This window comes from Podarcis cretensis, assembly GCF_951804945.1.
Source record: "Podarcis cretensis genome assembly, chromosome: 16".
NCBI classification, from domain to species: Eukaryota; Metazoa; Chordata; class Lepidosauria; order Squamata; family Lacertidae; genus Podarcis; species Podarcis cretensis.
Window position 1 is genome coordinate 10057909 of NC_137186.1, and position 53080 is coordinate 10110988.

General features: G+C 49.6%; 3 protein-coding genes across 6 annotated transcripts; all 3 read right to left on the reverse strand.

Annotated features, from left to right (window-relative positions):
- Positions 1 to 2505: 2505 nt before the first annotated feature.
- Positions 2506 to 15687, reverse strand: PMVK (phosphomevalonate kinase). Its single transcript, XM_079958593.1, has 5 exons — positions 15338 to 15687; positions 13136 to 13199; positions 9675 to 9827; positions 9457 to 9586; positions 2506 to 4638 (listed from the first exon to the last, which is right to left on the reverse strand). Exons 1-5 carry the CDS (start codon positions 15421 to 15423, stop codon positions 4502 to 4504), a joined length of 570 nt encoding a protein of 189 aa, XP_079814719.1. The 5' UTR covers positions 15424 to 15687; the 3' UTR covers positions 2506 to 4501.
- A 2775-nt stretch (positions 15688 to 18462) lies between these two features.
- Positions 18463 to 41899, reverse strand: PBXIP1 (PBX homeobox interacting protein 1). 4 transcript variants are annotated; one of them, XM_079958052.1, is made up of 11 exons: positions 41462 to 41599; positions 33670 to 33823; positions 30168 to 30237; positions 29282 to 29370; positions 27917 to 28067; positions 26611 to 26844; positions 25835 to 25858; positions 25250 to 25320; positions 24190 to 24363; positions 20915 to 21957; positions 18463 to 19548 (listed from the first exon to the last, which is right to left on the reverse strand). In XM_079958052.1, exons 2-11 carry the CDS (start codon positions 33730 to 33732, stop codon positions 19443 to 19445), a joined length of 2025 nt encoding a protein of 674 aa, XP_079814178.1. In that variant the 5' UTR covers positions 33733 to 33823; positions 41462 to 41599; the 3' UTR covers positions 18463 to 19442. The 4 variants fall into 4 exon arrangements, with proteins under 4 accessions (XP_079814178.1, XP_079814177.1, XP_079814179.1 ...); XM_079958051.1 differs by having other exon boundaries at positions 24190 to 24366; positions 41462 to 41594; XM_079958053.1 differs by having other exon boundaries at positions 24190 to 24366; positions 29282 to 29343; positions 41462 to 41592.
- Positions 41900 to 45888: 3989 nt separating this feature from the next.
- Positions 45889 to 52868, reverse strand: PYGO2 (pygopus family PHD finger 2). Its single transcript, XM_079958252.1, has 3 exons — positions 52693 to 52868; positions 49412 to 49461; positions 45889 to 47953 (listed from the first exon to the last, which is right to left on the reverse strand). The coding sequence occupies exons 1-3, from the start codon at positions 52814 to 52816 to the stop codon at positions 46865 to 46867; spliced, it is 1263 nt and encodes a 420-aa protein (XP_079814378.1). The 5' UTR covers positions 52817 to 52868; the 3' UTR covers positions 45889 to 46864.
- Between the last annotated feature and the right edge of the window lie 212 nt (positions 52869 to 53080).

Consider the following 53080-nt stretch of genomic DNA (forward strand, 5'->3'; position numbering starts at 1 on the left):
CTTCAGCTGTGGAAGAATCTGTGCCCCGGCCCCCAGGAAAAATCCCAACCCACATTCCTGAGGGATCAAACATCTCTCTTACACTTCTAAAATCCAAACATCAGGTCCCCGGCTGCCGGAGAGGGTATTAAGAATCATATCCTTATACTTAGAAGAGGCGGATAATCTCCCAGGCTGCAGAAAAGCATTAAGCAGAGGGCAGAGAGATTCTTAGCTGGTACAACTCTGAGCCCATGCCTGCCCATGTCAGTGCTTTGAGCATCCCCACAGCAAGGTTTAGGGAACCTCAGGCCCAATTGTGGCCCTCCACTGCTTTTCATTACTATTATTTATTATTATTCTTTTTTGAATTTATATACCACCCTATACCCAGAGGTCTCACGGCGGTTCACAGAAGAGATCAACCTTAAAAACCGCAATATATATAATCAAAATGAAGACATCCCAACATCCCTCTATGGGTACTTTATGAACAAGGAGGGGAGATCCAATCAGAATTCCTTGCATCGCATCTGCACTGGCTCTGCTATTATGAGCTTTTTCTATGGAAGGAATTGTTTGTTTAGATTTACATCCCTGCTTCTCGGGGCAGTTTTAAGACTCTGCTCGAACATACATTGACTCTTATTTTTTTTTAAAAAAAAATGGTAAACGGAATGCAACGTGTTAACGCGTCCTTAACTTGAAGCGCGTATCCGGATAATGAATTTGTACATTTGATGCCCAAACCTCACTTAATACTTCTGCTTCCCTTTGGACCACATCAGCGAGGGTGAGAGGGAGCGGTTCTTGTCATCTGGGCAACCCAGGACCTCCAGACACACTGCCCAGGCTTGCGCCCCGGAGAGGTCACTTGGGTGTTGCTAACACAGCAAAAACACCACAGGAGGCAGCAGGTTACTGGTCTCTGCAGCCACAACAGGCAGTGTAATTCTCCAGAGGTTTGCCTTCACCCCTGGAAGCGTACTCCATTGTTTCTCGAGACATGGATGCCAACAAAAAGTAGGCAATCGACAGCCCTCTGATGGTACAGCATTTGACTGCAGATCATGAGGTCCCCAATTCATGCCCATGTTCCCCCTAGTAGTGGAAATAAATGCAGTGCTGTTTATCTGAAATGGCTAGTTTCCAAAACATGCTGTATTTGATGAGAAGCAGCGGTGGTGCTGTGGTTAGGGGGTTGGACTAGGAACCAGGAGAGACCAGGGTTCAGACCCCTACTTGGCCATTAAGCAAGCAAGGCACTACAGTGGTACCTCGGGTTACATACGCTTCAGGTTACAGACTCCGCTAACCCAGAAATAGTACCTTGGGATAAGAACTTTGCTTCAGGATGAGAACAGAAATCGTGCTCCGGCAGTGCGGCAGCAGCGGGAGGCCCCATTAGCTAAAGTGGTGCTTCAGGTTAAGAACAGTTTCAGGTTAAGAACGGACCTCCGGAACAAAGTAAGTACTTAACCTGAGGTACCACTGTACTTTTCAGTCTAACCTACCTCACAGGGTTGTGGAGGGGGAGAACCATGAGCAACCTGAAGAAAAAATTAGATAGATAGATAGATGGATGATAGATAGATACCTGTAGATAGACAGTCTAAACAGATAGACAGTCTAAAATTCCTGGTAGAGGACAAGGATCTAGAGATCACGCTAGAAAGGTACCCCTGCCCATACGGGCCAGTCTTGACAGACTCTGGGGTTGTGCGCTCATCTCACTCTATAGGCCGGGAGCCAGCGCTGTCCGCAGACACTTCCGGGTCACATGGCCAGCGTGACAAGCTGCATCTGGCGAGCCAGCGCAGCACACGGAACGCCGTTTACCTTCCCGCTATAAAGTGGTCCCTATTTATCTACTTGCACCCGGGGGTGCTTTCGAACTGCTAGCTTGGCAGGCGCTGGGACCGAACAACAGGAGCGCACCCCGCCGCGGGGATTCGAACTGCTGACCATGCGATCGGCAAGTCCTAGGTGCTGAGGTTTTACCCACAGCGCCACCCGCGTCCCTTTAGAGAGCACGCTAAGGATGGCCAAATTCTGTGCGACTGCCATAACACCTAGGGAACAAGCCAAAATGATTAAGGCTTTAAATGACAATTTTAGATTATATTTTAGTGATCAAGATTTAATATATATTTTAAACTGCCTCTATATCTGTATTGTCTCTGTTATACCCAATTGCCATTCAATGTATTCCTGTTGTGTTTTATGATTTTCCTGATATTGTAAGTGAGCCAGAATTGGTCTGTGAACGAAATAATAAAATTCATTCATTCACTTCACAGATAGGGGGAAAACAACAGCCTCAAATCAGCCCCAGCCAGCCAGGCCAGTGGTCAGGGGTGACGGGCAATGAAAAGGCCAGCAACCTCAAATGGAGGAAACTTTGAGTTTGGCTGATCCCTATGCAAGAACTATCCTGACCAACTCCACGTTCTGCACCTGAGCAAACGAGACTCCAGACCCACCCGACGGAAACTGGACTATTCTAGACAGACGAGAGTCGAAAGCTGTAACCAATCCAAAGCTTTATTTTGAGTACAACAATCTTCTTCCTCTCCAGAGGGGAAGAGAGGAGATGGGCATTTGGTTGAGCAGTGAGTGGCATTAGCAAGAGATTATACAGCCGCACATCCAGTTTGCGGTGCGGGGAAGGAAGTCAGGTGTGCTGAAAGGAGCAGAGAGAGGACCGCGTTCCGTGTACCTGGGCTGTGTTTGCACATTACATTCAAACCATGGTTTAGTGCAGCATTATCGAGCCAGACCGCCTCTCCCCCAGACCCTCAGCCTCCTACGCAGCCAGGACAGTGTCAGAAGCTGTTGCAAGCTTGCATCTGAATGAGGCATCACAGCTCGACTATGGTCTGTTTCAAAAGATGCCAAATGCAAACCATGGTTTCATGAAGCTGCCTTGCTGAAATGAGCCCTTGCTATGGTGAAACTGGGATTGGACATGGCAAGTTTAAGGGGAATTGGAATCTTCTGAAATCCTCCTTTTCTGGCAGTGTGAGAGGATAAGGAGAGGGGAAACGCACGACCCCTAGAGGGGACTAGGCTCATTCGCGTGACACTAAACCGTGGTTTGGCATGATGTACAAACATGGCCAGGGAATATGCTAGGTATTCTGTAGCCCGGGGGCAAATCGGGTTGCATCAATAGCAAACCTTCACCCTCTCCCGAATTTTGCTCCCAACACCAGCCCACGTGACTATCTCACCCCAGCCCAAGCACTCAACACTCAATTCCCATACAGTTTGGTTGCCCCCCCCCTCTCCTCTTCAGCAGCAAAAGCCTGTCCTGCAATTTCTCAGCTTAGAACCCATTTTGGTTGCGTTGCCAACTACTTTCCCCATCATGGGTCCTGTGTCCTTCAGTACTTGCCGAACAACGTTCCCATCTGAGTAAAAAAGCCCTGTGTCGTTTATGTTCTGGGGATTAATCCAACAGGCTCAGCTCTCCCACTCCGGTTTGATCCCCACCTGTTGAATTTCTGTCCCCCGCCTCTTTCCCATCACACAGCAAGGAAAAGGCACAGGAGCCTTGGCCAGGGAAGAAGTTGGTGAGATGATTTCCAAATTAAGGATTCGGTTGGGGAGCCGGGCAAGCGAGGAGAACAGGAGGAGGTCAGCACTTTTAAGAATAAGGCACAGCGATTCCCCCCACCTTAGAGAAAGTGTGTGTGGTCAGTCATTAGCAGAAGCAGCTAAAAGTAACACTCAAAAGCGTTCCTGTCTCAGATAAAAATCAGCTTGAATCTGGGACGAAGTGCAGGACTAGAAAATGCCCCCTGAAAATAACATGCATATAATTCAACCTGCCGAGGGGACCCTATCCTGCTGGATTCAGGTGGACAGGATGATTGACAGGCACAGAGCTAGGCAAGGGTTACGAAATAAGATTTGTCCAGGGAAACAGAGCCGTGGAAGTGTTAAGCTTGAGGTTATTCTGCCCCCTGGTGGCCGAAAGCTGTAAGAGTCTAAAACTGCGACTCAAGATGGGAGGGAGGAAGGAAAACCCGAAACGGACCAAAAACCGCCCACTCCCCACAGCACAAACATACATTTCCTGCAAACATCAGCCCCCACCTGATGCTAGGTGGGGAAGGCTCCAGTGCCAGGTACGAGTGCAAAAGAACAGCCCGCGGAAATGACACACAAGCGAGCAGTCAGCCAGGATGGAGACGCACACCCTGCCTGGAATGGAGTCCCAGGGAGGGAAGAACTGGCACTGGATTATGGCACTCGCTGGAATGGACTCTCCAAAATGAAAGGAAGAGAAGGGTGGGGTGGGTGTCAAAAAACCAACCCCACCCAGAAATGCCTTGCCTTGAGGCACACCTGACCGCAGCCCGGTGGCTACGGCGGCATTCTCCAGATTCTCTTTCTTTGGTGATGCAGCCAAACCCCAGCCCAGGTCCCGAAGGAATGGAGGGTGGGGTGGAGGGAGACAGAGAGAGAGAGAGAGAAAGGGAAGGAAGTGGAGATAACACAAGGGCCCTGGGTTGCGCTACAGCTTGCTGTGGATAAACTGAAGCAGTTTCTCCAGCTGAGCGTCCAGGGAAAGCTGGTCTCCGTCGTTGGTGATGACCCAGTCATAAGGCACGCCCTGATCCAGGCCACATTCGGATTCCGCGTCGTCAATCCCTGGGGTGGAGAGGAGAGGGAAGACAGGCAAAAGTTGGCCATTTGATTTGCTGGCGCTAAATGGTCTCGGTCCCGTATAGCAGGAGTGGCCAACTCTCAAGATCCTGAAGGCCAACTCTCAACATCCTGAAGGTCCCAGGCCACAGAGAGGTTAGGCTGGCCTCAACTAGAGCCAGGGCTTTTTCGGCTGTGGCTCCGATCTGGTGGAACGCTCTGTCACAAGAGACTAGGGCCCTGCGGGATTTGACATCTTTCCGCAGGGCCTGCAAGACAGAGCTGTTCCACCAGGCCTTTGGCCAGGGCACAGCCTGACTCCCTCCTTTGGCAATCTTCACAGAACTTTAGCCTAATGGTTGCCATCAATTTGATTTGAATTAATTTTATAATGGAATGATTTTAGAATGTTGTACTATTTTATTGTTGTTAGCCGCCCTGAGCCCAGCTTCGGCTAGGGAGGGCGGGATATAAATAAAATTTATTATTATAATTATTATTAAGAGACTGTGATATACTTTTAAAAACTGGCGATGATCTACCCCCGTTTTTGGGGTGTTCAAAGTTGTTGGGCTTTTTTTTAGGGAGGAGGAAAGCCCTGTTTTTTAGGGGTTTGAAAAAAGATTTGGGGGGCAAAATTCCATGGGGGGGGGTTAAAGGCAAGGGACAAAGGGGTAAAGTCACTCACAAAAATATCGTTATGGAAGAATCCAGCAGCACAGAAAAAGCTCCAGCCCTTCCAGAGATCAAACAATAATGGAAGGTGGGGTGAGGCAGGAGTAAGTTTTAGTGTTGCCAAGGAAAGGGACCCAGAGATCGACCGCAATCTACCCACCTGGCAGGGATCTGCCAGTAGATCACGATCGACCTGTTGGACATCCCTGCTGTATAGTGATGTTAAATTCTAGAGAATACAGTCATACATCGGGTTGAAGTCGCTTCAGTTTAAGCCTTTTCGGGTTGTGCTCCGCGGAGACTCGGAAGTAACGGAGTGCGTTACTTCTGGGTTTCGCCATTTGCGTATGTGCAGACGCTCAAAATGACGTCACGCGCATGCGCGGAAGGGGTGACACAAGTTGCGTTCGCATCCAGAGGTACCACTGTAATCTTACGGAGAATATTCTCGAGAATATTCTCAATTAATGAATTTTCATTTAAAATAGGAGAATAGACATGTTATAGGACAAGTCAAAAAAATACGATTGGCATCTTAAGGTTTGATACAAGTAAATTCAGTTAAAGGCTATCTTGTGCTTCTAACAGCACTAACACTTAATAATAATAATAATAATAATTTTTATTTGTACCCCGCCCTCCCTAGCCAAGGCCGGGCTCAGGGCGGCTAACAAGCAATAATAAAAACAAGTTGAATGAATACAACTTAAAAACAAGATTAAAATACAACATTAAAATATTGAAACATTGAAATATTAAAATATTAAAATGCAGCCTCATCACCGGAGGACAAAGGAAAAAGAAAAAAGAAATGACTGATTTGGTGACTAAAATACAGCTTGATAAACAAAACTATATGCATACATATAAAAAAGAAGCCTTTAACATTAAATATGTTATCATTATATGATAATATATTTCAGTATGTCAATCTCTGGTAAATGGCACCTTGTACCATTGAATGGCACTGCAAAAACCAGTTACTGGCACGAAATAAAAATATAGAAACGTCAACTGTTTAAATCAAGGCCACCTCACAATCTGTTACACATAACTGTATAGGCCTAGGTACTTTAAGTGTATAAAGTATTAAAGCTACTTTCCATAAAAACAAAATCACACTGTATGGCCAAAAGTAGAGAATTGCTAAGAATAAGGTCACACCAAAATACAAAAAAAGGCTATTACATATAGTTGAAATACAAACAAATTCAAATGTTCATTAAATTAAATGAATAGCATTTTTAAAACTAAAACTAAACATGTTTTTTGTAGCTCACATTTCAGAACTGCCAATAGTGAATGGCACAATGCCCAGTAATGTAACTGGATAAAAAAAAAAATCATTATTCATTACTTACGCTGGCAATATCACAGCTTGACTTATTATTTACTAGATTTTCAAGGATTGTAAAACTGGTTCTTACATTAGAATTTACAGTTTGTGGAGAATATTCTCCAGAGAATTTTCTAGCAGAGAATATTCTCACCTCACTAGTCCTGTATAACTGAAGGAGTATCTGAAGGAGATCAGTATCTCTATGACTTTTAGAAGACATCTGAAGGCAGCCCTAAACAGTCATACCTTGGAAGTCGAACAGAATCCATTCCGGAAGCCTGTTCGACTTCCAAAACACTTTCAAACACCAAATCGCGCCTGCAACCAATCAGAAGCCGCGGAAGCCCTATCGGGCATTCGGCTTCCAAAAATCATTTGCAAACCAGAACAGTCACTTCTGAGTTTGCAACATTCGGGAGCCAAAACATTCAGGAACTAAGCTATTCGAAAACCAAAGTACGACTGTATAGGGAAAATTTTAATGTTAGATGTTTTGTAGTGGGGGTTAAATTTTGCTGGAAACCGCCCAGAGTGTCTGGGGCAACCCAGTCAAGTTGGCAGCATATGAATAACAAATTACTATCATTATTGACACAAGCTTCCCAAATTCAGGTGGTGGGGAAGATTGGATAGGACATAGGAATGGCAGAATAAGGCCACCATCCTGACCAGAGATGCCAGGATAGCTCCGTTGGTGAGAGTGTGGTGCCGATAGCGCCAAGGTTGCAGGCACGATCCCCGTATGGGACAGCTGAATTGAAATACTTTATTGTCACTTGTACAACTTGTATACAGTGAGATTACTTGAGCACCCCCCACTCAGCTCTCTTAGTCGTAATTCCCCTCGTTTACTGACACACACACACCAAACCCGAAAGTCAATTGCCCTGTTGTTATCTTTTCATTCAGCAGCCTAACAGCCCACAGACAGAAGACGCTCTTTACCCTGTTGGTGCGACTAATCAGGCTTCTATATCTTCTGCCCAAGGGCAGGAGATCAAGAAAGTGCCGGCCAGGGTGTGAATCATCCCTAAGAATTTTCCTCACTCTCCTGAGGCAACGTTCTTCCGCTATTTCACCCAGCGGATTCATGGGACAGCCCATATCTTGCGCTGTATTCACCACCCCCTATAGGCACTTCCAAGGAAGCGGGTGGTGCTGTGGGTTAAACCACAGAGCCTAGGACTTGCCGATCAGAAGGTCGGCGGTTCGAATCCCCGTGACGGGGTGAGCTCCCGTTGCTCGGTCCCTGCTCCTGCCAACCTAGCAGTTCGAAAGCACATCAAAGTGCAAGAAGATAAATAGGTACCGCTCCAGCGGGAAGGTAAACGGCGTTTCTGTGTGCTGCTCTGATTCGGCAGAAGTGGCTTAGTCCTGCTGGCCACACGATCCGGAAGCTGTACGCCGGCTCCCTCAGCCAATAAAGTGAGATGAGCGCCACAACCCCAGAGACGGTCATGACTGGACCTAATGGTCAGGGGTCCTTTACCTATAGGCACTTCCTATCAGATGATGTCAAACCAGCGTACCACACCGCGATGCAGTATGAAAGGAGACTTTCTACTGTTGACCGGTAGAAGGAGATCATCAGATGTTGACTAACATTGTTCTTCCGCAATACTCTGAGGAGATGGAGTCTCTGTTGGGCTTTCTTAACCACCTGGGTTGTATTCATTTTCCAAGTAAGGTCTTGGAAATATTCCTGCCTTGAAGGGGGTTGGACTAGATGACCCTTGGGTCCCTTCCCTTCTATAATTCCCTTGGGTCCCTTCCCTTCTATAATTCCATGCCTATGGAAAGCCCAGACAACCAGGACCGGAGCACCAGCCCCCTCGTTGGTTTCCAGCAACTGGCGTTCAGAAGCATCATCAAAGCGGATTGGCTTTGACTTGATTGCTCACCTAATATATAGGAAGAACAGTCCTTAGGGGTACAGAAAGCTCCTTTATAGCAGGTCAACCTCGTTGGTTCCAGTCTAGTCCAGTTTTGTCTACACTACATTGCTGCATCTCTCCAGGATTAACCCCCCCCCCAGCAGTGTTTCTCAAGTTTGGGCCCTCAGCTCTTGTTGGACTACAACTTCCATCATCCTTAGCTAGCAGGACCGTGGTCAGGGATGATGGGAGTTGTAGTCCAACAACCCAAGCTGGGGACCCAAGTTTGAGAAGCGCTGCTTCCCCTTCCCGCCCCATGAACTTACTAAGCAAATCCAGGACTGTGATGAAGCACTACAAGCCCTCCATTGGGGGCTGCGTGACGACAACCTTGCCTTTCCATGTATATAGGAGGGAAAGGTTGCCATTTTATGTTCAGTCTTATTTTCTCGCAGAAAATATTATGATCTGAACTATTATTTTTATTGGAGCAGGGCTTTTTTCTCATTACCGCAAAGAACTGTCAAATGATTAAATGCGGGTTTTTGTTTTGCACTGAATTTTAAAAGCCTAATTGCACACCAAGCCCTGCATTGGGCAATGAGAAAAGTTGTTTTCTGCTGCTCCAGAGAAGCAGACACGGAGCAATGGTTCCAAACTACAAGAAAGAAGATTCCACCTAAACATTAGGAAGAACTTCCTGACAGTAAGAGCTGTTCGACAGTGGAATTTGCTGCCAAGGAGTGTGGTGGAGTCTCCTTCTTTGGAGGTCTTTAAGCAGAGGCTTGACAACCACATGTCAGGAGTGCTCTGATGGTGTTTCCTGCTTGGCAGGGGCTTGGACTCGATGGCCCTTGTGGTCTCTTCCAACTCTATGATTCTATGATTCTATGATTCTATGATTCTAAGAGGCAGCCTTGCCTGTGGTTCACTCACCCATTACGAACACCCAGGCCCGTCTCTTTCGCGTCTCCTCCGTGGCTACGACACGCACCACTTTCACCAGATCCCCATACACGTCCTGGAACCACTCCACATCCGAGATTCGCCTCGTGTCACTCACTATCTGCGTGGGAAGACTGGCGGGTTAACATCCGGGGAGGTGGGTTCGAATCAATCCCTGCCACCAGCAATTTGCCACCGCTCAGCCTTACCCAGATGGGCTGCGTAACGCCCTCGACCACAATGCGGCAGAAGAATCCCGGGTCGGTCTGGCGCCGCTCCTCTCCCCATCGGATCATGTCCTGCCGGTACGTCTCCTTATAAGAGCTGGAGTCCAAGAGGCGCTGGAAGTCCAAGCCGTGCTCCTACAGGGAAGGCCAGAGAGGCGAGCCAGTTATCAAAGCTCCGGGATGAAAACAATTGGCGAACAAAACCAATCCAAGGGTCTACTCCTAAGTAACTTGTGGGACTCACTTCCTCGTGAAATACTGTCAGGAGCTGGAGTCAGGCGTATGCCAGCAATGAACCAATAAACCACCTGATGTCAGTGACAACTCTTTATACAAAGAGACCATATAACACCGGTCCTGAAAGACCTGCATTGGCTCCCAGTATGTTTCTGAGCACAATTCAAGGTGTTGGTGCTGACCTTGAAAGCCCTAAACGGCCTCAGTCCTGTATACCTGAAGGAGCGTCTCCACCTCCATTGTTCAGCCTGGACACTGAGGTCCAGCTCCGAAGGCCTTGTGGCAATTCCCTCACTGCAAGAAGTGAAGCTACAGGGAACCAGACAGAGGGCCTTCTCAGTAGTGGCACCCACCCTGCGGAACACTCTCCCATCAGATGTCAAGGAAATAAACCACTATCTGACTTTTAGAAGATGCCTTAAGGCAGCCTTGTTTAGGGAAGTCTTTAATGTTTGATGTTTTAGAGTGTTTTTAATATTCTGTTGAGAACCACCCAGAGTGGCTGGTGAAAACCCAGCCAGATGGGTGGGGTATAAATAATAAGTTATTATTATCAGCAACTCTTCCCAGCAGGTCTTGCTTGCCCCAAAGAGGCAGGTGTGAGAACTGAAGGGCCCTGCCTTCCCACAGCTGAGTCCTCCACAAGCAATCTGAGACTCCTCAGCGTGTCTGCCTTTGCTCCACCCTCTTCATACCTCTTCTGGTCCTGGGATACCAAAGGGGAAAGGAGCTGGTCACAGCAGGAGGGGGAGACTCCCTGGTGTCTTCAGAAGCTCCCCCCCCCCCGGTCATCTCCAGCCTCCACTTCTGTCTCTGATTCTGGTCCTCTCTCTTCCATAGGCTCCTCCCTGCTCACTAAGCCTTGGGTAGGCAAACTAAGGTCCGGGGGCCGGATCTGGCCCAATCGCCTTCTAAATCTGGCCCACGGACGGTCCGGGAAACAGCGTGTTTTTACATGAGTAGAATGTGTCCTTTTATTTTAAATGCATCTCTGGGTTATTTGTGGGGCATAGGAATTCGTTCATTCCCCCCCCCAAAAAAAAGGCCGGCCCCCCACAAGGTCTGAGGGACAGTGGACCGGCTCCCTGCTAAAAAAGGTTGCTGACCCCTGGATAATCATGGGTAGGCAAACTAAGGCTCAGGGGCCGGATCCGGCCAGTCGTCTTCTAAATCCAGCCCGCAGATGGTCTAGGAATCAGTGTGTTTTTACGTGAGTAGAATGTGTGCTTTTATTTAAAATGCACCTCTGGGTTATTTGTGGGGCACAGGAATTCGCTCATTCCCCCAAAAAAAATATAGTCTGGCCCCCTACAAGGGCTGAGGGCCAGTGGACCAGCCCTCTGCTGACCCCTGCTCTTCAGCTTCTGCCACCTCCTCCTCCTTGCTTGCTCCCTCTTCTTGCTTGCTCTGACCTCACATCGTCGTCCCACTACCATTCCCCTGGCTCTGAGCTTTCTTCCCCTGGCCATTCCCTGGGGGGTTCCCCAGCTACTGTCTCCCGCCACTCCTCTTCATCCAGCCAGCCCATGACAAATGCATGTGGGCAACTGTTTTTAAGACGGGGATAAGACAAATCCACTAAGATCAGGCCACAGTGATCCATGCAGGCTTGATTATTGCAACTCGCTCTAAGCTGACCCATAAACTCCAGCGGGTGTAGAATGCCGCGGCGAGGCTCCTTGCCATCAGATCACAGTCATCCAGTGCTTTACCAACTGCACTGGCTCCCGGTGGAGTACAGGGTCAGGTTTAAGGTGCTGGTTTTGACCTTTAAAGACCTATGCGGCCTAGGACCCACGTACCTACAGGACTGCCTCTCCTGGTATGCCCCGCGGAGGACCTTATGGTCTACAAATGACAACATTTTGGAGGTCCCAAGTTGCAAGGTGGTTAGATAGGTCTCAACTAGGGCCAGGGCCTTTTCAGTACTGGCCCCGACTTGGTGGAAGGCTTTGTCACAAGAGACTAGGGCCCTGCAGGACTTGACATCTTTCTGAAGGTGCAAGACAGAGCTGTTCCGCCTGGCCTTTGGTTTGGACTCAGTCTGACCCTTATGCTTCCCTCCCCTTATGGTCTTGATTTATCAGCTATTTTAAAATGAGGCTGCATTTTAAATTGCATTTTAACTTGTATTTTAAATTGGGGTTTTTTCCCCTATTATGTTTTTACTGTAATTTTACTGGTGTTAGCTGCCCTGAGCCTGGCTCTGGCCGGAGAGGGCGGGGTATAAATACAAATTTATTATTATTTATTACAGTGGTACCTCAGGTTAAGAACTTAATTCGTTCTGAAGGTCCGTTCTTAACATGAATCTGTTCTTAACCTGAGGTACCACTTTAGCTAATGGGGCCTCCTGCTGCAGTCATGCGATTTCTGTTCTCATCCTGAAGTAAAGTTCTTAATCTGAGGTACTATTTCTGGGATAGCGGAGTCTGTAACCTGAAGCGCCTGTAATCTGAAGCGTCTGTAACCCGAGGTACCGCTGTATTATTATTATTATTATTAGGAGAAGAGACAGAGGAGAGGGAATCTATCTGAGGCTGTCAGCAAAGCTATCCTAGAACATCAAGAGAGCCTTGCTGGAGCAGGCCAAAGGCCCATCCATTCCAGCTTCCTGTTCTTACAGTGGTCAACCAGATGACTCAATGGGAAGCCCAGAGAAAGGATCCAAGCACAAGAGAAACTTTCTCCCCTCCTGCGATTGCCAGCAACTGGTAAACGGAAGCATTGCTGTGTATGCAGAGCATAGTCATCATGACTAATAACCATTGATAGCCCTCTGCTCCAGGAATTTTGCCCAGCCCTCTTTTAAAGCCATCCAGTTTGGGGCCCATCACTGCCTCTTGTGGCAGGGAGTTCCACAGTTCCACTGTTTGTTTATCTTTTATTTGTCAGCAATCTTCCAGCATTCAGCTTTGCTGAGCTTCAGTGAGTTCCGGTATTACCGGAGAGGGAGAAGTACAACTCTCCGAGACACGCGTGATTTTATAAACTCCCATCGTGTCCCCTCTCATCTGCCTTTTTCTCTGAAATAGAAAGTCCCCGAATGCTGCTGCAACCTTCTCTCACAGGGGAGTCGCACAACCTCCCTCGATCTATTTCGGTCGCCCTTCTATTTTCCAACTCTCGGCCTAACTCGGCAAGGATGCTATTATGCATATAAAAGGAAAGATAAAGGGGTACAAATTGTGGGAGCCACAACCTACCTTGGCATACTGCTCTTTGAGGGGTTCTGACAGCCGCAGGATAGTGCAAACATCAGGGCCCAACCTGTCAGGGGAGAAAAAAAATTAAATGAAGCAGATCCAAACATGGCAGAAGTTTCCGTCCTCAAGGACCCTTTAGGGGAAAAGGGCTATGGGTAAGCAGGCAAACTAAGGCCTGGGGGCTGGATCCGGCCCAATCACCTTCTAAATCTGGCCCACAGACAGTCCGGGAATCAGTGTGTTTCTACATGAGTAGAATGTGTCCTTTTATTTAAAATGCATTTCTGGGTTATTTGTGGGGCCTGCCTGGTGTTTCTACATGAGTAGAATGTGTCCTTTTATTAAAAATGCATCTCTGGGTTATTTGTGGGGCATAGGAATTCGTTCATTATTTTTTTTCAAAATATAGTCCAGCCCCCCACAAGGTCTGAGGGACAGTGGACCGGCCCCCTGCTGAAAACGTTTGCTGACTTCTAGGCTATAGCTCAGTGGCAGAGAGTCTGTTTTGTATGCTAAAGGTCCCAGGTTCGAATCTCAACATCTCCATGGGGACAGTCACCCACTGTGAGAACACGATGCTGGACTAGCTGGACCACTGGCCTGATCCCAGCAGCCAGGCTCTTCTTATGAGCACTGCCTTGGCTTAAACAAGGCCTAGTCTCTTCCCATCAGATGCACTGCAAAGTTTGAGAACATCACCTCCCTCCAGGGAAGGGCTTGGCAGAGTGTGGATCTTGCCTGCTTTCCCACAGAGCCTAGGACTTGCCGATCAGAAGGTCGGCGGTTCGAATCCCCGTGACGGGGTGAGCTCCCGTTGCTCAGTCCCTGCTCCTGCCAACCTAGCAGTTCGAAAGCACCTCAAAGTGCAAGTAGATAAATAGGTACCACTCCGGTGGGAAGGTAAACGGCGTTTCCATGCACTGCACTGGTTTGCCAGAAGCGGCTTAGTCATGCCAATAAAGCGAGATGAGCGTCGCCGCAACCCAAGAGTCATCCATGACTGGACCTAACAGTCAGGGATCCCTTTATAATAATAATTTATTATTTATACCACACCCATCTGGCTGAGTCTCCCCAACCACTCTGGGTGGCTCCCAATCAAATGTTAAAAACAATACAGCATTAGATATTAAAAACTTCCCTAAACAGGGCTGCCTTCAGATATCTTTTAAAGATAGGATAACTGCTTATTTCCTTGACATCTGAAGGGAGGGTGTTCCACAGGGCGGGTGCCACTACCAAGAAGGCCCTCTGTTTGGTTCCCTGTAACCTGACTTCTCGCAATGGGGGAACCACCAGAAGGCCCTCGGCCTTTACCTTTACCTTCAGGACTAACGTTGGATTAAACTCCTGCAACTCGTGGCTTTCCCTCTTCCCCACGCCCCTGCAAGTTGGGCTCCTTCCAGCTGCCCATGCCAACTTTTCTACACTTCCCCGCAACCTTCTCCCAGCCCCGTCGCGTGTTGCGTCACGTGTGAAGGGGGAGGAAGGAAACAAAAGGAGGGAACACGGAAGACCGCCTTGCTCCCCATCCCTAAGCCGTGGGGTGTCGCTTCTTTCCCCTCCTAAGCACGGGGAGAGGGGAGGTCGGGGCCGATCTCGCGCGCGCTCCCGCTTCAGACGTTCTCTGCGGACACGGGAACGGGATTGAGAGAAGTCTTGCCACCACTCCAAAAAAAGGCTTGAAAATTAAAAAAAAAATGGGGGGACCGTGGGGTGTCGCTTCTTTCCCCTCCTAAGCACGGGGAGAGGGGATGTCGGGGCCGATCTCGCGTGCGCTCCGGGTTCAGACGTTCGCTGCGGACACGGGAACGGGATTGAGAGAAGTCTTGCCACCACTCCAAAAAAAGGCTTGAAAATTAAAAAAAAAATGGGGGGACCGTGGGGTGTCGCTTCTTTCCCCTCCTAAGCACGGGGAGAGGGGATGTCGGGGCCGATCTCGCGTGCGCTCCGGGTTCAGACGTTCGCTGCGGACACGAGATTGAGAGAAGTCTTGCCACCACCCCTAGAAAAGGCTTGAAAATTTAAAAATGGGGGTAATAGAGGTTTGGGAAGGTCCCTCCCCGCCGGATCCCGCGCGCACGTGGAGCGGTGGGTGGTCTTTCGCCTGCATCCCACCCACCCCGCCACCCGCCATCGTGCACGGGGGGGCAGATCACTTCCTCCCGCCCGCTCTTGTGCAATCCCCGCGGCGCTGCTTACTGGCTCTGGATTTCCTCGGCCACGAAGTCCTTGCCCGACTTCCTCTTCCCGCTGAAGAGCAAGATCAGCTTCGGCGTCTGGGCCATTGCAAGAAGAACTCCGCAGCAGCAGCAGCAAGCAGCGCTCAAGAACGTCTCCCTCCCTTTGCCGGCCTTAATGGTCTCGTCCGGAACTGAGCATTCCGTCCCGCCGCCCGCCGCCCGCCTCGCACCAATGGGGACGTCGCAGGCGCCGCTTCCTGGAAAGCGGGCGCTACCAAGTGAGGAAAGCGAAAAAAGGGGGCGGTGGAAAGAGACGGACAGGACGAGGAAGACCGAATCACGCGGCGTGGGCGGAATAGAACGATCTGAAAGGGGGAGGGGCTATCCTTAAGCCACGCCCCGTATGGAACCTGCGTCCTGGTGTGTTAGGAGGCGACAGGCGTCATTTGCATATTTAAATATGATTTATTTTTTTTTAAATAATCATCTCAGTTTAGGCACAAAGGACAGAAGGGGGGTCATTTGGGAGGCTTATGCCGCAATACATATATTCTATTTTTTTTTAAAAAAAATACGTTTATAAATATTTCCTGAGTGTTGAGTGTTTGGAAATAGTTAAAAAATAATGACTTTTGAAAGGGACTATTAAAAAAACGGGGGGGGGGTTTCTCCCCACCCCAGTTATAGCTGATTTACAGTGATACCAAAACAATTCTGCTGAATTTAAAGTATTTTCGGTTTCACTCTTAATTTGAAAAAGTGTAATAAGCATGCCCATTTAAAAATGAGTGTTGTATACTTATTAGTATTAGAAGATAGTCTTTGAGAGGAAGTGAGGGAGTAACTTACCAAGGATGGTCCAAAAGAAATAGCAACATTTAAAACATTCAGATTGGCAGCTAGGTTTGAATATGTAAGCCGCAGGTGCGTACAGACACACACAAATAGTTCTGCTGGCTTAATGTACAAAGCAAAGTATTTTGGAAGGGAAACTCTAAAGAGGGGGAGCCCTCCTCCCCCCCAAAAAACCCTGTCCATTGAGGTCTGAGCCTGCTCTAGTAACGGAATAATAACTGATCTGGAGTTGGCAGATGCAATGGAGTACCCAGGAAGTGGGCATGGCTGGCCAGCCTCTTAAACAAGAGCCCCCATCTTGTTGCAAGTTCCACTTGTTACGGCTAATATTCATTGACAGAAGTCTCCTCTTCATGAATTCACCTTTTAAAAAAACCAACCTATCTAAGCAAGGGGCCAGTGGTCACAGGTGCCTATTTGGGGATGATTGGGCGAAAGGCATGGAGCCCAACAGAAGGTGGCGCCAGAGAGCCCAATGGCAGGCAGAGCCATCCATTTCTAGTTCCTGTTTCCCCATGATCTTCCTCACTGCTGCCTTCTACAAGGGCAACAGGGAGAGGAAGGAGGAAGAAGCAGATGGACTGGTTGTAAGTTAAGAAGAAAGGCAAGTGAGGGTTTTCGGAGCCATGCCCCATCTGCCCTAGTGAACCAGCCTCCGCTGGAGTGGGCACTGCGATCTCTCGCGCCAGTCAATCTCCATCAGTTGTGAAGAACGTGTGGCTTAAAAAAAGCTTCTGCCACAATGGAGTCATTCCGTTTCCTCAATTCCAAACAGCACATTCAGCAACTTGGGCGCAACTGATGTGAAAAATCGCTTCTTAGTCTTGCAACAATGACATCCCAGCTCTGGCTGGATACTCCTGCTCTCAAGGTCATCAAACCCACCCAAACCTAGCAGGGGCCCATCTAGCCAAAAACGTAGACAACTCTATGGTAGGGTGGATGGCTGGAGGACCAGTTGTGTGTTGCTGAGTGACAAAAAGAGGATGAAGGTTGAAGATCCCTTGTAAATCCATCTGTCTTTGAGGCTCACCCATCTATTGATACATGGCAAAGGCGGGCAGCACATTCTTAACGGTGGGATTTGTGACCTCTTAGTGTGGTTTTCCCAGTAGTGATGTATGGAAGCGAGAGCTGGACCATAAAGAAGGCTGATCGCCGAAGAATTGATGCTTTTGAATTCTAGTGCTGGAGGAGACTCTTGAGAGTCCCATGGACTGCAAGAAGATCAAACCTCTCCATTCTGAAGGAAATCAGCCCTGAGTGCTCACTGGAAGGACAGATCCTGAAGCTGAGGCTCCCATACTTTGGCCACCTCATGAGAAGAGAAGACTCCCTGGAAAAGACCCTGATGTTGGGAAAGATGGAGGGCACAAGGAGAAGGGGACGACAGAGGACGAGATGGTTGGACAGTGTTCTCGAAGCTGCGAACATGAGTCTGACCAAACTGTGGGAGGCAGGAGGAAGACAGGAGTGCCTGGCGTGCTCTGGTCCAGGGGGTCACGAAGAGTCGGTCACGACTAAACAACTAAACAACAACAAGTGTGATTCCAGCTTTGCAATGGGAGTTGGCGCACCCGTCTTGCAAGTCAGATGCTAATCTCGGGTTGCCATATTTCAAGAACTGAAAATCAGAATACAAAAATTGGTGGGGGGAATCGCCTGGACATTTTGCCCATTTTTCAAAATTCCCCCTGGACACTAATTTCGCCGGACATGTCTGGGAAATTCCAGGCATATGGCAACCCTAGCTATCCCAAAGATATTGGAGGTGGGAAAGCACTTTGCTTATGCTCAGAGATACAGTTCCTCCTTTACACACACTTCAGTGAGCCAGTATCCTGCATGCATTGTTGGGAAAGAGAGGAGAGTTTGAGCAGGGGCATGAACACATGGAGCTGTGTCAGAGGTTTGGTGCATCTAGCCTGGCATTGTCTACACTGACCGGCAGCAGCCACCTAGGATTTCCCCTCACCCAGTGCTACATGGAATTGAATTAGGGACCTTGATCCAGCAAAGCAGGGGGCTGATCACTCAGCAGTGGTCCTTTCCTGAAACTCAGGAATTACTCAGACGCACAGTCCGGAAGATTCACAACGATATTCTTAGCAGGTGTCCTTGCATTGAAAAAACAACAACAGCAAACGATCGAAAGCTGTTGCCATGGCAAAACAAAAAGAGGATATGTTGTTGGAAGGACATGTCCACCCTGCCAGCATCACCCCCCCCCCCACTCCCTCACCACATCCACCTTACGGCCTTCAATGGGCCACTTAATCAGAGACAACCTTGGAAAGAAAGGAACAACAAGTGCCTTTATTTGGTTTCCGACACACTCACAGTGCAAGAAATTGTGAGGGAGTAGGGAGGGGGTGAATGTGGGGTGGGGAAGAAGGAAAACAGGCCACCCCCCCAAGTGACTCAACCCTTCCCCACCCCCACCAGGTGAGGAAATGATATCCCCATTTTCACCATTCACCAATTTTGCGAGAATTTCAGAGTTTAGAAGGGAGAACAGCAAGGTCACGGCATCGCGTTCTGAGAAGCAAAATCTCGCTGGCGTCGTATTTCTAATTTGGGGTTCCAATCCATTTTTCCTTTGACATAATTACAGTGGTACCTCGGGTTACAGCTGCTTCAGGTTACAGATGCTTCAGGTTACAGTCTCCGCTAACCCAGAAATAGTACCTTGGGTTAAGAACTTTGCTTCAGGGTGAGAACAGAAATCACGTGGCGGCAGTGGGAGGCCCCATTAGCTAAAGTGGTGCTTCAGGTTAAGAACAGTTTCAGGTTAAGAACGGACCTCCAGAACGAATTAAGTTCTTAACCTGAGGTACCACTGTACTTATCCCGAGCCGAAAGAGAAGTGAGCCAGGACCCGCTGGATCTGGGTGGGAAGGCCCTATAGAGAGACCCTCACCCACCCCCAGCAAAGATCTCTCTCAACAGGAGGGGACATGGGGTGAAAAAGGATTGCTTTCCTGACGATAATCCGTCCAAACACCTCTACTAATGGTCATTACTGAGTGGAAGCAAACTTGGGGTGGGGCGGGTGATGACAGAGGGCTCTGAGTGGACTTGGGGGGGGGGGAGGACTGTATCTGGGTGATCCCACACATCAGAACTTGGCATGTTGATCAAACACTTTCCTTCCCTGCCAAAGAGTAACGGTACCAACCCCTCCACCGGGACATCAAGTAATCCTTGATAGGCCCAACTCCTTTACCCTCCCACCCTGAGCCAGATTAATACTGGCGGGTTCCGCCATCCTAGCCATGGGGCCAGCTGGTGCTCTCTCGGCCGTTCTTGCGCCCATGTCCCTCGGGGTTCCTCTCTTTCGGGTGGCGCTGGGCGCTGCTGTCCCGCTGTGCGAATCTGGGGAGAAGGCAATAAGGTTAAGGCTGATAACATTGAGTGTTAAGTTGTGGGTGAGCATATCAGACGACACAGCGATTCTTCAAACAGCTCTTGTTTATTCAGAGGCCAGAACAGAACTGAACTGAAGGGTTCAGTCAGCCTGCTTATATAGAGCTCCAGTACAACGTAACTGTAACAATATTCTAAAACTATCCAATCACTGAATGTTACTTTCGATCCCTTATTTGCATAACTATCTACAGTAACATTGAGCCACGCAGGTGCAGAGCAAACCAGTGGCAATCTGCTTCCCCTTCTCGCTCCCCACAACCAGGAACGTCTCAGAGCCACGTATGACATGGGGAAAACATACTGTATAAATAGGAAAATAAGAAGAGCCTTCCGGATCAGGCCAATGGCCCATCTAGTCCAGTATCCTGTTCTCACAGCGGCTCCCCAGATGCTCCCGTGGGAAACCCACAAGAACAACCCACTCACAAGAGCAACTCTCCCCTCCGGTGCTTTCCAGTCGTTGTTATTCAAAAGCAGGACTGCCTGAGACTGGAGGAAGATTACAGCCATTGTGGCTAATAGCCACCAATAGTCCTCTCCTCCATGAATTTGTCTCTGAAAGACATCTAGGTCAGGGGCCATCACTGTGCCCTGTGGAATCACCTAGCTTAGCTAGGTGAAGGAATAAATGTGAGAACCAGTGGCGGCATAAGCGGTTAAAGCGTCGCAGTAGGACCTGGGGGACCCGGGTTCAAATCCCCCACCTGGTCACGAAGCTCAGTGGGACCGCATTCAAACCATACATTTAAAGCCCCTAGAGCATGGGTAGGCAAACTAAGGCCTGGGGGCCAAATCCGGCCCAATCGCTTTCTAAATCTGCCTCTCGGACGGTCTGGGAATCAGCATGTTTTTACATGAGTGGTGGTGTACTGGTTAAGAGCGGAGGACTCGTAATCTGGTGAACTGGGTTCGCTTCCCCACTCCTCCACATGCAGCTGCTGGGTGACCTTGGGCCAGTCAAATTCTCTGAAGTCTCTCAGCCCCACTCACCCCACAGAGTGTTTGTTGTGGGGGAAGAAGGGAAAGGAGAATGTTAGCCGCTTTGAGACTCCTTAGGGGAGTAATAAAGCGGGATATCAAATCCAAACTCTTCTTCTTCATCAGCATCTCTGGGTTATTTGTGGGGCCTGCCTGATGTTTCTACATGAGTAGAATGGTGATTTGTGCAGCATAGGAATTGATTTCCCCCACCAAAATATAGTTCGGCCCCCCACAAGGTCTGAGGGACGGTGGACCGGCCCCCTGCTGAAAAAGTTTGCTGCCCCCTGCCCTAGAGAGTCTCCTGCACCCACAACCTCACAGGCTCTCTCACCTGCCCGCAGGGGCTGCCCCCAGCTGCCTCAGAATCACCTCCTCGAAATTATCCGCTTCCTCTTCGCTGCCCCCCAGCTGTTCCGCCAGCTCCTCCAGCGCATCCTCAACTTCATCCAGGAGCTCCACGAAGCTCAGGCGGTCGTGGGCAAAGGCCCCGTCGCTCCCAAAGTAGCCGTCAAGGGCGGCCACTAGTCCTCCGTAGTGCTCGGCCCAGCCCAGCCCAGCCAGGTAGCTCTGGAGCATGGGTAAAAAGCGTGGCTTCTGCACTGGCTCCAACCCTTCCTGCTGGGCGCACTCGTTGACGCCGGCGCAGCCCTGAGGAGGCCGGTACGGGTGCTTGGCCAGTGCTTCCCACAATGCACCAGGCTCAGCGGGCTTCTTAGCTTTCCGGTGCTCCCCGTCTTTGGCCGGCTTGGCGTCTCGCGGCCCCTGGTGCTTCCTGGGACGGTGCGGCCCGTCGGCCATCTTGGGAGCCTTGTACGGAGGACGGTGTTCCTTCTCCGGGCCTTCGCCGTGGTGCGTGGGCTTGCGCTCCTCGTGGCCAACGTGCCTTTTGTGCCAGGCCCTCTCCTTGCCTCGTTTGGCTTTGTGGCCATCTTTCCAGGACGGCTTAGCCCCTTCTTCTGCCCCCTCCAGCTCCTGGGCCACCCTCCGCTCCACGCCGTCCAGTTCCTTCCGGAGCCCTTCGGACACGTTGCCGGGCGGAACTTTCTGGAAGGCTCTCCCCAGGTCCCGCCGCACCGACGCCAGCAAGGAGCGCAGGCGGCGGATTTCGGCCTCAGGCCTCTCTACCTTTTCCCGCTGGCGGTCCTGCAAGGGCAGCTTTTCCGGGCGCGGCTGGGATTTGGAGTCGCCCGCCTCGGCCAGCTTCTCCCGCAAAAGATGGAGCTCAGCTCGTGTGGCGAGGAGGGAGGCCGTCTCCCGCTTCAGCGCCTCTGCCAGCCTGGAGTTCTCGGCAGCCAAATTCTGCCGCTGAGAGGTGAAGTCCAGTGCCTCGCCTTCCGTCTTGCGCAGGAGCAGCTGCAGTTCCTCCTTCTGGGCCTGCGGTTTTCCAAAAGGAAAGGAAAATAGAGATGTGTTCCTTCGCTGGAGCAAAGACGCGAGTGGAAATCCCAGTCCCAGGACGCAAGTGACAATACATCACCAGACCGAGGAACCCAGAATAATTATTAAGGGCCGCGCTCCAAAAACTGTTTGTGGAGCATTCCTTTCAGCAGTAAAATTCAGGACACAAAGGAGTTATTTTGTCATTGTTGCTGTTGTTAAAAATGCCCACCTAGTCCCACATTCTATTCTTTTTATTTATTTATTTAAAGTTTTTATTTATACTTTTTCAAATTTATGCATTTAATTAATTTTACAATCATTTTAACATTTCAAAGTTTGACTTCCTTCCCGCTCTTTCTGCGGTTCCTTAAATTTATTTTTTCATATCTTCTGCGTATCCAAATTCATTTAATTTACTCATTTAATTATCTAATTTAAATACAAAACTGCAGGTTATTACAATAACCCTGCCAATGTTTTTATCTGTTTGCAATTTATCTGTAAATATTCAATAAACCATTTCTATTCTTTTATAAAAAAGTTTGCTATCTTGATTTCTTATTCTTCCGGTGAGTTTCGCCATTTCTCCATATTCCACAAGTTTTTGTATCCATTCTTCCTTTGCTGGGACTTCTGCTTCTTTCCATTTTGGGGTGAGTAGCACACATAAATAAATTTCTATACAATTTAGGTAGTTCTGTCCCTATAATTTCGAGTTCCATTCTCACAGCCCCCAACCAGATAACTATGGGGAACCCACAAGGAGGACCCCAGGCACGAGAACCTTCTCCCCTTCTGTGGTTTCCAGCAACTGTTATTCAGAAGTATCGGTACCTCCAACTATGGAGTCATTGAAGGCCTTATTTACCTCCCCAAATTTGTCCAGTCCTTTTTTAAAGCCACCCAAGTTGGTGGCCGTCACTGCCTGCCTCCTGTGGCAGTGAGTTCCACAGTTCAGCTGCGCTGCGTGACAAAGTACTTTTATCCATCCTGAACTTTCAATCCTTCAGGTACCTCGGATGTCTGCAAATTCTACTGTTAGGGATGACCAACTAAGGAGGAACGGCTTATGAAACTGCTGGAATATGCTGAAATGGTGAAATTAACAGCTGGGTTAAGAGGACATAAGGCAGGGTCGCCATATGTCCAGAATTTGCCAGACATAGCCAGAATACTGCACTAGGAAGCAGCACCCAGGAGGAAATCACTAAAAAAAAGTCTGGGAAAATCTGGACGTATGGCAGCCCATGTCGGCAGTGTCATTTAACAACTTTGGCGGCCAAGAAAAAGAAAAGCTAGACAACTATTTTCACTTTTTGAAATATGGCAACCCTAGCATAAGTATTTAAGAAGCAATGAAAACCACTGATGGATTATCTATCAAATTATCACCAATATATGAAGGATTTGAAATAATAAGCAGTGGATTACTGAAAGATTTAACGGTAGAGGGGCTTAGATAATAAATATGTATCTGCTATAAAACAGCTAATGAAAAGGAGTAAAAATCAAACATCAGGAAAGGAGGGGGGGAAGTCAAGAAGAAACGTGTGTTAAAAAAAGATTTGTATGTAATGATAAATGCTTTGAAATATTGTGGGATACTTAATGAAAATGATATGAATGGGGAGGGGGGGACAAATTCTACTGTTATGAGAGAGAAGAATCAGGTCCTAACTTATTAAGGTAAAGGTAAAGGACCCCTGGATGGTTAAGTCCAGTCAAAGGTGACTATGGGGTTGTGGCGCCCATCTTGCTTTCAAGTCAAGGGAGCCGGCGTTTGTCCACAGACAGCTTTCTGGGGCATGTGGCCAGCATGACTAAACCGCTTCTGGCGCAACAGAACACTGTGACGGAAACCAGAGCACTCAGAAACGCTGTTTACCTTCCCGCCACAATGGTAGCTATTTATCTACTTGCACAGGTGTCTTTCGAACTGCTAGGTTGGCAGAGCTGGGACAGAGCAACGGGAGCTCACCCCGTCGCGGGGATTCGAACCGCCGACCTTCTGATCGGCAAGCCCAAGAGGCTCAGTGGTTCAGACCACAGCGCCACCTTTTACCTAGCTTTTTACTGTCTCCACCAACTGACAGCATCTCTCCAGGATTTCAAGTGGGGGACATTTCCCCTCCTACTCTGAGATGCCCCTGCGGATTGAACCGTGGACCTTCTGCATGCAAAGGATCTGTTCTGCCCTCCTTCACTCCACCCAGACCCTCCAGCCACCTGCAGTTCCGCTTGCATGAGCCGGATGTCTTGATTCTCCTTGGCCAGCTTGTCTAGCAAGAGTCCCATGGCATCCAGGCTCTGGCGGTCACCATCTGATGACATCACCGCTTCCTTGGCTCTCTGAAGCTCGTCGCCAACCGGGGGTTCCCGTGGGGGCGAAGCTGGCCAATCCTGCTGGGGTGGGGTGGGGAGTCAGAGTGAGCCGCAGCCTTGTTGGCTCCCAGTACGTTTCCGAGCACAATTCAAAGTGTTGGTGCTGACCTTGAAAGCCCTAAACAGCCTCGGTCCAGTATACCTGATGGAGCATCTCCACCCCGGACACTGAGGTCCAGCTCCAAGGGCCTTCTGGCAGTTTCCTGACCGCAAGAAGGAAAGCTACAGGGAACCGGGCAGAGGGCCTTCTCAGTAGTGGCACCAGCCCTGTGGAACGCCTTCCCACCAGATGTCAAGGCAATAAACAACTACAGTGGTACCTCGGGTTACATATGCTTCAGGTTACATACGCTTCAGGTTACAGACTCCGCTAACCCAGAAATAGTACCTCGGGTAAAGAACTTTGCTTCAGGATGAGAACAGAAATCGTGCTCCGGTGGCGCGGTGGCAGCGGGAGGCCCCATTAGCTAAAGTGGTTCTTCAGGTTAAGAACAGTTTCAGGTTAAGAACGGACCTCCGGAATGAATTAAATACTTAACCAGAAGTACCACTGTACTTTGTTGGAAGCCGGCCAGAGTGGCTGGGGAAACCCAACCAGATGGGAGGGGTATGTATAAATAAATAAATAAATAAATAAATAAATAAATAAAATAATTTGCAAACATCAGGATTTGAACATTGCAGCCAAGTGTTGGTCCCTGAGGTGCCCACATGGCTCTGCCCTCCTGACCCTCCCAAGGCATCCCATTGGCTGGAATCTTTGGCTGGGCAGCAAGCCAGCAAGAAGATTCCATATGCTGACCCAGACCCAGTATTGTCTGCACAGACTGGCAGCTGCTCTCCAGAACTCCAAGCAGGAAACCCCCGTTCCCTCTTGCGTCAGCACAGAGATAAAAAGACTCACCACCCCAAGAGAGCCAGGAAGGGGCTCTTCACTGTCTGAGCTTGACCAGGTGCTGAAAATGTCCACTGGGCCTGTAGGAGACAGCCGGGGCGGGGCGGGGGGAGGATGTAAAGGAGAAAAAGGGGAGAGCTGGAAAAATTAAGAGCCTCTTTCATATTCATATATATAAACACACACACACATATATATATAATTAAATTTTCTCTTTTACAAATTCAGAATATTCATTTAAACATCTTTAAAATATCAATGACTTTCCTTCTTCTCCTTCCATGGTTCATTCTGCATATCATAAATCCCTGCATATTTTACATAAACTAAACAATTCAGCATTCCATTATTACACACATCAGAACTTATTTACCCTGTTGAATTTAACTAAATGTTACGAACGTTTTCAAACGTACACAATACCCAGCCCCATATATTCAGGAAACATTTCCCAATCTTCTTTAAATGTATGTTCTTCTTGTTCTCTTATTCTATATGTTATAGAGACTCTTTCTAAGCCGGCAAAATAGTGGGGGGGGGGGTTTCTGTTGTGGCTCCCCACTGGTGGGGAAAGGGAGTTAAAACAAGACTTACCATCATCTTGGTCAAATATGACCCCTGTAAAGAGAGATAGAGAGAGGCAAAGAGGCTTTATTATTACTTATTTCATGAAATGTCTATGCCATTTGATTGTTTTTTAAAAAGCCCTCACCGTGGTTTGCAAAAAGGTTAACACAGAGGGGCTACCTTTGAAGGTGACCCGGAAACTGCAATTAATCCAGAATGCGGCAGCTAGACTGGTGACTGCGAGTGGCCACCGGGACTACATAACACTGGTATTGAAAGACCTGCATTGGCTCCCAGCACGTTTCTGAGCACAATTCAAAGTGTTGGTGCTGACCTTTCAAGCCCTAAACGGCCTCGGTCCTGTATACCTGAAGGAGCGTCTCCACCCCCATCGTTCAGCCCGGACACTGAGATCCAGCGCCGAGGGCCTTCTGGCGGTTCCCTCATTGCGAGAAGTGAGGTTACAGGGAACCAGACAGAGGGCCTTCTCGGTAGTGGCACCCGCCCTGTGGAACACCCTCCCTTCAGATGTGAAGGAAATAAGTAGCTATCCTATCTTTAAAAGACATCTGAAGACAGCCCTGTTCAGGGAAGTTTTTAATATTTAACGCTGTATTGTTTTTAATACTTGATTGGGAGCCGCCCAGAGTGGCTGGGGAAACTCAGCCAGATGGGCGGGGTATAAATAATAAATTATTATTATTATTATTATTATTATTATTATTATTATTATTACTGTCACAGGCCCATCCCAGAGGGAACAGCTAGCAGAGTTAGCCCCACCAAGCAAGGCCACCGCTCACCCAAGGATGCCAACAAGGCTAAACCCAGGAGGGCGAGGAACCCGAACAGCCATTTTGTCCTGGGAAGGCCACCGTCGTCGCCCTCGAAGGCCTCCGCGCCTCGATCTCTGCCGACCCCCGGCAGAATGGCAGGCGCGTCCCGACCCTTTCGCCTGCGCAGGCCTTCGACGTCACGCTCCTTGGACGCCTCTTCCCCACTGCTGGACGTGTTCCCTTCCTCCTCCCCCAGAGGGCCTGGGAAGGGAAAGGAGAGGAAAGAAGAGGGCAAGAAATGAGGATCAAAATATTGCGTCAGCTGGAGAAAACAGGCTCACCTGTGGCCGCTCGCCTATGGCGAGGGTGAAATTACTCCAGGCAACCAAGCAAAGAAGCTTTTACAGGTTGCGGATGGAGAGGTGGCGAGTCACCCTCTTTGCTCCTGAACCCTGAGCTCTCTTTATGGAAATTCAACATAAAGGTAGAAAATACCTCTGAATCTCACGGTTTCTGCTCCACATCCTCCTCAATTAGAATCTGCTCTTGAACTGCAAGAATACCTTCAGCTTGCCAGGATGAAGTGAAAGCGAGTGAACATCTGTAAGCAAGAGCCTTTGGCGACCCTACAGAGCTAAGGTTTCGTCCGCTGTTCCACCTACTGTTGCCTCCTGGATATGTCCACCACTAGAATGTGGGATGCGGGTGGCACTGTGGGTTAAACCACAGAGCCTAGGGCTTGCCGATCAGAAGGTCGGTGGTTCGAATCCCTACAACAGGGTGAGCTCCCGTTGCTCGGTCCCTGCTCCTGCCAACCTAGCAGTTCAAAAGCATGTCAAAGTGCAAGTAGATAAATAGGTACCACTCCAGCGGGAAGATAAACAGTGTTTCCGTGCGCTGCTCTGGTTCGCCAGAAGCGGCTTAGTCATGCTGGCCACATGACCCGGAAGCTGTACGCTGGCTCCCTCAGCCAATAAAGCGAGATGAGTGCCGCAACCCCAGAGTCGTCCGCAACTGGACCTAATGGTCAGGGGTCCCTTTACCTTTAGAATGTGGCCCCCTGAAAGCTGCCCACAAAGAAATGTGGCCCTCAAACCCGACAAGAATCTCTGCCCCACCTAAGTCCTTAAGCACACCTGTCCAGACACTAACTTGAAGCCTAAAACTCAGGCAATTGCTTGCATTTGTGTTCTGTTGCCTTGCCCTCTGCACTTCCTCTATTGCTTCTTCCGGCAGCCAAAATGTAGATGTGTAGGCTGCTTGGGGCAGAGATCTGTCAAAGGCCTCCGCATTATTCCACAAAGAACTGCCTATGCTGAGGGCATTAAGTCACCTGCTTTGTGAATGAAGACAGTTCCCTGTGGGACAGGCACGGATCCTTCCTCAGCCTCGCAGGTGCTGGCCTCCTTGCATGCGACAGGCTCTGGGGTCTTGACTAGTGTGGGGGTTTCTTCAGAACTGGGGTCCACCACCACCTCAGGACCCTGGATCGCGAGAGAGAGATAAGGATGCTTGTAAAATTGGCATTGTTCTCGAATTGTGAATGTGTGTGTGCCTACTTCCTGGCAACCTCATATCCAGTGTTGCTTGGGACTTCTAAGATACAAAAAAAATTGGTGTAGCTTTAAAAGGTTCAGTCTGCCATCTTGCTTCAAAATGGTGCCCAACGAAAATATTGCCCAAAAAAAGATACGCTAATATGCCTAGATTAAAATGTGAAGTACTGGATGGAAGAAAAATTAGTAAGGAAAGATAATAAGAATATATAGATGATTTGAGAAGATTGTAGAATGCAAAGAATATTTTAAATTTTACAATGTGGAGGAAAGGGCAGAGGGAAGTGGGAGGAAGGAGAAAAGAATACGATGGATTGAGGAAATATAAATGTAAATGTATAGGGGGATGGGAAAGAAATGGTGTTGGTACATCTGTATTGTGATGTAATATGTGGAAACCAATGAAAAACAAAATGGTGCCCAACTGTATCCCGGTAAGAGGAGCCATCGTGCAAAATTTGGTCAGACCAGTTTCTTTGTACAGTAATGGCTTTCGTTGGCCAATTACCGCCATTTACATGTCCAAAGCACTGCCGCCAACTCCAGGAGGCCCTGGGTGCCTGGACACCCACAAAATTTTCGCTGTGGGCGCTTGGCCTACTGCCGCCCGCTGCCTTACCTCCGGGGTGCATCTGTGGCCACAGCAGGCCCCAACAGAAGAGGCCCTGTGTGGATCGTTTGGCTAATTGCCAAATGGAATTGAGTTCAAAGAGGAACAAAGCCCCAAAGTTGGAGAAATCTCATATACCGTATTTTTCGCACCATAGGGCGCACTGGCCCATAGGGCGCACCTAGTTTTTTGGGGGGAAATAAAGGGGAAAAAATTTATCTCCCTGCCAGGCGCAGGGCTGGGGTGGGGGAAGCCCAAGCTTCCCCAGCCCACAGAACAGGCTGCTCTCCGCAAGCCGTGGGAACCCGGCAGGAACTCCCGCGGGCTCCCAAGGTTTGTGGATAGCTTCCTGAAGTCTGGAGAGCGAGAGGGGTCGGTGTGCACTGACCCATCTCGCTCTCCAGGCTGCAGCGAAAGCCTGTATTCGCCCCATAGGACGCACACACATTTCCCCTTCATTTTTGGAGGGGGAAAAGTGCGTCCTATAGGGCGAAAAATACAGTACATGCAGAGAATTAAGCGAATGCTCTACCTTCTGACTGGCGCCGTCTGCATCAGGGCGGTCGATGAGGGTTTTGCTCTCGCCGAGAGGAGCTGTCCCAAAAGATGCCTGTGTTAAAGCTAGTAAACGAATGCGTTTATTATGTTCATCTGCATCCAGGGCATAGCTGTCAACCTTCCCTTTTTTGCAGGAAATTCCCTTATTCCAGCGCCGTTTCCCGCTGCTATCCCGGATTGTTAGATATCCCATAGACTGTCCCGGGATAGGCGAGGTTGCTGATCCCTTATTTTTGAGGCTGCCGATCCCTTATTTTCAAATCTGAAAGTTGACATCTATGATCCAGGGTGGGGAACCATTTTCAAAGAGAGAGGCCCGCAATCCCTTCTGGGCAACTTCGGGGGGGGGGGGCGCATGCCAGGAGTTGGCAGGGCCAGAAGCAAACCTGGACGGAGCAAGGGGTGTCAGGGTTCAAGGACACATTTCAGCCAGGCAAAAACACCCAAGGAAGGTGCAAAGAAGGACTGGTGAAGGGCGGGGCCTGGAGAAAAGGGGTGTGGCCTGGAGACAGGGGGTGTGGCCTGGTGAAAGTTCCAAGGGCCAGAGAGTAAGAGGGCTAGAAGGGCCGCATTCAGTTCTCATGCCTGGGATTCACACACACACAAACACACACACACTGTAACCAAAACAGGGTCTGATGAAAATACCAGGTATCCTCCATCACTGAAAATATGCTTCCCTCCCTCAGAGCAGTGGGGTGAGCTGGACCCCATATGCAAAGCAGCTTCCCCATTATATACTGAAGTCCAGCTTTCAATATCATGCAGAGGATTGCAAAGCAACAGGGGCGATCAGGATATGGGGTTAGGAAAGGACATGGAAGGCAGCTAAGGGTTGGGCATTGTCCATTGCTACATACCTTGCGTCTCTTCCTGGGCCGGCTCAGACCCAGCCTGCGTTTCCAAGCCAAGGTCTTCTACAGGTAGAGCCTGGAGGGGCAAAACACGTCGAAAATAGAGGTCACAAAATTTCCCCTTTTTCTCATAGAGTGGGATGGGGGAGGATCTTTACCTGGCCCCACCCCTGTGGGCCAACTTTGCCAGGTGAGTGGGGCAACCCACTTGTCAATCATGATGGTTGTGTGTGTTTTTTGTAACTGCTTTTATTTATTTATTATTGGATACAGAAAAAGAAGAAGAAAACAGCTGCGATAAAGTATCTGAAATAGAGATTTATTTATTTTTTAAAGCAAAATACCCAGGCGTGCAGGATGAATTCAACTGCCCATGGTTGATCATTATATTTGAGGTGCACCTTTGAGGTGCATATTTTTAGAACCCACCTTATTTTCCTGACTGTAAGTTGTTTAAAATTGTTTGTAATATTGTGCTTTAATGTTGCAACCCACCCTGGGACCTTAGGGTGGAGAGTGGAATAATAATAATAATAATAATAATAATAATAGAAGAGTTTGGATTTGATATCCCGCTTTATCACTACCCAAAGGAGTCTCAAAGCGGCTAACATTCTCCTTTCCCTTCCTCCCCCACAACAAACACTCTGTGAGGTGAGTGGGGCTGAGAGACGTCAGAGAAGTGTGACTGGCCCAAGGTCACCCAGCAGCTGCATGTGGAGGAGCGGGGAAGCGAACCCGGTTCCCCAGATTACGAGTCCACCGCTCTTAACCACTACACCACACTGGCTCTCTCTTATTATTAATAATAATAACAATAATAATAATACAGGTAGACTGCCCCTGCCCACCCACCAAAGTCCATCACAAGGAGCTCCCACAAGGGCTTGATGGCCACCTGGTTGCCAGGTGCTTGGAAACTGCAGCACAGGGGGCTTTTCTGCCTCCCTAGCACCAAGCGCTTTGCACTGAGCCCCCTGCTAAAATGAGAAGGGGCCACTTGGTGCTGCAGGAGAAAGGCACAGGGGTCCCTCTCTTGCCCATCAGCTGCTTGGCGGAAGCGGGAAAAGATGACCTGTTTTGAGCTCCTGGCTGTCTCTTTGGGGTCCCCTGGGCACCTGCCCCACATATGACACCTTGCCTGGAGCCAGTGGGCGTGGTTTAGGGGGAAACGGTCCTGTGGGCCAAAGGGTGGGTGATGGCGGGAGAGATGCAGCCTGGTGAAGAAAGGAAGGGATCGTAGCTCAGTATCTCTTCTGCCTACGGAAGGCTCCAGCTTCAGTTGGCTGCATCTCCTTGCCTTCTGAGGGGCAGCATGTCCCAAGCGGGTGGGGCCAGAGGCAAAACGGGCAGAGCAACTGATGCAAATGTGACCTGTGCACAGTATCGGTAAAGGTAAAGGGACCCCTGACCATTAGGTCCAGTCGTGACCGACTCTGGGGTTGCGGCGCTCATCTCACTTTATTGGCTGAGGGAGCCGGCGTACAGCTTCGGGATCATGTGGCCAGCAGGACTAAGCCACTTCTGCCGAATCAGAACAGCACACAGAAACGCCGTTTACCTTCCCGCTGGAGCGGTACCTATTTATCTTCTTGCACTTTGCCTCAACAGTAGAAAGTCTCCTTTCATACTGCATCGCGGTGTGGTACGCTGGTTTGACATCATCTGATAGGAAGTGCCTATAGGTAAAGGACCCCTGACCATTAGGTCCAGTCATGACCGTCTCTGGGGTTGTGGCGCTCATCTCACTTTATTGGCTGAGGGAGCCGGCGTACAGCTTCGGGATCATGTGGCCAGCAGGACTAAGCCACTTCTGCCGAATCAGAACAGCACACAGAAACGCCGTTTACCTTCCCGCTGGAGCGGTACCTATTTATCTTCTTGCACTTTGCCTCAACAGTAGAAAGTCTCCTTTCATACTGCATCGCGGTGTGGTACGCTGGTTTGACATCATCTGATAGGAAGTGCCTATAGGTAAAGGACCCCTGACCATTAGGTCCAGTCATGACCGTCTCTGGGGTTGTGGCGCTCATCTCACTTTATTGGCTGAGGGAGCCGGCGTACAGCTTCGGGATCATGTGGCCAGCAGGACTAAGCCACTTCTGCCGAATCAGAGCAGCACACAGAAACGCCGTTTACCTTCCCGCTGGAGCGGTACCTATTTATCTACTTGCACTCTGACATGCTTTCGAACTGCTAGGTTGGCAGGAGAAGGGACCAAGAAATGGGAGCTCACCCCGTCACGGGGATTTGAACTGCCGACCTTCTGATCGGCAAGTCCTAGGCTCTGTGGTTTAACCCACAGTGCCACCCGCGTCCCTACCTGTGTACAGTAGGCCAGTTAATAACCCCCCCCCCAATCATCCATCCAAAGGAGCATCCCCCCCCCTCAAGAGGGAACGAAGCAACACTGGTGAGGGGGCGTGGCCTGAGGGGAGAGGGTGTGGCCTGGAAAGATGGGCGTGGCCTAGGGATGAAGGATGTTTCCTGGAAAGAGGGGCATGGCCTGAGGGGAGAGGGTGTGGCCTGCAAAGATGGGCGTGGCCTACGGAAGAAGGATGTTTCCTGGAAAGAGGGGCGTGGCCTGAGGGGAGAGGGTGTGGCCTGGAAAGATGGGCGTGGCCTACGGAAGAAGGATGTTTCCTGGAAAGAGGGGCGTGGCCTGAGGGGAGAGGGTGTGGCCTGCAAAGATGGGCGTGGCCTACGGAAGAAGGATGTTTCCTGGAAAGAGGGGCGTGGCCTGAGGGGAGAGGGTGTGGCCTGGAAAGATGGGCGTGGCCTACGGAAGAAGGATGTTTCCTGGAAAGAGGGGCGTGGCCTGAGGGGAGAGGGTGTGGCCTGGAAAGATGGGCGTGGCCTACAGAAGAAGGATGTTTCCTGGAAAGAGGGGCGTGGCCTGAGGGGAGAGGGTGTGGCCTGGAAAGATGGGCGTGGCCTACGGAAGAAGGATGTTTCCTGGAAAGAGGGGCGTGACCTGAGGGGAGAGGGTGTGGCCTGCAAAGATGGGTGTGGCCTGGGGAAGAAGGATGTTTCCTGGAAAAAAGGCGTGGCCTGAGGGGAGAGGGTGTGGCCTGGAAAGATGGGTGTGGCCTAGGGAGAGTGGGTGTGGTTTGAGGCTGCCCTCTAAGCCTGAGGTTGCCCACCCCCTTCAAACCTCACTGCCAACTTCAGGGATGGGACATCTTCCAAGGGATGCTGATGGACTCCAGCTTCCATCAGCCCCAGGCAACAAGGACAACAGTCCAGGAGGATAGCCACTCCAGCCCCTAAAACCCTGGGGGGCTGCAGGTTTCCCTACCCACCTCCCACAGAGAAAAGAAGCAGGTTCTAGGGCCCACCACTGACCCCAAATAGTGTCCTCCTCACAAGAGGTCAGGCCTGGGAGACCCAAAAGCCTACGAGGAGAGGGCTTTTGAGGAGTTCATTATGCTGCCCCACCCCTGATGTCTTGCCCCTGCCCCACAGAGCCTTTGCCCCTCTCCCCAGTTTGCTTTCTGCTCCCACTCACCTCAGAGCCGGCAATCACCCAGCTGTTGTTGTCCGACTCCCGGGAGTCTGAATTGTCAGTCATTTTGGCTCATGCCACGGGGCGTTGGGTCAGCGGAGCCTCCTAGGGATGCAGACCCCCAGTCGGATGGGGGGCTGGAAGGAACAGAAGATGTCTGAAGAGAGAGAGAGAGACAGAGGAGGTTCTTTATCAGCCTCGAGTACAAAGCAGGCGAGGCCGGCCGCTTCACGTCGGGGGAATTTGACTGGCAAATTAATTTGGGCAGAGAAATTGGGACACAGGCTGCAGATGAGACGCAAAAACCTGAACAGGCCAGCTGGCCTCTCTGTCTCCCATCCCAGCACGGTCTGCACTGGCTGGCAGCAGCTATGGTCTCTACCCCCATGAATAAAGATCCCAGGTCTCATGGTTTGGAGCAAACAGCTGGTTTAAAATAGGAGCATAGGAAGAGAGTCAGACTGATGGGTCCATTTAGCTCAGCATTGCCTACACTGACTGGCAGCAGCTCTCCGGGGTTTCAGGCAGGGCAGATTCCCAGCCCTACCTGGAAATGGCAGGGACTGAACCCGGGACCTTCTGCAGGCAAACTGAGCTAAGGCCCTTCTCCATATCCTTTCGACTTGGCAGCTCAGGGAAGTTACCTAGCTTTAACAATCATATAAAACCAACTCCTTTGCCAGTTTCCTCCATTTCAACACTATTTTGCCCTTGGAAAAAATTACTCTTTTCCCTGCCACCTCCCCAAGCGTGAGAACGTGTATACACACCTCCTACCCCAGGACGTGCCCAGAGGTGACAATCGCTGAGCTGATTGTTGGCCAAGGAAAGCCTAATCCCATCACCAGACTTGCCAAGGGGTCCAGACATGCAGAGGAAGTTCTATTGCACTTTGGGTGGTGGGACTTCAGAGGTGTTTGCCTATGCTAATCTTATACCTGGGTCTTGCCCTGCCATGCCTGCTTATGCTAATCTTGTACCAAGGACTTGTCTGGACATGTTTGCCGAGGTTAAACTAGTGTAACCCTTGTCTACCTCTCCCCTTTTGTGACATGTCGGTGATGTAGCAATGATGCTGTACGAACTGTGTTCTGGGATGTGGTGGGAAACTTTTAAAAGTCCTTGTCACCTCATCCTCAGGGTTCAAAATTCCTCTTTGAACCTGTCGCGCAATAAACTTTGGTCTACAGCTATTTGCTCCGGTTGGTGGCTGGACTCCTTCCTTTATTCTGCAATTTTAAGGTTCATAAATGTACCAAGCAAACACGTACATACATATATATAAACCACATGTCTGAAAACTCCACAGAAAAAAAAGTCCTGAACAAATTGACCTCAATTATTTCTCTGCAAGGTCAAAGTGGGAAACCTTCCCATTGTCTTTTTCCTTCACAAATCCTGTCTTAAGGGCACATTTAAGATATGAATAGGGTGTGAGCCTGTGACCTGGCCCAGGAACTAATTATTTATCATTACAAAAGACTAGCCAGGCTCCCCAGGCAATCCAGTCACGTGACCATTAAACAGGTAACCTGGCAGACAGGAGGTAAACAAAGCAATCAGATTTCAGCCCTTCTGTGATGTATGTATGATGTTTCTGGGGGTGGTCTTGATCTACAGGGTGGCAATTTCGAAAGTCTATATGAGGCCTTGCACGCCATTGTTCTGGGTTTTTCCTCCCTCCTGCGTGTGGTGAGCAAGGACCCTGTTGCAACAGATCAATAAAGTTCAGGCTTACTAGCTGCTTTGCTTCTCAATATTCTCTGGTTGGCCTCTGTTATTTTCTCCTACCAATAGGGAACCTACGTAAGGACTCTGTATGGGCTCTTGGATACCCCATAAGGGAAAAGGGCAGATTTTGTTTACAACATCAGGGACTCGCGACGAGATGGGTGACTGAGCAGCCTCACACCTGTAACAAAATCAATGGAGTTGAGTCACAGGGTTGTACCCAATGCTGGTCTTTAGAGCAGACCCATTGAAATTTAGTGGCTTTGACTAACTCAGGCTGTATAAACACTGTACATTTAAAGCACTCACCCCAAAGAATTCCCAGGTAAAGGGACCTCTGACCATTAGGTCTAGTCATGACCGACTCTGGGGTTGTGGCGCTCATCTCGCTTTATTGGCCGAGGGAGCCGGCGTACAGCTTCCGGGTCATATGGCCAGCAGGACTAAGCCGCTTCTGGCGAACCAGAGCAGCGCACGGAAACACCGTTTACCTTCTCACCGGAGCGGTACCTATTTATCTACTTGCACTTTGATGTGCTTTCAAACTGCTAGATTGGCAGGAGCAGGGACCGAGCAACGGAGCTCACCCCGTCGCGGGGATTCGAACTGCCGACCTTCTGATCGGCAAGTCCTAGGCTCTGTGGTTTAACCCACAGCGCCACCCGCGTCCCAGCACACTTAGGAAACTACAATTCCCAGGATTCTTTGGAGGGGGGGAATGTGCTTCAGATGCATGGTGTATATACAGCCTTCGAGTAGAATGTACTGTTTGAGTAGAACGTACAATATAGATAAAAGGTAAAGGTAAAGGTACCCCTGCCCGTACGGGCCAGTCTTGACAGACTCTGGGGTTGTGCGCCCATCTCACTTAAGAGGCCAGGGGCCAGCGCTGTCCGGAGACACTTCCGGGTCACGTGGCCAGTGTGACATCGCTGCTCTGGCGAGCCAGAGCCGCACACGGAAACGCCGTTTACCTTCCCGCTGGTAAGCGGTCCCTATTTATCTACTTGCACCCGGAGGTGCTTTCGAACTGCTAGGTTGGCAGGCGCTGGGACCGAGCAGCGGGAGCGCACCCCGCCGCAGGGATTCGAACCGCCGACCTTTCGATCGGCAAGTCCTAGGCGCTGAGGCTTTAACCCACAGCGCCACCTGCGTCCCCTCACAATATAGATAGAACTCATTTATCTCAGTGGGTCTACTCTGAAGTGGATTGAGTTGGAGCCAACCCAGAATAGACAAGAGAAGAACATCTTCCCTTATTAGTTTGGAAAGGAGGGGGTGGGTGGGCAGTTTTAAAAACGTCTTCCAGGCAGAGCTATTCTCGCTGGAAAGAGAATGTGGGGAATCCAAATTATGCCGGACTCTGAACGAGGTCTGATTACCAGCACTCCGAAAGCAAGAAGAGGAAGAGGAAACAAGTCCTCTTGCAAAAACAAAAATGCAAATTTATGGGGCTCAGGGACAAAGTTGGTGGGTTTTTGGAGGGTAACAGACAGAGGTGTCAAAAGAATAGGTACTCCAGACCTCCCCTAAAAAAAAAAAAAGAGGTGCCCATATATAAAAACCTCTATTTTTCTTCTCTTCTTAAATGTAATCAAAAGAAATCGAACAAAGAATTAAAACTTTAAACCGTAAAGATTTGCAGTCTGGAAACAAAATTACAAAGATCCAATGCAGCTCTAAAGGGATAATAAAGTATTACAAATATTCCCTTTGGTATTGGTAAGAATAAAAGAAATCTCCATTTGTGATCTCCCTTATTGTTGAGAATCTGGCGTTTGCAATACAATGGTGGCACTGAGTGAGCCTGCAACTCAATATTTTGTAGAAGAAGTAAAATCATGGCATATATGAAAATTAAAAATGGTCGTTCGAGCTCTGCCTATTATGTAGTTTTAGTTTATGAGGCATCTCTTCAAGTAGGGCAATCTGCCAACCTTTAAACACAGCAATCCCGATGATTAAGATTAAAGGTCTTCCAGGATTTAGCAATGCAGCCGGCCTGGTCTGCTGTTAAAAGATGAGAAGTAAGTTTACTTTTCAAGACCTCTTCTCTCCCCTCCATGCAATACATTCTTGTTAAATATCCCCCCCCCTTCCCTGTAGGAACAGCTGTCAGAACAGGAGACTGACTTTGGGGGAAAGGAGGGAGGTATTTTTAGACGCTTTTAATACACTTTAGCAGGTGGAAATTGCTGAGCAGACCAGCCCAGACTGCTCTGGAGGGATATGACAAGATCTTTCTTGCCTCCTGCCCCAGAATCCATTTAACTCCAAGCTCCCTTAGGGAGCTCCAGAAGGGAAATAATTCCTGCTCCCCCCACAACAAGTAACTCTCCACTATTCCTTTTTTGGACACAGGGTTTTAAACAACCTTGCTGGTTTGGGTTCCCACTCCCTCTCTCCTGCTGGGCCCCCGTGGTTATAGGAAGGAAAAGCACCTTTTTGCAGAGAATTCCTAATCTGGAAGTTTGAGAAAAAGAAGGAAGAAAAAGGCTGCAGTTTTAAATGTTATCTTATTTTTTAAAAGCATGTCCCCATGGATGCTAACACTCACTGCAGGTGCATGCAATGTTTGCCATATTCAGGGTATAAAAAGGTGACTAAATTAGACCCATATGTTTCAAAACTAAGTTGGAGACAACCTTCTCAAGGTAGGAAACTGTTAGTTCATTGGTCTATCTAGCTTAGCGTTGTCAACACGGACTGGCAGCTCTCCAGGGTTTCAGGCAGGACACATGCCCAGCCCTAACTTGGAGATGTTGGGGATTCGAACCCGGGACCTTCTGCATGCAAAGCAGACACTCTGCCATTGTGCTACAGCCCTTCCGTTCCATTGAACTGGCATAGGAAACTGCCTTCAGACCATTGGTCTATCTGGATCAGCACTGCTGGCACTGACTGGCAGCAGCTCTCCCTGCCGAAAATCAGACTTGGGAGAAAAGAGAAAAGTTTTGGGGCAGGATCATTGGAGTGAAATAGGCACTATTATTCCTCTTTCAGAAGTCTAATCCTGTGGGAGAAAGCTAATTCCCAACACCACACAATCTCACATCCCCAAAGTCACACTGCACCCCTAATATGTACATATATTTCTGTGTCCTCTGATCCTGCTCTCAATATACAAAGAGGTTGTGGTTTTACAGCAGGCATCAGAAGATGCAAGCAGGAAACGGCCTTGTTTTGTCGCTCTCAACTTCTGCCCCCCCCCCCAGCTCCGATGCCATAGCAACCCTGGCAGCGGTGCCCTTAATAGGAGATTTATGTGGGACAGCGGAACCTAGCCGGGCCGGATCCTTGGCGGCAGTGGCTACAGGCAGCCAAGCGCCACCCGACACAGGCAGGGACAAAAATGGGCCTCTCTATACAACAACACTTTTTAAATTTTTCATAGAACAACAAGAGAGCCCGCGGTGGTGTGGCGATTAGCGTGTCGGGCTAGGACCTGAGAGACCCAGATTCAAAGCCCCTCTCAGCCTGACCTCTCAGCCTGACCTACTTCACAGAGCTGTTGTGCAGGTTAAGGGAGGGAGGGAGGGAGAGAGCCATGTACACCAACTTCAGCTCCTTGGAGGAAAAAAAGCAGGATATAGATGCAATAAGGGGGTTCGGACTAGATGACCCGCAGGCTCCCTTCCAATTCTATGATTCTACATGAGGTCCTGGCAGCCTTCAGCAGGGATGTGAGAGGGCCTGTTGCGTGGCAGGAACCCGGAATGGTGATTCCATCGTACGTGAGCTGCCTGGTATCTTCAGGGCATCTCATAATGTTATAGCCCTCCAGATGTTGCTCCACTACAACTCCCATCATCCGTGACCAACTGGGCTATTCTGATGTGGGCTGATGGGAACTGGAGTCCAACAAGAGATGGAAGGGTTTCGTACCTCTGATCAGACCCTTTGTAGGTCTCGATGCAACCCATTAACAAAGCTCTTCCCCCTGGAAATAGCGTGAGTTGTGGATGCGAAACACGCACTGCTGCAGATAACTCAAGTTGTTGGAGCAAGTGGGGAGAGCTATAGCCCTTGATGGACTCCCATAATTCCTCAGCAGTTGCCCTGGGGTCCTTGGCAGGAAGGGCAAGATATAAGTTTAATTTTAAAAATAAATAACAAGTCCAAAAGGATCTGCAGGGCCTGTTCCTGCCCTCTCCCCTCAGCCATAGATCACCACCTGGCCTGCCTTGCAAGGCTGTTGTGAAGCAGTGGTGAGAAACCTGCGGCTCTGGATTTCAAATCCCATCACCACACCCAACCCAAGCAGGAGGGGTGATGGGAGTTGTAGTTCAGCAACTTTTGGAGAGCTTCTACCCATCCCCTTTTTACAGATCGCTTAGCAAAAGGACACACATTACTTTCACATTCAAAATAAGGGCATAAAGGCTTATTATATTAGCAAAGAGTGCAAAGTAATAAAACAAAAACTGATAATAATATGATAGCCAGGGGTTTGGGATCTGTGGACCTCTGGAGATGTCGCTAGATTAGAATACCCATCCTCCTTGACCACTGGCCGTGCTGGTCGGAGCTGGTGGGAACTGGAATCCCTAAACATCAGTGGTTTGCCCACCTGCCATAAAGTTTAGGGTGCAACCTTGTAAGCACCGACCTCGTAGGAAGTCCCATTGAACTGTATGGGTGCTTACTTTCCGGAGTAAACGTGGAGAACTACAGTTACTGAGTTAGTACAGTCATGGGACGTGGGTGGCGCTGTGGGTTAAACCATAGAGCCTAGGACTTGCCGATCAGAAGGTTGGCAGTTCGAATCCCCACCACGGGGTGAGCTCCCGTTGCTCGGTCCCAGCTCCTGCCAACTTAGCAGTTCGAAAGCACGTCAAAGTGCAAGTAGATAAATAGGTACCGCCCCAGCGGGAAGGTAAACAATGTTTCCGTGCGCTGCTCTGGTTCGCCAGAAGTGGCTTAGTCATGCTGGCCACATGACCCGGAAGCTGTACGCTGGCTCCCTCAGCCAGTAAAGCGAGATGAGCGCCGCAACCCCAGAGTCGGCCACGACTGGACCTAATGGTCAGGGGTCCCTTTACCTTTACCTTTACAGTCATGAAATCAATGACTTGGAAGTCCTCCAGCCCAACCCTCTGCTATGGAGGAATCGCAGCTGAATAATTCCTGACAGATAACTGAAGGTGTGAAGCTCTCGGGTGTTCAAAAAGCGGTGTGTGCGAATGTTGAGCATGACAGCCAAAAAAAACACACCAAAAAAACCGCAATCACCAGGAATAAATCAACCTGTAGCACTGGCAACTTGGAAGGCAGAAAAGATGGACCCCTTACAAGAATTCCTAGCATTGAAGTGAGATTTATACAGCCAAATTAAGATCTTACCTCTCCATCAAAACACAACCCTAAGGATTCCAAGGGCTTGCAAACTCAAGAGTATACAGAACTGGTGAATGAATTCTTCTGGATTAATACATGCAGGGTACGTGGGCACGATTGTGTATGCAGGTGGCAACCGGGTACAATATATGGGCACAGGTGGGCTTTTGAGATGGGACAGGGGAACCTCTCCCAACTCCAGCATCGCCCCTCTCAAACCACGCATAAAACGATCTGGTCTAGACCCTTCCCTTTGCATTGATCGCTGAACCAAATGCCAGCTTCCCAGTTTTGGAACCAAAGTTACCTGCAATAGATCCAAGGCAACGGTGGTTGGGGGAGGGGAGCACATTTGGAGGGATCTCAAAAACGAGTCCCATAGAAACTGCAAGCCTACTCTCTAGATAGATAGATAGATTGATGATAGATAGATAGATAGATATCCCGAAAAAGCAGCAACTCTCTCCCAGAAGGCAAGGTGAAATCACAACCCACCCACCCACCCTAAAGGGGCAACGGGAGAGCTGATGGGGCTGTTGCCATGGTAACCCTGCATCAGCGACCCTCGGGGATTCCCTCTGCTGGACCAAATCATGCCGGCGCCGCCGCCGCCCCCCTCTTCCCTTGAGAGCTGCTTGCCCTAAAATTGGGGGGCCCCCTCCTCCGGTGACCCATACTGTTACCCCACAACAACCCATTTCCTCTTCACCTTTCCATCCATCCTTACCTTAGTCTAGGCGGCTCTCAGATCTGGAAGTTTTTTTAGAAGGTGGAAAAAAGGATGGCTGCGGACGCCTCTTAACTTTGTATAGGAAACTTCGCAGCACTTTACCCTGGGGGGGGGGGGAGGAAAGGGGCGGGACGTCGGGGCCAGGCAGCCTATCCCTGGGGTTGGGGGAAATGAGTTTGGCCAATGAAGGGGAAGAGAGGGCAGGACAGGGGAGAGGACAGCACTGTTTTGGAATCCGCAATGCAATCCTGAGGCCGGGAGATAAATGTGTGCGAAACCCCCTAAATGGGGAGAATTCTGGATCGGGAAGGAGGAGCACGCTTTGCGGGGAGATTAGGGGTCCCCCCATAAGATCAGCCTTCCTAAGGCTTGGGGGGGGGGTGCAGAGAAGGTGTGTCCCCCCCCAGTCAGCCATTTAGGATCCTAGCGAGAAGGCATGACTAAGCTGAGCGAGGCTGGAGAGACAGCAACAGCTGGGAGTCCAAGCAGTGAGGCGGATTCTCCTGCCATCCCAGGGACACTTTATATCAGTCCTGGGTAGCTCAGTTGGCGAGAGCACTGTGCTGGTAACGCCAGAGTCGCAGGTTCGATCCCCGTATGGAGCAGCTGCGTTGAGCTAGATGACCCTTAGGGTCCCTTCCAACACTGGAATTCTATGTTTCTGTGGAAGGACTAGGGGGACCTGTTGCCGCCGCCATCCCCCCTTTGCAGGCTGACTGCTAAGAGACCCTCGCTACTGACGAATTCTGACTCTAAAGTCAGAACATTGGAAGAGCGAATGGCCCATTGATCCAGTATCCTGTTCTCACAATGGTCCGCTAGGTGCCCCAATGGGAAGCCCAAAAACAGGACTTCCACTTGCTGGGAGTAACTGGTATTCAGAAGCATCACTGCATCCAACTATGGAGCAACAGCTGTCATAGTTAGTTGCTCTCTCCCCCACAAATCTGCCAGCTTCATTAATAATAATAATAATAAAATAATTTATTATTTATACCCCGCCCATCTGGCTGAGTTTCCCCAGCCACTCTGGGCGGCTCCCAATCAAGTGTTAAAAACAAGACAGCATTAAATATTAAAAACTTCCCTAAACAGGGCTGCCTTCAGATGTCTTTTAAAGATAGGATAGCTGCTTACTTCCTTCACATCTGATGGGAGGGCGTTCCACAGGGTGGGCGCCACTACCGAGAATGCCCTCTGTCTGGTTCCCTGCAACCTCACTTCTCACAATGAGGGAACCGTCAGAAGGCCCTTGGCGCTGGATCTCAGTGTCCGGGCTGAACAATGGGGGTGGAGATGCTCCTTCAGGTATACAGGACTGAGGCCGTTTAGGGCTTTAAAGGTCAGCACCAACACTTTGAACTGTGCTCGGAAACGTACTGGGAGCCAATGCAGATCTCTCAGGACCGGTGTTATGTGGTCTCGGTGGCCACTCCCAGTCACCAGTCTAGCTGCCGCATTCTGGATTAATTGCAGTTTCCGGGTCACCTTCAAAGGTAGCCCCACGTAGAGCGCATTGCAGTAATCCAAGCGGGAGATAACCAGAGCATACACCACTCTGGTGAGACAGTCTAACTCTGAAATTTTGGGTCCCCTATGGGGGGGGGGCATACCCACCTGTCATCATCCTCCGTCTGGTTCTGTTTTAAATTACTTTCTTTTGGTCCCAAGTGCTCAGAAAAATATGTTAAATTCTTCCTACAATTTCTAATTTTAGTTAAGTATTATTTATTTACTTTGATTTAAGGGGGGGCTACCCCTTGACTACTATGCCATGGTCCCTTCCAAAGTTTTGAACTCATTTTGAACTGCAAACCCCACGTTTTGTGCTCCCCCCAACTGAGTAACTGATGCTCAAACCGGGGGCCATAAGTAACCCCCCCAACCCAACATTGTCCACCTTGTGCCACAAACCCTGTGTTTTGTTTTGAGTATCACTTACTCAATTGTGGGGTGGCACACAACACAGGGTTTGCAGCACAGAACTATTCTGAAATTTTGGCACCAGTTTGGAGTGAATTGGAGAATGTTGGGTTCTGCTCAGGAGTGGACCTGCTGAAACTGAAGAACATAGCTGTTAAGTCTATTGATTTAAATATGTCTACTCTGAGTAAAAAATTGTTGCCTAGCACCCATGGGGGGGGGGCAAGGCAGGCAAAGGGAACATAAGACCTTATAAAAAGGATGATTTTGATATCTAAAGAGGCTATCACCTGCACCTGGAAAACAACTGTCTGGGGGGGGAGCCTTTTTTCAGCTTGAGGGCCCATGTCCCTTCTGGGGAACACATCTGAGTGGTGGGTGGGGCCAGGGCAAATGTGGGTGGAGCATCAAATGTCTCTGGAGCAGGCTAGCTACAAAGACCTGAGGAATGAGATCATCACCCCACTTGTACTAACCATCCCAGGGCGCTCAACCACTGCCACAATGTCATTTCTTCTATCAGATCAAAATGAGCAGATAACAGCAAAGGTTGCTAGGTTCATAGCAGGGGCAATCAGAATAAGGGCCACTAACTGACTGCTGATTCAGGACTTTAAATTGTGCTTTTATATCAAATTTCCTTTTCTGCGTATACTGTAATGTTTTACTGTTACTATGGCCATTGGCTAATGCGAATAAAGTTCTCTCTCTCTCTCTCTCTCTCTCTCTCTTGAGCAGGCTTGTATCTTATACCCACAGCTCTCTATTCTCCCCCCAAGCAAGCAAGAGGCATTGTCAAGAGTTCAAGGACACATTCCAGCCAGGTAATAACAGACAGCCTGGGGTAAGTCCTGTAAAATTCCGGAGAACTACATCCCCCAATGTTCCACTTCCCTGGCCCAAAATTATTTCCCTGCAACACCGCTTCTAAGCAGTGTAGAGGCTTCCACTTTCTAAAACGAACCTGCAAGGCAGGCTCAGCTGAAAGATGCTGACCCTGGATCATCAGGTGAGCTTTGGAATTCCAGATTCTGCAAGGAGGTGAACAGGGGATCCCAGATCTGATCAGCAGCCCCGATACCTGATCTGCATCCTATAGCATGTTGGCTCCGTAACCGGACGGTTTCTGGCTTCAGAGATGCGTTTGGCTGAGAAAGCAAAACAAACCCTTCAGGCTGGGCGATTCAGCCTTCGCCAAACTGAGAAGGGGGTGCAGACACACCTGCCACACCTAAATCTCTGCAACATTCACCTCCACCCCAGCAGATTTCAGCAATAGATGGGACATTTTGATAAGCCAGCAGGGTAAATCTCAACCCAGATCACCTGCACCCAAGTGAACAGTTAGCTTTCAATATTAGCATTCATTTATGTAAGGTTTTTGGAGTGATCGCAGCACTCACAATGTGAAGGGGAGGTCAATTTTATCTCATAAAACCACCTTGCAGTCTGTCTCCTGGAAGCACAGGAAGTTCTCTAACCCTCTCAGCAACCTTGTAAAGGGAGGTAGATTTTATCTCAGATGCACACCTGTTGCGGAATCAGACAAGAGCCTCTTCCGCCATGACATTTCGCCAGTCTTCTTTTCTGTACCGTGGAAATGGTTCACTCTGTCCTCTCCCTCCCACCCCCCCCTCCTTAGCTTCTACTCCACTGTTGGAAGGTTTCCCCTAAAAGCACCACAGCCAGAAAAAAAAAAAACCCCCAAACCAGAGATTTTGCCTTTCGATTTCTAAGTCCCCTGCCAGCCTCTTTCTTGGCAAATCTCAGCAGTCCAGGCTTGTCCTTGGCAGCTGAATGGGTTTGGGGCTTTGTTTCTTCAGCAACCAGCCGGAGGGGGGGGGGGGCTGCTTTGAAAGGAAGCAGAAGCTGAGAGGTGACACTTTGTCAAAGAAGCAAACAAGAGAGGGGGGAATGCCTTTTTGTGTGTGCGTCTCAGTAGACTCTGTTCTTTCAAGCCTCGGATTGTCCAAAATGGGCATTTTTGTGGCTTTGGCATGTGGAGGGGATGCTTAGCCAGCATGTTTGGGGGTCAGAAAAATAGAGCAAGGGCATGAAAGTCTGGTTTGTAAATTACTTTTGTGTGCTTATTCCAACAGGATCAGATCAATTGTCTCTCTAATCAAGCATCCTGTTTTCGACAGTGCACAAAGGGAGTTGCCTTCTACAAAGGCAGACCACTGGCCTATTTAGTTCAATACGGCCCACGCTGGCAGCAGCTCTGAAGGGTTTCAGAAGGGGGAGGCAGTATATGCCTCTGAATACCAGCTGCCAGGAATCGCAAGCAGGGAGAGTTGCTGCTGCACTCAGTTGCTGCTTGTGAGCTTCCCGTCGAGGTAGCTGGCTGGGAGAAGAGAATGCTGGACTAGGTGGGCCACCGGCCTGATCCGGCAAGGCCCTTCGCATGTTCAAATGCAAACCACTAATTCATACACACATGAATGTATAAGTAACCAGGTCATTGCTCCCTCCCACCAGCTTTCAAATTGAGTTTATAACACCACGGTACAAAATTTTTCTTTTAATACGTTCACATAAAAACCAAGAGAGGGAGGGAGAGGCTGTAGGTGTCTGTATGTGTCTGTGTGTGTGTACAGCACACACACACACACACACAGCAATGATTCCCTACTCCCCCAGATTCCCTTCTTTTCAAAAAGTCCAGCAGGACAAAACAGATTTTTTTTTTTAAGAAAACAATTATCAAAATCACACCAGTAACCACTTGACCAAAACACACACACAAGTACAAAAAAGGTCTGGGTCTAAGGGAGAAAACAAACAAACCCGCCAATTTGTTTTTAAAAGTAAAAATTTAAAAAACCAAAAAGATGTCCAAGAGTGTTTCCTCTTGCATGGCTCTCTTGAAATGCCCTCTGAAAGAGGTTCAGGGCAGGGGTTGGTCTGTTCTCCATTACTTGAGGGCCTGTCGACCTTCAAAATATCAACCCTCCCCACAGCGCCCAGGCTTTGGCAGACTTGCACCTGGCAGTAGTTCTAGGGAAATGGGAAACTGAGGGAACCGTGCTGCGTTTGAGGAGAGCGGGTGGTGCTCCTCTTCTAAGAAAACGTCAGCAGAAGAGAGAGCATAGACACCCCCAGTGAAGTAACCGCTCTCCAGTTTATGCTAAATTGCCGTCCGCTGGGTATCTGCTGCCCAAGACTGGCTGTTCTGTGGCTTCGAACCGCAGCAGCGACTGTTAAGAAAGCGCAGGAGGAGGAGGAGGAGGAGATGGAATGCTGGAAGGCTTGGGAAGAACAGCTCCAGGTTCCAGAGGTCACAGAAGGTCGAAAACTCTGTCCTCCCCTCCCACCAAATTCTTTCAGTAACCGGGGGGCTTTGAAAATGTGCTACCCGTGTTCCTTGGACAGGCTGCAGAATCCACAGATGAAGCCGAAGAGTGTCTGGTGGTGCAGAGCAGGGATGCCACCACCTCCGACGTCCAGGCATAGGGAAGCGGCTGCGGCAGAGGAGGCTCAGCCGTCGTTGGCGGCCACCAGCTGCCCCATGCCCTCTCGGATGTAGACCGACTGGATCTCCTTGGTCTTCAGGCAGAAGTCGCAGGCCCAGACGGCCGAGGCCTCGGTGGTCAGCAGCCCGTAGGCGTTCTCGGTCATCCCCGTGCACTCCCGGTGGAACCACTTCTGGCACGAGGCCTCGCACAGGATGGCGTCCTGGTCGTCGTTGACCTCGCTGCGGCACGCCCCGCAGGGGTACACCAGGCCGGGTGGGGGCTGGTGGCCCGAGTTCCCGGAAGCCTTGCTGGAGGGCGGGAGGCTGTTGGCCTCGGGCGTGCCACCTCCGCCGTGCCCCGTGCTGTTGGGCGCAAAAGGGGGCTGGGTGCCGTTGATGGCTGCCGGCGAACCGCTGTGCTGCTCCTGGCTGAAGGTGCTGGGGGGCGGGTTGAGCGGCTTCCCCCCGCCATTGTCTTCGCCGCCGCCACCGCCAGGGGGGAAGCTGGGGTCGGGCCCAGGGAAGGAGCTGGGGTTGGGGGGCAGGTTGGGGAGGTTCGGGCGCTGCATGGGGGACTGTCCGAACAGGTTGCCCGGCTGGTTGAAGCGCTGGGCCATCGGTGGCCCCCCGGGAGGGTTTAGGGCGGGCCCCGGGCCCATGTCGCCTCCACGCGGGGGCTGCCCCATGGTTGGGGAGATCATGGGGCCGAAGCCGCCCATTGGGCCCTGCATCAGCTGCCCCCCGGGGGGGCTGAAGTTCTGCCCCAGGGGCTGGCCAAAGGGCTGGCCGCCAAAGCCCATCCCTCCGGACTGCACGTACCCGGGGTTCTGGGGAGGCATGTTGAAGGCGGGACCCATCTGGCTTGGTCCAAAAGGGGGGGGCTGCCTCCGCATGGGCTGTGGGCCCCCGCCATAGCCGGGTGGCACCTGCGGCCCCATCGCCCCCTGCATGCGGAAGTTCCCAAAGGGGCCGGGACTGCCGAGGAAAGGCGCGGAGGCAGAGCCGACTTTGGGGGCCCCGAAGTCATCCTCAAAGGGGTTCGACGCCACCAGGTGGTCCACCATGGGCGTGGGCGGGGGAGCAAATTCCGAGAGGTGGGAGTAGGCAGGGCCCTGGAAGGGAAAGAAGCACCACAGTTAACAGGGGGGGACCTCCACTGCGCAGATAAAACCAATCTGTACATTATGCCCAGGGAATTCTGGGCTGCTCCACCATGGAGCTGAAAACAGGGTCGTATTTCTCGACCATCCTCGCCATCCAGGATGGCCATTTGATTTAACCAGGTTAATTCTTAATGTTTCCCCCCCATAACTCAACTGATCTTTTTTGGAAAATGAAACCCTCTCCTCAACAAAAAAATATTGAGGTATACAGTGAAGAAACAGCATAAGAATGTGATTTAACCCAGAGCAACCAAAGAGAGGTTTGGAGGGTGGCAATCTGAGAACGGGGCCTTTTCTGCAGTGGCTCCCATTTGTGGAATGTTCTCACTTGGCACATTTGTTACATATCTCTAGATGCTAGGCGAAAAGGTTCCTCTTCAACCAGGCCTTTGGCTGATATCTGATGCCCTTGTAAATGTGAGGTGCGAGGGGGGATTAACTGGGTCGTCTCTGGTCTTATTTTTCATTATGTATTTTGTGGTTTTTTTATTGTAATATTGTGTTGTGAACCACCCTGAGATCTATAGGTACAGGGTGGTACACTAATAATAATAATAATAATAATAATAATAATAATAATAAACAACTCTGGATGTCTAAGAAAGTTCAGGACTGTTTGTCTTATTCATGTAATCATGTAATCGATAAAAGTGTCAGTCAGTTGTAAATGACTCTTTGCATCTCTGCCAGCCGTATTTTGTTGGTCAATTTCTCTATGAGGACTAGTCACCAAATTATGTTATTTCAATAAGGATGCCCCTTCCATGTCTTTCTAAAACATACAGGCTATAGCAAGTCTAACTGCTAACAACAGTTAACTAATAAGAGATTTAAATGAGATATCTGCATTCTGAACCAGAAATATATTCAACGGGCTGAATGATTTGTTGGACCAGTGGTATTAGGTATCTCAAATAATGACCATATTTACTCAAGTCTAATGCGACATCAAATCTAATGCACACCTCAATTTTCAGAACTTTGAAACAAATCAAAAAGAGTATTTCCTGGCGAATGTAAATGTGCCATCGAATTTAATGCACACCTTAATTTTTGCAACACGATTTGGCCAAAAAAGGTGAGCCTTAGATTTGAGTAAATGTGGGAATTCTTTTGCAGCTGCTACTTCAGTTTTAAGACAGTTGCAAATCTGCTTTTTGATCAGGCAAGAAATTCACTCTCCAAATGACTGAAGCATTAGAAAATGGACGCAGCAAAGCAGTAGGATCTGTGTGGAGCAGGAAGAAGTAAGGAAAAACCCAGATCCAGAAATCTTACTTGGAAGAAAATTAAGGTGCATGCAAGGGAGAAGGGAAGCAGACAGTAATTCTCAGAGGCTGCTCTGTAGAAATGTATTAATGCGGATTCATATACGGTGCAAACAGGCACACACCCCAGCCACGTTACCTGTGTATTGGACTTGCGGCGCTTCTTCTCGGGACTCTTCATTTGAAGGCCTAATTAGGAGGAGAAAAGGGAGGAGAAAATGAAATGTAGATATGGCAGTGGCAAGCTAATCCAAAGTCTGGGTGGTCAGTCACAGCCTAAACATCCTGGTGCACCGGCTTGCAACTAAGCCCGCCCACGTCACTAGACCACAAAACCCAACAACACCCTGTTTGCCTGTCTACAGATAACTATGCTAGAAATTTGTGTTTCAAAAACAAAACCAACTGCATCAAGATCATTCCCTGCCTAGTTTCTTGCTTGCTTGGGAGGAGTGAAGAACCTTGCTTTTCCAGAACTTTAAAAGAGACATTTGAAAAATGCATTGATTGAATTAAGTGCCACAGGATGTTGCAAAAGGCACTGCCTTTAATATGCTTAGTGATAGTCCAGCCCACCTCCTTGTGTCTGTAAGCATATTAAAGGTGGTGGCTTTCACAACATCTTGTGGCACTTAATTCAATCAATGCATTTTTCAAACATCTTTCTTCAAGTTCTGGAAAAGCAAAGTTCTTCCCTCCTGAACAGATTTTGCTTTGGGGCAGTGCTGGAGGAGAACAAACAGTATGAGAGGGGAAATTGCCTTCAGGCCCTGCTGAAATATTTGCTTGGGCACTGTGGAAAACTGGGTGGTGGGTAAAAACTGCCCCGTGATCTTCAGATGAAGGGCAGCACAGAAATTGAGTTACTACTATTGCTACCACTACTACTAATGTGTCCATACTCATATTAAGCAAAACAGTTCTTAGATTCTTCTAAAGCATGCATGGAGAAACTGTGGCCCTCCAGATGTTGTTGGACTACAACTCCTATCAATGGCAATGCTGGCCGGGGTTTATTGTGTCCAGTTCTGTGCAGCACAATTTAAGGAGGATATTGACAAGCTGGAACAAGTGCAGAGGGCAACCAAGATGAAACTAAACCTTAGGAGGAACAGTTGAGAGTTGGGGATGTTTAGCCAGGTAAAAAGGAGACTGAGAGGAGATACATCTGAAGGGCTGTTCATGGAAGATGGAGCAAGCTTATTTTCTCCTGCTCCAGAAGCTAGGACCGTAACCAATGGATTCAAGTTGCTAGAAAGGGGATTCCAACTAAACATCAGGAAGATCTTTCTGACAGCAAGAGCTATTCGACAGCGGAACAGACTCCCTTAGGAGGTGATGGACTCTCCTTCCCTGGAGGTTTTCAAGTGGAGGTTGAATGGCCATCTGTCATGGATGCATTGAGGGTTTGCACCAGATGAAGAAGAAGAAGAAGAAGAAGAAGAGTTTGGATTTGATATCCCGCCTTTCACTCCCTTTAAGGAGTCTCAAAGCGGCTAACAATCTCCTTTCCCTTCCTCCCCCACAACAAACACTCTGTGGGGTGAGTGGGGCTGAGAGACTTCAGAGAGGTGTGGCTGGCCCAAGGTCACCCAGCAGCTGCATGTGGAGGAGTGGAGACTCGAACCCGGTTCCCCAGATTACGAGACTACCGCTCTTAACCACCACACCACACTGGCTCTCTCCCTTGGATTTCCTTCCAACTCTACAATTCTATGAACACCCGGGAGAACCACAGGTTCTCCATTCCTGTTCTAAGGGACTCGATAAATTCATGGCACAATTGTCCATTGGTAGTTGGAATTGATGCTTTTGAATTATGGTGCTGGAGGAGACTCTTGAGAGTCCCATGGGCGTAAGAAGATCAAACCTATCCATTCTGAGGGAAATCAGCCCTGAGTGCTCACTGGAAGGACAGATCAGGAAGCTGAGGCTCTGATACTTTGGCCACCTCATGAGAAGAGAAGACTCCCAGGAAAAGACCCTGATGCTGGGAAAGATGGAGGGCACAAGGAGAAGGGGACGACAGAGGACGAGACGGTTGGATAGTGTTCTCGAAGCTACCAGCATGAGTTTGACCAAACTGCGGGAGGCAGTGGAAGACAGGAGTGCCTGGTGTGCTCTGGTCCAGGAGGTCACAAAAAGTCAGACACAACTAAATAACAACAACAAAAAGTTGTCACTAAAGCTAAAATAAAAAACACCTGGAGAACACAAGGATTGAACTTGGGACCTTCTATATGTGAAACAGATGCTCCACCACTGAGCTACCGCTCTTCTCTATAACAAAGGGACATGGAAAGCTGCTTTATTCTGAGTCAGACCACTGGCCCATCTAGTGTATTGACCACACTGACTGGCAGCAGCACTCCAGGGATGTGCACAGGACCTTCCAAGCCCTACGTGGAGCTGCTGGGGGTTTCAACCTTGCACCTTCTGTATGCAAAGTACAGCCCTTCCTCTAACATTAAAATAAAGATTCACCTTTTTTCTTCCAAGGATCTCAAGGTGGTGTACATGGTTCTCATCATCACACAACAAACCTGTGCGGTAGGTTAGTCTAAAAGATGGTGACTGGCCCAAGGTCACCCAATGAGCTTCATAGCTGAGCGGGGATTCGAACCCTGGTCTCCTAGGTATTCCAACACTGTAACCATTACGCCACACTGGCTCTCATGGTAGTAAACAAAGGGTCAATTTAAAGAGGAGCGCAGGAAGCTGCCTAATCCAGAGTGAGGCCATTAGTCCTTCTAGCTCTTCACTGCCTACCCTGGCTGGCAGTAGCTTTTCGGGATTTCGAAAAGGACATTCCCAGCATTGGGGAGCCAACCTGGGACCTTCTGTGTGCGGAAGAGATGCTCCCTGCCTCTGAGCTTGCAGCCCTTCTCCCGACTGCCTTCTAACTCACCAGGGTTCACGCTATCACACTGAACAACAGACTCAAGAGGACCTAGAGCAGTGTTTCCCAACCTTGGGCCTCCAGCTGTTTTTGGACTACAACTCCCATCATCCCTAGCTAGCAAGACCAGTGGTCAGGGATGATGGGAATTGTAGTTCAAAAACAGCTGGAGGCCCAAAGTTGGGAAACACTGACCTAGAGCTACCAGGCGAGGGCTTAAACACAAGGCTGCTTGTAAGTCCCATTGATTTCAAGGGCGGAGGGAGCTGCCACTCGAAACGTGCCGACTCCAAAAGCATAACTTCCATTGATTTCAATGGATCTGATCTCGGAACAGCTAAGTCCGAACCCAACGTGCACGTTTTAAAAGAAAACAAATATTTAAATTCCAGAGGGAAAAGGGGGTTCCACCCATAGACAAGACACCCCCCATCATCATCATCATCATCGTGCGCCCTCCCCTGTCACTCAAGGCCTCCGTCTCCATGGCAACCACCCTCGCCCGCCTCCCGGGCCCTTACCGGCCTTGCCCTGCTTGCGGCCTGGTCCTGTGGAGATGTTCCCTGGCGGAGGAGGCGGCGGACCCGGAGCAGGCGGAGCTGGGCCGACTCCCCCCTCCAGCTTGTCGGGGTGCGGGGCCGCCATAAGAGGGGAAAGGGGGGAGGGGGGGAGGGAGAATGGGGGGGGGAGGGGAAGAGCAGCTACGAGCGCCGGAGGGGCCCTGCGCGCGCCATCGCGACGAGAACAGGAAGCGGAAGCCCAAGACCATAGAGTTGAGAGGACAGAGCACCGCTTCCGCCTGCGACCGGCTTTGGAAGGAGAACGCGCGTCGCTGTGCCGCTCTAGGGACTTAAGCCGCTCTATGGCGACAGAAAAAGGCGAGCCTCGCTCAATAGTGAAAGGAAAGGA

Bases quoted from the DNA above. Each gene is read 5' to 3' on its own strand.
- PMVK (XM_079958593.1), bottom strand. From the start codon at position 15,423: ATGGCCCAGACGCCGAAGCTGATCTTGCTCTTCAGCGGGAAGAGGAAG. The intron at 13,200-15,337 runs GTAAGCAGCGCC...CTCCCCTGACAG, and splicing joins GCCGAGGAAATCCAGAGCCA to GTTGGGCCCTGATGTTTGCA. The intron at 4,639-9,456 runs GTGAGTGAACCA...TCTCCACCCCAG, and splicing joins GGCCTGGGTGTTCGTAATGG to GGATTGACGACGCGGAATCC.
- PBXIP1 (XM_079958051.1), bottom strand. From the start codon at position 33,732: ATGACTGACAATTCAGACTCCCGGGAGTCGGACAACAACAGCTGGGTG. The intron at 29,371-30,167 runs GTATGTAGCAAT...TTCGTTTACTAG, and splicing joins GGCCCAGGAAGAGACGCAAG to CTTTAACACAGGCATCTTTT. The intron at 28,068-29,281 runs GTAGAGCATTCG...CTCGCGATCCAG, and splicing joins CAGACGGCGCCAGTCAGAAG to GGTCCTGAGGTGGTGGTGGA.
- PYGO2 (XM_079958252.1), bottom strand. From the start codon at position 52,816: ATGGCGGCCCCGCACCCCGACAAGCTGGAGGGGGGAGTCGGCCCAGCT. The intron at 49,462-52,692 runs GTAAGGGCCCGG...CCTCCTAATTAG, and splicing joins CCGCAAGCAGGGCAAGGCCG to GCCTTCAAATGAAGAGTCCC. The intron at 47,954-49,411 runs GTAACGTGGCTG...TTTCCCTTCCAG, and splicing joins GCCGCAAGTCCAATACACAG to GGCCCTGCCTACTCCCACCT.